At 40.2% G+C, this 52,707-nt stretch overlaps 2 protein-coding genes across 3 annotated transcripts; one reads left to right on the forward strand and one right to left on the reverse strand.

Annotated features, from left to right (window-relative positions):
- Positions 1 to 2,466: 2,466 nt before the first annotated feature.
- On the reverse strand, positions 2,467 to 40,346 carry CCDC82 (coiled-coil domain containing 82). 2 transcript variants are annotated; one of them, XM_045297781.1, is made up of 8 exons: positions 40,213 to 40,346; positions 32,191 to 32,922; positions 31,564 to 31,720; positions 22,475 to 22,567; positions 19,880 to 20,019; positions 12,526 to 12,696; positions 10,535 to 10,720; positions 2,467 to 3,571 (listed from the first exon to the last, which is right to left on the reverse strand). In XM_045297781.1, the coding sequence occupies exons 2-8, from the start codon at positions 32,902 to 32,904 to the stop codon at positions 3,566 to 3,568; spliced, it is 1,467 nt and encodes a 488-aa protein (XP_045153716.1). In that variant the 5' UTR covers positions 32,905 to 32,922; positions 40,213 to 40,346; the 3' UTR covers positions 2,467 to 3,565. The 2 variants fall into 2 exon arrangements, with proteins under 2 accessions (XP_045153716.1, XP_045153715.1); XM_045297780.1 differs by having other exon boundaries at positions 2,467 to 4,178.
- A 259-nt stretch (positions 40,347 to 40,605) lies between these two features.
- Positions 40,606 to 43,739, forward strand: JRKL (JRK like). The gene has a single exon (XM_004709015.4). The coding sequence runs from the start codon at positions 41,195 to 41,197 to the stop codon at positions 42,767 to 42,769; it is 1,575 nt and encodes a 524-aa protein (XP_004709072.1). The 5' UTR covers positions 40,606 to 41,194; the 3' UTR covers positions 42,770 to 43,739.
- Positions 43,740 to 52,707: the final 8,968 nt, after the last annotated feature.

Raw genomic sequence — 52,707 nt, forward strand, 5'->3', positions numbered from 1 at the left:
GACCTAATGCCGGGGGCTTAAGTGGAGAGGAAATGTTTTGAGAATGATGAGGGCAATGAATGTACAAATGCGCCTTACACAATTGATGTGTGTATGGATTGTGATAAGAGTTGTATGAGCCCCTAATAAAATGATTAAAAAAAGAAAAAAAAGTGAAAGAAGTAGAAAAGAAAAAAATAAAGACAGCAGAGCCCCATGCTGTGCCGTGTAGCACTGCCTCGTGCAGAAAAGAGGGGGAAAGAGAGAAGACAAAGAAAGAGGAAGAAGGGGAAAACAACTGTCCTCGCTAAGATTGACTGTGGTGGAAAAGAGAAGAAAGAGAAAAGAAAAAAAAGTGTAAAGAGATAGCTGATCTCTTATTGTTTGAACACGGGGCTGGGGTGGTTTAATCCCTGCCCCAAGGTAGCAGGTTAGTGTGCCCTTTTAGTCCAGGGTTCCAGTGGTGCTGGGCGGAATTGCCCTTTTTAGCAAGATCACCGTACAGGCCAGACTGAGGTTTCCTTAGCAAAGTGGGGTGCTGTAGAGGGCTGTCACAGCTGCCTTGTGTGGTGTGCAGAGCTCCTACAGGGGACAGGCTGTAGTTCCCCCTGCTGTTTTTGTGAAGTTGTCCTAGGTGGAAGGTAGTGGCCCAGAAACCAGCAGTCGTGAATGAAAGGAAAGAGAGGGAGAGAAGAGGAAAAAGAGATAAAGAAGAAAAAAGAAAGAAAAACAAAACAAAACTGAGCACGCTGAGAGTGACTGCAGTGGGAAAGATAGAAGGGAGAGAGAAAAAGAAGAAAAAGAGTAGTAAGTAGGGAGATAACTGAGGCCTGATCCCGTGACTATAGGGCTGGAAGAGTTCCAACCCTGCCTAAAGGTAGTGGGGTGGTGTGCACACTTGGTGTAGGGTCCCACAGATTCTGGGCGGAATTACCCTCAAAGGCAAGATCACATCAGCGGCCAGGTAGCAATTCCCACAGCGGTGTTGAGTGCTGGAGTTCAGTGGTGTAGCTGCCTTGTGCTGTATGCAGCACTGCGGGGTGGGGGGTGGGTGAGTTCCCTCCGCCCCATGTAGGGCCCCAGGACAGGGAGGACCTCCCCAGCTGCATATAGGATCACTGAATGTGGAGCTGGTCTTGTCCTAAACTTGTGCCAGGCACTCTGATGCCCTAATAACTACCCCTGTCTCTCCCACCTGGCCAGCTGGAATTAAGTTATTCTGAAACTGAGGTTTTCTCCAAGGGGCCTTTGTTGTTGAAAGGCTCTGGGCTCTATAACTAACTTCTGGCCTTCCTCAGCATGGGCTCCATTATGCTAATGTATGTTAAGGGATTCATTCCATCAGTTGCCTTGGAGTTAAACAATGAGCCTGGGATTTGCAGTTTTTACTGAGAAAATATTTTTTCTTTTTTTTATATTGGGTTTATGGGGTACCCTGATTTGGGGGCTGTTATGTTGACCCCCCACCCCACCCCACCCCGAGGAGATCCACCTTATCAGAGAGGTTTTCTTCTCTGCCATCTGGAACTGAATTTGTCCCCTGGACGTTGACTATCAGGCCTATTTTCTGCCACAGTGTAACCTGACTCAGGTAAATTTCCTTACTTCTTTTCAATTGCTCCAAATCTATTGCTACCCACCAATCCTGATGCCCAGGCTATGAGCTCAAGGCAGCAAACAACATGGGGAGCTCTGTTGTGGGGTCCTGTGACTAGCTTTCAGAGGTTCTTCTTGGGCCTGGGATTACATTCCCTTTAGGGTGTCAGCCTGGGGAAAGTGCTACTCACTGCCAACAAGGGCGCAGGCAGCTGCTCTGCTGGAGCCGAGCCCAGCACACTGAACCTAGAGTGATTTAGTGTGTTCTCGGTTCGCTTTGAGTGCAATTCAAAAAAAGCAGGGGTTCAGATCAGACCCTAGAACCCTGATTCTAATTTCAAGACTCCGCCTCCCACTCTCCTTCACTTTAACTACACGCCATCTTCTTCTGTCTCTGTTCTCTGGTTTCATTTTTATTCCCTTGGATTTAAAGATCTGGAATGTCTTAGTTAATGCCCACTATCTACCTTTCTAGTTTCTAATATCCATTGCAATGGCTATACAGAAACTCACAGACAAAATTCATGATTAAAGGGTTTATTAAGGAAGTTAACAAATTGTAATGACAGTGAGAAATGCTCAGAGTAGTTGTTCACCAGGACAAGTCAAAGCGTTTTGGCTCTGCTAATAAATGTCCAAAGGGGCATACCACTCTGCTGTAAGCCTCAACCCAAAGGCATTCAGCTCCAGCTCCATGGGTCAGCAAACCCAGCTCCCCCGGGTAAGTGCCTAAAGGCACCTCACTCTGCAAGGTAGTCTCCTGCACAAAAACATTCATCTTATCATGTTCATGGGTTTGGAAGTCCATCACTCTGTTCCACGCTCTGGATTCTGGTACTGCTGCTTCTCTGCTGGCACAGCTCTCTGGATCCAGGAGGTTCAGTGCACAGGGATCTCAGGTCCAGAGGATGTGCTCCAACTCCGTGCTCTTGTTGGTAATGAGATTCCTCCTGCTTCTCAGAGGGCTTTTTGTACACAGCAGGACAACACTCCAGGGACTCTTGTTCCAAATACTCACAGGAGATCCTTATCAGTATGTTCTCCAACGTTCTTACCAGATCCATAAGGGGAAAGGTCTTTTGGTGAGAGTGAAGAGAGTTTGGCTGGAAGAGCCACATTAAATAAGTCACAGTCCTTGCAGGATTACTCCCATATGCCAGGAAAATGTGAATCCAGATAGAGCTCCGTGACTCAAATTTCTATTTTTACGTTTGCTGAACCCCACAAATTAAACTTCAGCATGTTATCAATTTTGAGTATTGTTTTTTTTGGTATGTTTGTTTTATCCAGTTTATTTACAATAATAAGAGATGATTTTAGGATATGAGTTGTAGAAAACATTAAGTAATCTCCAAGTAAAGATTTAACAAATTGCAGTTTTATAAGTATACACACACTGAGGTGCATGCTATGAACTACTTAGTAGATGAAGATAGGTCGACAACATTTCCAATAAGACACAAGAATCTAAAGTTCCCCAGAATAGCTCTTGCTAAAACATCCCTTGTAGGAATTAAAAATGCAGTACAAACAGGGTCTATTTTACTTCTCTGGAACTGTTCAGTTTACTTAAATAAGTGAGAACTTAGGTGTGCAAGATGATGCTTTCTAAAATATGATTTAAACATATTTTAGCTAAAGTTTTTTCTCTGATCTTTTGTGCGCATAAGGGGAAAGTTGTAGATAAAAAATAAATAAAATAATTTTCATTATTAGCATCTAGATAAAATTAAATATAAAGAACATTATGAAGTATCAATATACCTATTACAAAGTTATTCCCGAATATGAGGATAGACAGACTCTGGCGATCTGAAACCAATTTCTAAAGGAAACTTTAGCAAAAGGAAAAAAACATACCTCTACTTAGAATAGGTAAGTTCAGTTGATTCTCAGATAACAGGAGTGAATTGAATAATATACTATGGCTTCTTCTATGGCCCACTGATTTAGCCAATGATAGTGGTCAAAATACATTAGTCGAGTCTGTTTAATACTGCAGATGGGTAATAAATAGAGATTAAAAGCAATTAGTATATATAGATGTTAGACTAAATAATTATATTGTTTTCTTTTCAAAATCATTTGGGTTGGGAGTATCATTACATAGTTCAATCACATCAAGTATTATTGTACAATTGCCATCACAATCAGTTTCAAAACATTCTCTTCCTTCTAGAACACCCTCACATCATCTCATTCACTTGACAGTCACTGTTATTAATTTTGAAATAAATTTAATGCCTTCAAGAGTCTTAAGAATGTTATAAGGGTTGTAAGAGCCCCCAATAAAAGGATTTTGGGGAGAAAAATATCATCAGATTTTGTTTGTTCAGCATATAAAAGTGCTACTAAACTGCGGAGTCCCATTTCATGGGAATTAAAATACCACAAGTGCATGTTTTAAAAAGTTATTTTGTCATAAAGATACACAATTAATACATAAACACATGGAACATGATTCAGGTAAGCAAGCTTCATGATTTTCACATTTAGAGTAATTTATAAAATCTTCTCTGGAGGACAAGGGCTACAATTCAGCCACACTTCTCTTCCGAAAAGAAATCTGCAGAACTAAGGCACTTTTCAAGTTGATCATATTTCTGCATATAAAATGAAAAAGGTAGTTACTTTAGTCAAAGAAAATAAAGATAAAATAGGCCTTTTCATTCTATAGCCATTAACAGGAACAAGTGAATTCCATAGTCATAAGGAACAAAATAATTTATTATAACAAGGGATTCGACTTAGAACTAATATTTCTAACATTTGGAAGAGCTCAGATTATTATTATTATTACTACTGTACTTTAGAGCTCTTACAAGTTTTCTATTATACCCAAAATTCATAAAGTTTTATCAGATGTACAATATATATATATATATAAATAATATTTCATGAATTAATATCTAGGTACAAGAAACATGACACTGTTCCTGCTCCTAAGGAGAACTGTGTGTAGTAGCAATATACCTACCAATAACTATCAATCATAAGTACCATACCAAAGTATAGATTGGATTTTGTGCTTGGTTGGGAGAAACATGTTCAGTAGGTAACACTTTAACGGGGGCAGCTTTCTGCAGGATACAGCATTCCATTTATGATGATAAAACAAAAAGGTGAGGTTTGACTGCAATCTGAGGGTCTTCAAAGGGAGTAGAGAGAGAGGAAAAAAAGACTGAACCAAAAAGGCTGAGACAAGAAAATAAAACATGAAATGTCAAGTTGAGCAGCTTAGTAACAGTTTGATAGGCAATGGAGAGCTGCTACAGGCTTCTGGGCAGGCAATGAAGCATTGATAAAAGAGCCATGTTTAGAATGGCCTGGCAACTAATTCTGAGTCAGGTAATGAGGGTCCAGATTTCTGTCACAGCCATGAGGTTGGAGAGACAAGAACAAGTTAACAGAGGAGTCAAGAAGCTTTAAGGTAAAAATAGGAGGCTACTTCTCAGGTAGGCTGGAGAAGAGATACCTATGTCCACTTTCGGGCACAGAGAATTCCAGCTGCTTAGGAGGAAGAGATGAGATGATGCACTGGTTTCTTGACTCTATCTACTAAACTCTAATTCTAAACCCAATATAGGTTAAGAGAGGATTCCGCTGTGTGACATTTCTGTGGTGACAGGGGCCCACAGAAGAGTCTAGTTTCCCTTTAGAGATGAGTCAGGAAGACCTTTCTTCACATTGAGGTCCTCGTAACCAGATGACTTTCTCTGGAAGGATGAAGAAAAGAACACGAGAAGAGCCTAGGGATTACTTAGGTACTCTCTTGTCCTAGTATGCAGACAGCTTCCCTTGGATATAAGTGGACTAGGATTTAAAGCCTGTACTGTAAATGTTGGGTTGTTCTTTGGCTTTTTATGTTATCTATCTTTATTTTTTATTTTTTGTACATTTCTTTTGGAAAATTACTTTCTATTTAAGCTCTACAAAGGACAGGAAAAGGTTCCCTTGTTTTTTTATTACTAAATTCAGATCATGTTTATTGCTGACTTAACTACTTCCAAAGTCCTATACTAAATGCTTTAAGGGTGCTATCTGTAACTCTAATTATTATTGTTGTTTTTGTTCTTACGTTAAGATTTGAAAAGTTAGGCTTGCAGAAATAAAATAACTTGCTTTAAAATTCTAAAGCATGTAAGTAGCTGAGTCATGGTTTTAATTATTGTATTACACTGTCTCTGGGATTTAAATGGTGAGGGTGGGCAAAGAATAAAGGAGTATCTCAAAAGGCAAAGTACAACTCAGAGAGAAGGCAATTAATATGACTTGACTTTTGTGTTCCACTCCCAACCCATGTCTAATGACTCTCCTTCCATAGTTTTCTTTTGTGAAAAGCGGGGAGGTTTGGGGTCTTGCTGTAATAGTAATGGAGACTACTCTCTTACAGTGCCAAAGCGACCTATCAATAAAAATGGGTGGGGTTGCGGACTTTGAGGAGGTACCCAGAAAAAAACAAATGTTTTTTTCAAAGCTATGTATTTACATTTTTTACAAAATAACCTCATCACCTTCAAAGTACTCTCCATTACAATTAATACATTTGTCAAATCTGCATTCCATTCATGGAAACATTTTTCAAACTCATCTGTTTGGATGACTGACAGTACCTCCCTTGTTTTTTTCTTCACCTATTGTATGTCTTCAAATCTCTTCCCTTTCATTGCCCTTGTCATTTGTGGAAACAAAAAGAAGTCCCATGGAGCAAGGTTAGGTGAGTAAGATGTGTGGAGCAAGAGAGGCATGCTGTTTTTTGCCTAAAACTGGCACACTGAGATGGCTGTGTGAGCAGGTGCATGGTCATGGTGGCAAAACCAGTCCCATCTGACACAAATCAGACCTTTTTGGTCACATAATTATGCAATTTTTTTCACAACCTCTAAATAGAAAGCTTGATTAGCAGTCTGACCTGGTGGATTCAACACCAAATGCACTGCAAGTTGACATTTTCATTCAGTGACAGATATCCAGAATGAAGTTTGTCATCAATAGACATTTCACCTTTTTTGAAATGAGAAAACCACTTGGCACACTTTGAGTTTTTCCCATAATGCTGCCCTTGTAAGCTGTGTTCAATATCACAACAGTTTCTGTAGCATTTTTCCCAGAGAGGAAACAAAATTTCACAGCCACATGCTGTTCTCTCTTAAATTGGCCATCACCAAAAATCAGGTTTAAGCAAAACTGTTATTATGAAAAAATTCATTGTGAGAGAACCTTCCCAGGCAAACACCACTGGGTGCACTAAGTTAGAGTGAGTTGCTGGAGGCTCGCAAGCGGGAATATAATGCATGCTGCATACTCCAAAAGCTCCGGCCAGCAGAGCTTTTTCCCTACTTTGCTTTTAGTGGGAGAGCGGGGCTACCCTCTTGTAAGGTTTGAGAGAGAGGTCAACTTAGAAGGAAAAATGTGGACTCTTCTACCCAACATAGCAGTTAGACCTGCAAAAAGGGATGAGTTTGCCAAGAGAGATATCGCTTAGAGCAGTGGTTCTCAACATTCCTAATCCCGTAACCCTTTATACAGTTCGTCTTAGTGTGGTAACCCCAACCATAAAATTATTTCACTGCTTATTCACAACTGTAATTTTGCTAATGTTATGAATTGTAATGTAAATTGTAATGTGTTTTCCAATGGTTTTAGGTGACCCCTGTGAAAGGGTTGTTTGACCCCCAAAGGGGTCACGACCCACAGGTTGAGAACCGCTGGCTTAGAGAGGCAGAGGACAGAACTTGGAGTACTACTGCTCTTTTAAGTAGTGGTCCTCAATCTTTAATTTGCTTAAGAATCACCTTTTGTCTTAAACATATTGTTAAAGAATCTCTAAAGATCCTTAACCAGAAATCTTCATGGTGAGATCGGGGCTTATGGACTTTTTCACATACTTCTAACGGAAAAACAAACACAAAACAATAGCCCCAGTTGCCATTTCAGAAAGTCCCATGAGTGGCAGGTGTTCTATTCTGTGCTGTACAGGGTTTTCATGGACGTAACCATCTCACGTCCAGATCTCCTGGGACTGCTCTGTAGGGGCTCAAACCACCAACCTTTCGGTTATTAGTCCACGGCTGAACTATTTGCACTACCTGGACTGCACACATGCTATTTGGTGATTCTCATAGAGGTAGTTTAGGGCCATGTTATGAGAACCAACAGTTTAAGAGGTGGAAGAGAATGGAATGGAAAAAAAGAAATGTTAAAACAGGGGAAAGGAAGGGAACAAAAACGTCTGAAAAGGGAGGGATATTTAATTAAAATTTTTCATTCTTTTGATTATACTATTTATATAATAAATTTTAAAGCTACTTTAAATCCAACCGTCACACTGAAGCTTGTATTTCTATGGATACACTTTCGTCCGTCCCTGATTCTCATCGACCAACCACTGCACTCAACTTTCCTAGAATCCTTACATCAAATGTACTGTTTTTGAATGGGAAAAAGTTATAATTTTGCCAGTGGCATACATACTGCAGTATGTTCTTCAGCTCTATTATAGGATAAAGCTCCAAACTCACTGCTACCGAGTCAAGGCGGATACATATCTGTGTGTTTCTGGAACTGGAACTGTTTACAGGAGTAGAATGTCCAGTCTTTTTCCCTCAGAACTGTTGGTGGTTTTGAACTGCTGATCATGCCAATCGCAGCAGCCCAATGCATAATGACTACACCACTTTGGCTCATATTTTAGGATAAGGCACATATTTGTTATTTTTTGTTTTATTATGATTTCCTTATCATTTGTTCTTTTCTTACAATATAGTTGTTCTATCACTTTAACGTCATTAGCCTCAAGAGAGATTCTCCTGGTTCAAGGGATTCGAAGAAGAAGAAAAGCAATGTCCTCCTTCTGACTAGCAGGTCTTTGGGAAGAAGTATTGAGATGAGATATCTTGAGATAAGGGAAGAAAATGGAGGAAGAGGGACCAGGGTGGGGGAGGAGGAGAAGCACAGTGTGACACATAAGCAGGAGGAGGGGACACAAATCGTGTGTAAGGGGAAAGGAGGGGTGGTCATTTCTGCTAGAGAAGAGCAAATGAGCCATGGATCTGGGCATTCAAGTGTCACCAAGACCAAGGAATTCTAAAGGCCCTCAGCAGCAGAGATCATGAGAGTGCAGCCAAAGAAGAGGCACAGTCAGGGCGAGCCCCCAGCCACACAGGCGCATGCACACAGGGGTGGGCAGGGTCAAGCTAAGAAGTGTCAGAGCACCTGACCAATTTTGGAATTTAATCACAGCACAAGAAGTTGTTTTTACTGGCCACAAACTTCTATGTTTGTATGAAATCTTTTGAGAAAGTCAGTGGATAGATTTTTATTTTATTTGTTTTTTTCAAGTACGGGGAATTCCAAAAAGAAAATGAAACGTTTTGGGATTTTTAGGGAAAAAATGCATATCGCATCCAAACATAAAACCTTGAAATATTTTCAATGCGCGATGTTATTCTTTAAGCAAAATAGGACACTTAGGGTTCTTTTCCTAAAAATCTTCATTTTTTTCTTTCTAGACACCATTGCTATCCCAAACATACTTTATTAAAATTTCATTAAGTAGATGATTGGAGATGCTTTTTATTTTTTCCTTCTTGATCATAGTCTATATTAACAATATGCATATGTAATACATATAAGCACAGTATGTATTCTACACATAGTACACAATTCCTTATACCTGTGGTGTCTCTAAGTGCTTCACTTCCACCTAAGGTATGGCAACACTTAAATGCATGAATAAAAGCACTTAAGAATTGAGTGCTGCTTAGAAAATAAAGAGGGAGTGGGGAAGCCACTGGATCTGAGAAGCTCTATCCAAAGGTAAATGGAAGAACCAGAGGCAGGATGTGGGGAGAAGAACAAAGTCAGCCTAATTGGCAGAAGTTGAAGGGACTCAAATGAGAGAAAGATTTAAGGGTCGAGCTCTGAGAGCAGGCTAGGGAGTACTGGGTGGCGGCTGTCATGAGGGTCAAAAGTGAAAGCCAATAGTCATTCTCAGGCAAGGGAGACTTCCGCTATGCTCTGAGGACTTCCTTTTTGGTTGTTCTCTTTCCATTCCCTTTGCTCATGGGTTTCTTCCCTCCACGTTTTCTTGCCTTCTTTCCCTTTTCCTCTTCTACAAGTTTCTCTAGGACATCTCCCAGGCAATGGGTCTTAGGTCAGGCTTTCCTTTTTTATCTAAGATTAAACCTACTGTTGATCTCAGTTACCTGAAAATCTACTGTTTGTTCTCTCTTACAGATTCTTTTACTCAGGCATGTTTCAGAAGGCTGACATCAAATTCGCATTATTTGTGTCATTAAAATGCTACAAGCTCTGTGAGCAGATGTTTATGAGCTCTCAGTAGATCTTCAGGAATCGAGTGTACGCTACAAAACCCCAACTCTAACTCTGCTGTCCAACGTAGTCATCAACAGGATATAGGGGAATAAAAATCAGTGTCTTGGCCTGAAACTGCCACCACTTTTTTTATCTCAGCTCCAGTGCCCACTGCTAGGACCCAAGTCATCAAGAAGAGGATGTGGTGGCCTTAGAACTGGCAGGCGAGGTCCTTTCCTCAGACTGCCATAAAGAGCTTCTTCTCTCTCAGGTCACAAGGATTACCAGCAAGAATAAAAGCAGACCAGCAGAGTTGAGTCCTCTACTTTGTCAAAGACAATAAGGGGGCTTATGATATCGGTAAGGAATGCTACTTAAGGTGAAAGGATAAGGACATTCAAAGAATAAACAGTATTTCTGCTCAATAAAATTTAACTGACGTGCTGAGTGAATGCTCAGAACTTTGGGAAGAGGAGGACAATGATCAAAGCATGGCAGGAACAGGTGGAAGAGGGGAAGATGCACAGACAGCGAGAGGAGAGGCTCTGCTTTACATTCCATTCTCTTCTAATCATTTGTGTCTTTGGGCTAATCATTAGGTTGAACGCATAATTACCGAATGGTTCTTACATATCTACTTTACCTCCTTAATCCAGCCATTTTCTTTGGACTGGTTGAAAACTCTTTCCACTGTTTCTTCAATCTGGTCGTCTTCCACGTCCTCTTTTTTTGCAATGGAGCAACATTCTTTGTAAAGCTTAAATTTAAAATGTTTCAGTTGATGATAAATGCTTGTACGAGAAGCACAGATTCTACCCACGATGAACACCTATATCAAGATAAGAGCATCATTATCTGACAAATCAATAGCCTTCCTGGTTTTCATTTTCTTCAGTTGTAAAATTTAATAAATGTTTTCTTGATTTTATTTGTGCTTATACAGTAAAATATACAAAAGCCAGAACTTTTCAGGGATTGAAAATGCAATTATTTTCCAATGTACCCTGTCAAAGGTGGAAAATGTTGGAGACTCAGAAAAACCAGAGTTTTGCTGCATTGCAGACCTTACAGTTTTCAGTGTATTATGGTTTTTTTAACCTTCTTTTATTCTACTCAGTCAATAAACAACTGAACAACCACGTTCTAAGTATTGGGCTAGGCACTGAAGACATATAAATAAAAGTTCAAACCCACCAGCCACTCTGTAGGAGAAAGTGGTGGCTGCCTACAGGAATTATAGCTTTGGAGACCCGAGTGCCTTTTGACTTTATTCTCTAGGGTCGTCATGAGTCCGAATCGATGACAATGGGTTTGGGTTTGGAATATTGTACCGAAAATAATGGGGGTGGGAAGAGGAGGTCAATGTACAGTATTATAGCTATTATATGAATCTACTGTTTACTATGAAACTTTACAGCAATGGCTTAGGGTCTTCCATATAAAATGTGATTTCCCACTACATTGGGAGAAAATAGTGGGAGATCATTCTTTAAAGGTAATTTCAGGTTTATTGATCTATAACCCAAATAAAACCCACTTCCATTGAGTCAATTTTGATTTATAATGACCCTATAGGGCAGAGGAGACCTGTTCATTAGGTGTACATGAGGCAGTGTGTACTTATGGAAGCAGACAACCTCATCTTTTCTCCCACGGAGCAACTGGGTTATTTGATCTACTGATCTTGAGATGAGTAGCCCAACTTGTCATCTACCGGGCCACCAGGGCTCCATATATATAAACTGCTTTTAAGTCAGAAGATCTACTTTTTTAAAGGTATTAAAAATCACCATTCTTAAAATAGAATTTTTGTTTCTTCACAGGGCTTTGGGTTTCTAACCTACCCTTACTCCCAACAGGAACATGCAGACTCACCAGAGGAAGATATTAATATTGTTGCCATCCTGACTCAGAGCAACCCTACAGGACAGAGTTGAATTTCCCCATTGGGGTTCCTAGGCTGTAATCTTTACAGATGCTGAAAGCCACATCGTTCCCCGCTGGAGTTGCTTTTGGGTTCAAACTGTGACTGAACTTGTGTCTGGTGGCCAATCACTAACCATTGTGCCATCAGGCTCCTTTAACATGACAATGCTTTTATAAAGACTTTATAAGATGAGAAAATGATCTTCACTTGCACTTTCTGTCATTTCGCATTGCACTACTCTGCTCTGCTCTATTACTTATTCGTGACTTTTACCTGTTCATTCAAAATTAACACCACTTAAGTCTGTGGGTCTAGATTCTGAAACACTCTGATGTCATTTAGATTTAAGTAGGATATTCTTTTAATTCTCTTATAGTGGGGTGAATAACACCCTTCAGTTATTTGCTTGTGGCTTATCTATGTGGTGGACCATCTGCTTCACAATTTTCTACCTGGGTCTGTTTCCCTGCCCCAGGAAATCTTCCCTATCTCAACACTCATTCCATCATCGGACTGAATTAAGAAATTAATCTGCCGTATAAGACATACTTCACATGCAAAATCATACCCTCTTTTCTTATACTGTTTCTTCCTAATCATGCGTTAATTTCTCTACTTGTGAAAATAATAACCTAGTTTATATTTGTGCAAGCTTATGTACTGAAAATTTCTAAAGACCAGAAACCAAAGTTAACAAAGAATTATACCTGCTTATCATGTGACATGAAATCATCTATTTCCATAGTACGGATATCATACAACTCTCCTGATAATTGCACGTAGTATGCACAGTGGCGAGATAATCCACAAGCATGGCATGTACGATCCTCGGGGTAAGTATCTTGAATTGCTGCAGTGGAGTAACTTTCCACCCGCTCCTGGAGCAATGTGAAAAAAGGAAGGAAGCTTTAAAATATAAAAATAGATGAATAAAAATAATATCTTTTACAACTATTATTGTTAGTGCCACTGAGTTTGCTCAGACCCACAGCAACCTTATGTACAACAGAACGAAACACTCCATGGTCCTGTGCCACCCCCACAATTGTTCCCATGCCTGAGCCCATTGATGCAGCCACTGTGCCAGTCCATCACATCAAGGGCCTTCACCAAACATGATGTCCTTCTCCAGATACTGGGCTCTCCTGACAGGTCCAAAGTATGTAAGGCAGTATCTTGCTATCCTTGTCTCTAGGGAGGATTCTGGCCTTACTTTTCCCAATACAAACTGTCCTTTGAGTAGTCCATAGTCCTTTCAATATCCTTCTCCAGCACCAAAATTCAAATGCATCGATTCCTCTACAGTTTTCTTTATTCCATGTCCAACTTTCACATGCATATGAGGCAATGGAGAGTACCATGGCTTGGGGCAGGTGCCCCTTAGTTCTCAGAGTAACATCCCTACTTTTCAATACTCTAAAGAGGTCTTGTGCAGCAGATTTACCTAATGCAATACATCTTTTGATCTCTTGACTACTGCTTCTATGAGCATTGATTGTGGATCCAAGTAATACAACATCCTTGACAACTTTAACCTTTTCTCCATATATCATGATGCTACCTATTGGTCCGATTGTGAGGATTTTGGTCTTCATTGAGTTGTAATCCACACTGAAAGCAACAATCCTTGAACTTCATCAGCAAGACTTGATCTTAAGTCCTCATCACATTCAGCAAGCAAGTTGTGTCGCCTGCATATTGCAGGTTGTTATGAAGCCTTCCTCCAATCCTGATGCCACACTCTTCTTCATATAATCCAGTTTCACTGACAATTTACTCAACATATAGATTGAAGAAGTATGTTGGCAGGATACAACTCTGACACACCCTGTCCTGATTTTAAACCATGCAGTGTCCCCTTGTTCTGTTCCCTCAATTGCCTCTTGATCCACACACATATTTTGAATGGGCACAATGAAGTGTTCCGGAATTCCCATTCTTCTCAAGCTTATCCCCAATTTATTATGGTTTGGGTTTGTTTTTTGTTTTGTATCGCCAATGAGACACAAGTAAACATCATTCTGGCATTCTTTGCTTTGAGCCATCTGAAATCAGCAATGCTATCCCTTGTTCCACATTCTCTTCTGAAACCAGCCAAAACTTCTGGCAGTTCTTGTTAATGTATTGCTGCAACTATTGTTGGGTGATAACAAGAACATTTTTACTTATGTGTGATAGCAATGGTATCATTCTATAGTTTTAAACATTCTCCTGGGTCACCTTTCTTTGGAATGGGCAGAGATCTGGCTCTCTCCCAGTCAGTTGGCCAAGGAGCTGTCTTCCAAATTTCCAGGTATAGGTGAGTGATTTAAGTGCTTCTTCAACCTTAGGAAAAATTTCAGTGGGTACTGCACCAATGTTGGGAAGCCTTGTTTTTGGCTACTGCTCAATGTAGTTTCACTGGCTCTTGCTCATATGCTCCCTCCTGAAATGGGGGACTGCCAATGAGTTTATTTTGGCGCAATGACTCTGTGTATTATTTCCATCTTCTCTTGATGCCTCCTGGATCATTCAAAACTTACAAATATAGTTATAGATATACTGTCCAGTATTCTAAATTAGTTATTATATTGTATGCTTAAACAGTGTCTATAGATTAGTATCTATTAATTAGTAAACATTATGGAGTGAAAAAAATCCTAAGCAAATTATAACCTATTTTAAGCATTATAACAATAGGAAGAGATGGAAAATCAAAATACCCTTATTTTCTATCTTGAGTAGTCACTAGCCCATTAATTCATAGATGCTAATCATGCAACATGGTGGTTTTCTTTTTACATCATATGATTCACAACATATCTTCTGTCTCGTCACATTTATCATATTCCATGACATTCTTTTATGAATATTCGGCCATTTTATTCGACAATACTGACCACATTCAAAGAAAAATTTTAATTTTAACTTAGTTCCAAACTCCTTTAGGTACGTTTTTTTTTTTTTAAATCATTTTATTGGGGGCTTATACAATTCTTATCACAAGACATACATACTTCTATTGTGTCAACCACATATGTATATTTGTTGCCCTCATCATTCTCAAAATATTTGCCTTCTACTTGAGCCCTTAATATTGGCTACTCATTTTTCCCCCTCCCTCATGAACCCTTCATAATTCATAAATAATTTTGTCATATGTTACACTGTCTGACATCTCCACCCACCCTCTTCTCTGTTGTCCATCCCCCAGGGAGGAGGCTATACATAGACTTGTAATTGGTCCCCACTTTCCACCCCACATTCCCTCCACCCTCCAGGCATTGCCACTCTCACCACTGGTCCTGAAGGGGTCATCTGTCCTGGATTCCCTGTGTTTCCAACGTACATCCTCTGGTCTAGCCAGATTTGTAAGGTAGAATTGGGATCATGATAGTGTTGTTGGGGGATAAAGAAGCATTTAAGAACTAGAGGAAAGTCATGTTTCTTCATTGCTACCCTGCACCCTGACTGGCTCATCTCCTCCCCACAACTCTTCAGTAAGGGGGTGTCCAGTTGCCTACTGATGGGCTTTGAGTCTCCACTCTGCACTCACCTTCATTTACAATGATATGATTTTTGTTCTTTGATGCTTGATACCTGATCACTTCAACAGCTCGTGGTCACACAGGATGGTATGCTTCTTCCATGTGGGCTTTGTTGCTTCTGGGCTAGATGGCTGCTTGTTTATCTTCAAGCCTTTAAGACCCCAGGTGCTATATCTTTTGATAGCAGGGCACCATCAGCTTTCTTCACCACATTTGCTTATGCACACGTTTGTCTTCAGTGATCATATCGGGAAGGTGGGCACTCACTGATATGATTTTTGTTCTTTGATGTCTGATAACTGGTCCCTTATACACCTCGTAGTGAGACAGGCTGGTGTGCTCCTTCCATGTGGGCTTTGATGCTTCTGAGCTAGATGGCCGCTTGTTTATCTTCAAGCCTTTAAGACCCCAGATGTTATATCTTTTGATAGCCGGGCACCATCAGCTTTCTTCACCACCTGTGCTTATGCATGCATTTTTCTTCAGTATTCGTGTCAGGAAGGTGTGCATCATGGAATGCCAATTTAATAGAACAATGTGCTCATGCATTGAGTAAGTACTTGAGTGGAGGCCCAATGTCCATCTGCTGCCTTAATACTAAACCTGTAAATATATGCACGTAGATCTACTTCCCCACCCTCCTATATAAATATATTTACATATGTACATGCCAGTATTTAGACCTCTATAAATACCCTTTGTCACCTAGTTCTTTCCTCTATTTCCTTTTACTTTCCTCTTGTCCCACTGTCATGGTCAGCCTTCATTTGGGTTTCAGTAATTTCTCTCGGGTACATTGCCCTTGCTGAATCCCTACCAGGCCTCTCACACCCTCCTTGCCACTAATTTTGGATCACTTGTTGCTCCCCTGTCCCTGGGTTGGTCAGTGCCTCCACCTCTCCCGTGTCCCCCCCGGAATCATCGGTCCCATTGTTTTCTCCTCCAGGCTATTCATCCAGCCTATCTTAGCTAGATAGATTTGTAGGCATAATAACATGCACCAAAAATCAAGGCATAGCAAGACAGGTGATGAATGAGAACACAGCGATGAAAACAAAAAAGAAAACCAATGACCCATAAAAGAACAAATTAATTAAAAGAAAAGAAACATTTAAAAAAGAAAGAAAAACCTGTAAATAGATCAAGGTCTGATTTTTGATCCCTAGGCGTGTCCTTCAGTCAGGTCTGATGGGGTACCATGCTCTGGCCCCAGAGTCTGTCCTTTGTACTCCCTCTGGGGCTCCCTGCTCTGCTCCCACGGTTGCTCTGCTGCACACCTATAGTGGTTTGCCTCAGTGTCGCGGAGTCAGTTCGGGGCAGTCCTGAGACTGAGTCTCCAGTGTTGTCCCCCTTAGCTGCCCATTTACATTTTAATGCTTCTTGTTCACGGCTTTCATTTGGTTTATTTTTCTTTTCTTTGTAAATCATCTTCATGGAGGCGCTTACAGGTGAGACTGTAACTCTTTATGGGACTACGCTGCCATGTCTTTCTCCAACTGAGCAGCTGGTGGTTTAGAAATGGACCTTTTAGCAGCCCAACTGGATGGTAAAACAAAACAAAAACACCTGCCAACTCTCTTTAAGAAGGCTGTGCTTAAAACTGGATGTTATTCTCATGGAGGAAAGCACAACCCTTGAAAGGTAGTAAACTGTTTTTTGTTTTTTTTAAATAAAGCAATGACTGCTCCAAATTTGGCAAAACTGGTATAATAATCAGTTTCAATATTTATATGATTGCCACTAAGATAAGAAATACATGTGAGTACTCTATGGACTAATGAATGTACACTCATAAATATTTGATCAGTGAAAATCAGCTGTTTGTGTTAACATGACTTCTATTTGATCGAAAGCAAAGATGTACATTTAAAAATTTATCAAAGCACATAATCTAAATGTGAGATATTGTATTTAGCTTTTACTTTTATCAATGTAATTTTATCAGAGGAGAGAGTTGTTGAAATTATCTAGAAAGGGTCACAGTCAATTGTCAATATTATGTCTGTATTAACAGAAATGGTTGCTTGTAGAAATGTTAAAAATCCCAAGATCCCAGAAAAGAATGGGGAAAACTTTGGTGAAACAATATTAGAATCAATTTCCTTCCTTCTGTTGGTATATAAAGGAGTTCAGGAGGCATAGTGGTTATGAGTTGGGTTATTAACTACAAGGTTAGCAGTTCGAAACTACGAGTCACTTCATGGGTCAAAGACAAAGCTTTCTATTCCTGAGAAGAGTTACGTTTCAGAAACTCACAGGGGCAGTTCTAACCTGTCCTATAGGGTCACTGTGAATTGGCATTGACTCAACAGCGATGAGTTTGTCGTTATTGTTGTTGTGGAATAGTGGTACATTTCTAAGTGGAATTCATATATAATAAGAGGGGTTTTTGTTTTTTGTTTTTGAGGAGGAAAACCCAGTAAGTTTTAATACTAAGGCATACTCCATCTTAATGATAGTGTGAAGCCCAAGAATCAGTGTTAGGGACAAATACTATAGCTTCTTTTTAGATCTCTGGTACATTCATGAAGCTCATTTAAGATTCTTGACATTTCTAGACTCTTCAGGCTAGATTCTTATAATGGTTATTAGTTTTCACTAACTATTTCCAGCTTTTCTCCTCACAGTTAAATGACAATGGTAAGTGTACACTTTCCTGCCTCACCAGAAGTTAGGTATGACCACAGCTTGCTGTAGCCAATAAAATATGAGAGGAAATAACTTGTGTCATGGATAGGCTAACATATGTGAGTGAAAAGGTTAAAATCTACTATAGTGTGGTATTGCAAAATACCACAGGGATGCTATGTTTGAATATTGGCCTGGCTAATGACTAGTTGTATAATCTTATGTTATTGATTTTTCTGAGTCATAATTTTCTCATCTTTAAAATGAAGGGAAAAATACTATCTCCCTCATGGGATTACTTTGAAGATTAAATAAGATAATTTATTTTGCATACAAAGTACTTGGCAAAAATTAGGGAATCCATAATAAAATATATGCTGCCTTTTTCCCATTAAAAGAAAATAATATTCTAGCTGGGTTATGCACTTTACCTTCAAAGTAAATAAACATTATTTTCCTTTAGAGTAGGCAAATCTCCCTTTATTTGAGGAATAAACTGGGGATCAGAGAGGTTAAAAATTTCATTGAAGTAAAAAAAATATACATATATATATACACCATATATATGGTAGCCCTAAGCTCAACCCCTCCTTCAATTTTAAGCCTCTACCTCTACCTCTTCCTGCAATCTCATAACTGTCCTTTAAGCCAAATCATCTGTTCCTAAGTTATCATCAGGTAATTCAAAACCGAACAAGCCTTAGATAAAAGCAATCCTGAAGTGACATAAATGAATCTGAGTGGCTAGTGACTTAAATGATACCGCAGGACCTCAAGGGGCTTGAGAGAGATTTTATTTTATTGCCAGTTTCCTTCATGTTAACCATCAGAACACAGACTCTTATAAGTGTGTGTGTGCGCAGTGTGATTGAAGGGAGGGATGTTAAAAATAATAAAGTTCAGCCTCTACTATTTGGAAGTAATAAAATGTAAAGCTAGAAGACAGTACATTTTATAAATAAAACAGGTGCTTCTCCCAAACAGTGGGATTACAAAATTTGAAGGCAAAAAGGGATGTCAAAAGTATCTAGGTCAATGTTTCCCAAATTATATACTATGGAAATCAAGCATCACTGGTGGTAACCATGTCATTTTCTCAAAAGGAAGCTCAAGCAGAATTTATAAAGTAGTGTGAAAGAAGCCATATCTGTAAAGTATTACTTTTTATACTTCTCTCAGTATACATTACAATAAAAATTTATACACGAATGCTCCTGAAAATATCCCTAGTAAGGAAACCAGTGTAAAACCTAACAGCGTTTCTCAAACTTTTGGGCTATGGAGTTCTTGTTTGTGGAACAATAATTAACATCTGTGACATGAATAATTAAGCAGAAACAACTTAATTTTACTAATTGTATTGGTTGATTGGTCACTTGTCTCACTCACTGCCATCAAGTTGATTCTGACTCACAGCAATCCTATAGGATAGGGTAGAACTACCTGTGTGTTAGAACTGCTCCCTCTTTTCCAGAGTAGAAAGTCTCATCTTTCTTCTGAGAAGTGGCTAGTGGCTTCAAACTGCTGACCTTGTGGTTAACACTTGAACACATAACCCACTCTGCCATCAGGGCTCCTTGTCTAGTCACAGTAAATTTCCTTAACACTTGAACACATAACCCACTCTGCCATCAGGGCTCCTTGTCTAGTCACAGTAAATTTCCTCATTTTATAGAAGGTTGAGTTCTAAAGACTTCTAAGGTTACTTATTGCTTTATTTAGTGGACTAAATAGTTAGTGTGAATGATTAAAGCAATAATAGACTTTAGAAACAACAAACTGATTTAATAAAGATAAATTCACTTAGAAGAGGAATCCATCTAACTGAACAATGTAAACCGAGGGGACCCTTCTCCCTCATCTTTGTCCTGTACCCTGGAGATCAAGCAAAAACAAAACTCCATACCTTATATTTGTCACTCCAACTTCTAGAAACTAAATTCCTTAAACGAGGCTGAATCAAATGGTCATCCAAATAATGAAGAGATGTCAGCATATCTTGCGCAGACGCCCACGTCCTCTGCAAGCAGCTTTGACCGGGGTCAGCTGTTCAGAGGAAAAACAGCAAAACAATCACCTTACCCATGTGAACTATTTCAATGCTTTTTAATAAAGCAACTCTTCCTATAGTTCCCTAAAAGATACTTCGTTGGATATAAGGCATTTTAAGTGAGAAAGGAAACAAATGAAGTTTTTAAAAAAAATCATGATAACCAGGCATTAGGGAACCAACCAAACCAAATGCACTGCGATCGAGCTGCTGCTGACTCGGCAGCGACGTAAGCTGGTAGATCTTTACAGAACCAGAAAGCCCTATCTTCTCCCGTGGAGCGACGGGTGGTTTTAACTGTTCACCTTACAGTTAGCAGCCCAAGGCATAACCACTACACCACCAAGGCTCCTGGTATTAGGGAAAGTAAACAACAACAACAAAAACAAACAATAATTCAATTCCCCTTTGAACTCAATTTGGAAGCCATTATTTTCTAATATTTAAAGGTTTTCGGATATTTTCAGCTATCTAGCCATTAAATCTAGAGAGAGCTCAGTTTTGAATATGGATGTCCATGTCCTCTGCTAGTAGCCTCATCCTACCTGCCTAGAGGTAGCCCCCAGTGGTAACCTCTCTTCTGGTAAGCCCAGAAGCTTCTCTTCTAAGACCTGTTTCCTTACTCCCTTTTAGCATGCTGCACTCATTTCTGCCTTCCTCATCTGGCTCATATTATACACAGTAAACCATTGTCATTGCATGGACTCTGACTCACGGCGACCCTGTAGGACAGAGGAGAGCTGCCCATCAGGTCTCCATGGCTAAAACTACATCTTTCTTCCAGATCGGCTGCTAACTTCTGGATCAGCAGCCGGTAAGCTGCTTTCCCTTCTCCTTTAAGGGTTCATCAGTAAGTCTGTTGTAGTGGCCACTGGAGTCCATTCTGACTATGGCAGCCCTGAATACGTCAGGAGTAAAACTGTCCCACAGGGCTTTCAAGGCTGACACTTTCCAGAAAGAGATGGCCAGGTCTATCTTCTGCATTACCTCTAAGGAGGAGGGGGGGTTCGAACAGCCAGCCTTTTAGCTAGTGGTCAAGTGCTTAACTATCTGTGCCATACAGAACTCCTGTAACAAATTAATATATTTATCATGCTTCTTTAATCTTTATAAACTCAAATGCCTTACCATGGTTTACAAAGCCTTCGCTAACTCGGGCCCTTATCTACCCCTCTGAATGTATCTACTCCTTCTCCTCTCTGCTCATGACCTTTACTTACCCAGGCCCATCAGTTGTTCTTTGAACACCCAAATAAAATCTGTGTGACTCCCTGTCTTACTTCATTCAGAGTACCCTCCAAAATTCACACCGTAGACCTTTTTTTGGCAAATATAACTACCGACTTTCTTCTCTCTTATTGCTTGTATCATTAAAGACTATCTCCGCCCCACCCAAGAACTAATCACCAATTGAAATTGCATTATGTTATGTATTTGTATAACAAAAAGCAAAAACTCTCTGCCATCCAGGTAATACAGACTCAGAATAACCCTAGAGGGCCAGGGAGAACTGCCTCCGTGGGTTTCCAAGACTAACTTTTTATGAAAGTAGAAAGCCTCATCATTCCACTGCAGAGAGGTTGGTGGTTTCAAACTGCTGACCTTGTGGATTACAGCCAACGTGTAACCACTGTGCCACCAGGGCTCACATGTATTTGCTTACTGATGTATCAACTATCTCTAGCATTACACTTTAAGCAACATGTAGGCGAATATCACAGATAGTCACTGCCATATCACCATCTTTCAAATAACGTCTAGCCCATCATAGGCACTCAATAAATGCTTGTTCAATACACTGAGATAAATCCAATTTTAGCACTTAAGTGGGTATTCAACACAACGTATTTATATTCCTCTTTAAATGTCCAGGTGCAAGGGCTACAGGTGTATAGAAGATATAGTTCTCCCCACACTGATAAGGGAGGCAGGAAAATATCTATTTTAAATGCAGTGGAAAAGCACATGCACATGAAAACCACCATACTCAGAATGACAGTGGAGACAATGAGGGAGAAAAATATTACTCAAGTGAGTGGAAGCTTTCACATTGGAAATGTTTTGATGCTCCCGTGGGAACACTGGCATACAAATGGATTATATTCTCAGAGGGTAAAGCATATGTACAAGCATTGGAACATACAGCAGCATGTAAGTCTTGTTGAAATTCAAGGAGGTTAGAACACAGTAATTGAGCCATGCTTTTTTTATGAGGATATGTCCTACAGCCACAAATGTACTGTAAATTCTCTCTGGAGAGGGATCTGTAACTTCTTTTGGACTTTTTGTACATTCCAGAAACACTAAGATTTTGATGGAATTGGCCTTAAAAGGAAGATTGGCTGGTTGTAACAGGTCATTCTTGGCTTTACTTAATATAATTTTTAAAGCTAGGCTGTTTGAAAACAGGCAAACGAAAAAGAACATGGCCCATTCATACTACTAACTTACCATACAATTTTCCAAGAAAAGAGTCATCTACAGCACTGATCAGCAGAGCTTTCACAACTCTTTCAAAATGAGTATAGGGTTCATTAAAAGAATCTGAAATTAATTTTAAACAAATATTAGAATCAAATAGACAAACAACTCCATATAGAGAGAGAAAGATGTAAAATAGGTTATTTTCCCACTAGGTTAAAACATTAATACTACAAACAGTGGAATCACTTAATTATCCTAATTTAATCACTACTTTAGTAGCTTGTCTAATCACAGCAAATCTCCATATTCCAAATTGTTAATACAAAATTTCTACTTGTCTCTACTTCCCAAATTAGAAAAGAAAAAATGTTCAGGTAATATTATAAAATACATTCTGGAAATAAATCCAAATCTTCCTCTGGGCACCCAAGTTTAACAAGCAACATATTGATTAGGGTAAAAGAATAAATCAATCATGGAAAATGTTTAATATGAGCATAAAATTATTCTCTCATTCCATATACATAAAAGATCCTACATATGAAATTATCTAGAAAATTACTACCCTAGTTGGAACCCTAATAGCTATAAATAAACAAAACCATAGTTCCTCTTTTGCTGCCAGATTTCAAAACTACCAGCTGCTCTTCAGAACAAAGACGGAGTTTCTTCTCCTGGAAAGAGTAAAAGACTCACAGGGGCAGTTTCCTTCTATGCTACAGGGTCGCTAGGAGTTTGCATGGATCCGAGGGCAGGGTTTGGGTTGGGAGCATATTCAATTTAGAAGAGGTATGTATCGTCTTTCACACATGCACACCTGATTGCCCAATTGGTCCCTGAAATCATCTGCTGTCTGAAGCGAGTCAGGGATTAAGAGAGGAAGTCCCTATTATTTCCCACTACTTTTGGGTCAAAGTCTACTTGGGTCTTGGAAATGTTCTCTATGGACCATGCCTCCTTCATTGATTCAATGGTCATCCTAAACCATCGGCCTATTTCTGGGTATCTGTGGAGATATAGCAAGAACAAACTGAGTGGCAAGAGATAAAAGCCAAATAAGGCCGAGTATTCATGAGTATATTTTGACTTTCATTTATGTGAAAAGATGGGTTGGGCATGAAATAATTTACATCCTTTTGTTTTGGTTCCCCCCAAAGGACTATACAATTATCCTTTCTAAGAAAAAGTGAAATTTTTAGTGTGTGTACATATAAATATTACTAATGACATCCTACTTGAAGTACAAAAGTGATCAAGATGAAGCAATAATACATTTAAATGACGACTGTAGACCATTTGCACTGATGCCCTTAGATTTTAGAAGGCCTATGACAAATGGAAAATTACAAAAGAATTCATCATGGCCATTAAAGAGTATATATATTTTAAATCAGTAAAGCACAATTAGAAAATAATATTTAAACAGAATTCAATGTTGGCTAGACTCTATAAACTCTGTAAGTGTTATTATTATGGTGCTGGTATGTAATTGAATTTTTAAGTATCCAAATGCATCTATTTTATCACTTCCCTAATTGTAGTAAAACTGTTTGGAGAATATTAATACATATGTTGAGGGAAAGACATCAAATCTATCCTCTGTACTTAAGTTTAATTATCAAACAAATACAGATAGAACTATTTCATCCCATTGTACTTCCTCCTCTTGAATGTACCCAGTGTGACTTGACCGCTAGAGAGTTTTAGGAACTGTGGCTCTATTTCGAAGACCCTGATAGTATATGTATCCTTAGGACTGATAGGAAAGGGAAAGGGCAGAAATGAGAATCAGTTGAGAATGTTTGTCCTTAACCACAATACCCCTCTCCTGCCACTACATATCACAATCTCCTTCTAAAACGTTAGAAAAAGACCTCTATTAATTGTGTTTGTGTTGATGGGTGGGATGGTGGTATTATGATTCTGGCACCTGAAATTGGGTAGAAAACAAACATCAGCAATTGCAATTTATTGAGCAAGTGTATGCCAGGAACCATTTTAAGTATTTGCATTAATTGTTTCATTTCTCCCAACAAACCACTGAAGAACTGTCATTTATTTTCAGATGACGAAATGAGATAGAGGTTGAAAATGTTCTTTATGACACACACACACAGAATAAATGTTGGAACTCGGGCAGATTGACTCTATTCCCCATGCCTTATCATCTAAATGGATGTCGGCATGAATGGTACATGGGTTTTCTATTATACTCCAGAATGTGGACCTTAAGATGGAATTCTAGAGAAAATTTAACTGGAATTTCACTTACAATTCAGGAAAAACAACACACTGATGAAATGATATGCTCAGGGTCAAACAACTAGACAGAGGCAGAAGCAGGATTAGAATTCATCCTCTAGAACTTTACTTCATGTTCCAGTCCCTGTATTAGGTTAAAATATTCTTTGGAATATTTTAGAAATGTGGCTTATCTCCTTTGTTCCCCAACTCTTTAAGTGGAAAAATAATACAGGAGAAAACCAACATTGCATTTATGCGTAACTTGATTTTTCCAATGCAGCTAACCAATTTCTCCTTACCCAATAACTAGAAAATCCAGCCAGCCTCTTGATTTTATGCACATCCTTTATCATATACAAAGGGGCTGTGGAAAAAAAATCCCTTTTCATTTCATTTTTCCATGATATTTTTCAAGCCCCGTGTATTAATTTCATATACATGCTATAGTCTTGTCTCTGTACCATCTTCCCTTCCCACTGACCTGGCTGGCATTCTCATGCAAGCACAGTACTGTTTTACATACTGCAATTTTCTGACTTTTTAATATCAGGGAAAGCAAATTTTTGCAATTTTTACTGTTTTACAATTTTATTTATTTAGGCTTCATTCTTCAAAGTGAACTCAGAATTGTTTTGCATAGTTCAACTTCATAATTTCAGCAAAAATAACTTCTTGTAATATGTATTATCTTCCATAAACATGCATTGTCTCTTCATTTATTCATGTCTTCTATTTCACAGTAACGCTTTTTTCTACCTGAATCAAAACAAACACATTGCTGCTCAGTCCCTCCTGAGTCACAGCGACCCGAGAGAGCAGACCTGCCCTATCCGGGGTCCAAGGCTGCACTAGAAGCAGACCGCATCTTCTCCCTCCGCTTGGCTGAAGGCATGCCTGTAGGTAGCAGCCAAGTGCTTGGACCCTGTGTTGCCAAGCCTCCGTGTCAGCTTCAGAAGACAAGCTTTGCTTGTTGACATTAGCCCTTGGGATGACTTTTAGTTTGGTTGCTAATGTGAATGGAAAATTTCACTTCATTTTCAAATAAGTATTGCTAGTTTGTGAAGGAATTACGGAATTTTGCATTTTTATTGTGAATCTGCTCTTTCTTTCTTTTTTTTTTAAGATCTCTTACTTATTCTAAGATACTAAACCTCTCCTAGGGATTTGTAGAAGATGAACTGACTAGGGTACTCTACAGCTGGAGACGGAGGTACTGTCGAGGGATGCCTAAGCCAACTGTTTCTACCTCAATGTTGAGTAGGATGTGGTCTTACTACTAATAAGTTGATTTGCTGAATAATCAAGAGAATATTCTCTTAGGTAAAACCACATGGATTGTCAGTGTGCTTTCTTCTCCAATGGAAGGGTAACCTCAGCATAAGAGGACAGGGGCAGAGAAAGAAACTGGCTTCTTTTTGATCTTTAATATTTACTCCTGCTCAATGTCATGCACATCCCTTAAGTTTGGTATACTTTGCTAAATGAACCAGAACCTTATAGGTTGAGCCTATATACAATTATGCTCAGGTAACTAATATTTTTCTTTTCAATAGTTATATTCTAATTTCAAGTTTTCATGTTTTTATTTTGCTTTCATGTCTTAATGAGTTACTCATAACTATTAGGATAAAGTTATTTAAGAAATATTTTTGTTGTATTCCTTATTCTATGAAAAATAAAACTGTTGCTTCATTATAAACTTAAGGTTCTTGGTGCATGAACACTAAAATCTAGCATCTACTTAGGGCTGGAATATAGTAGATTACCACTAGTCTGTTCCTCTATTTTCTATCACATTTTATCTAGGAATTGCAGACTCAGAGTAGATATAGAAATAGTAAGGGTGGATGACAAGGAAAAACTGGCTATTGCTGTCTTTGACTGCTTCAATCAACCCTGTCTTGCTGCCGGCTAGTTGATTCCAACCCATGGAAACCAGAAGTTCTATATGAGAACAACAGAATCTATTCTTCTATAGGAGAGCAGAATTCCCCTGGGGGTTTCCGAGACTGTAAGTGTTTACTGCAGAGCAGAAAGCCTTATCTTATCTCTCTCTCTCCAGCAGAGCAGCTGGTGATTTCCAACTGCTGACTCCTGTGCCACCAGCGTTCCTCGGCCTTGTAGCAGGGGAAAAACTACCCAGAGCCTAGAGGTGGTAGACATGCAGCTCTCAGTCTGTCCTCAGCTAATAGGCAAAATTACATTGGCCACTGCTTGCAATTCTCAATGGACACTCTATTTGGAGTTGAGAGATATTTCTCTCAAGTTTAATAATAGTTAAAAGATGAATCATTGTCAGTGCTGTCAGAAGCTTGGGAGAGAATGATTATAAGAACACTAGTCTGATTCCAACTTAATTCTGCTCAGAGAGGAGGGTTCCTTATTCATCACATACATTGTTTTAATGAGAAAATGTATTTTGAATCTCAAATATAAGAATTAATTTATAGAAACTTTTAGAACATTATCATTTGGTAAACTGAAAAGTCACCATATCTAATTTTATTTATCATAGCCACATACGGTCTAAATATTTGTAGGTATTCAAAACCTTAATTAAGTTTCACTTATCTAAAACACATGATCTTTTTCCTCAACATTTTAAAGAAAATCTGGCCACATGGATTATTTTGAGTCTCTTAAACAATAAAACCCAGAAGCCGTTGGCCAAGGTATTTGCCTGAATTATCCAACCATCCATTATCCACCAATCCAATTAACAGTAAGTTCCCATAAAGTGTCCACAACTCAAATGATTCTTAGAAATACAAAGATAAGAAAGTTGACGATAATTGAACTATGAAATGATTTTTGTATTAAATCCCAATTAATGATAAATGTTTTAAAAAAAGAAATGACAGTTGGTTTTTCATGTCTTTTAGAGGAGTGGTACCCACTTGGCTTAATTTACTGAGCTCTTTTATACACACAGTAGAACTCACTTTTGGTCTGTAGCCCTGTGATGTTTGATAAATGCATAACGTTGTCCTTCACCAGCACCACAACCAAAATAGGAACAGTTCTATCCCTGGTCACAAATTTCCCTATGCTACCTCCTCATCATTGAGTTTTGCACACATTGAATATCAAGTACCCGAAAGATACCCTGCTGATAAAATAATGGACATCTAAGTCGTACAAGCAAAAGAAATCTGGGCTGGAGATAAAAGCTTAGATATTTTTGCCTAGAAATTGGGCTGTAGTGATGGGCAGGAGACTGCTCAAAGCACAGGCAAACCAGAAGTAGATTGGGGGACATAACATTTGAAACCTTTGTAAAGATCAATATCTGGGGGGAAAACAACCACAAAAGGGAAAGCAAGGCTAAATGGCAGGAGAGAATGGTCCCACAGAGCTACATAAAAAGTGCTTTCTGCACGTGAGAGTGGTCAGTGGTGGCAAGGCCGGGTTAATGGAAGACGTGAAGAGCTTCCGTATTAGGATGTTATTGCTAAGTGACAGTAATTTCACTAGAGGGATGGGTGCAGGAGAGCGAGTCAAAGCTCTGCTGAATTACTGGGAAACAGACACAAAGAGGCTCTGGAGTAGTGGCTAACCAAGCATGCTGTTAGGAAGGAAAGGCAGGAACGTGGCTGTGAGTTGAGGATAGAGAGTTTGTAAAGACAAAGTCATTCAAACTTAAAAAACCCAACATGTTGATAAAGCCCCAGGAGAAGATGCCATGAAGGACACACAAGATAAAAGCTGCTACATTAAAAAGTGAGTCACAAAGCAAAGAGGATGTTGGTGTGGTTCCCACAGGTTGGACATTTCTTTTCTGTAATCAGCCTAAGTGGGTATGGGTGGGTATCCGCCCAGCAAATGATCTGTATAAGCCTGAGCATAGGATGACTCCTAAATGCGTTTCCCGAAGACTGAAATATGATTGAATGGGTGTGTAATCATGGAAAGAACAGAATCATTAACTTATAGTACACAGATGTCTATTAGGCATTTCTGTAACTTGTTTTCTTGAAATAGGATCCAACTTCTAACTATTTATTTTTTTAATTTTGAGACCTAAATTGAGCATGGAATTCTGGAAAATATTGCTTTTCCTAAAACATTTGGAAAAATGCCTTACTGAAGGAAAAAATACAAAATGTATCAGTCCTGCAGCCTGCTTATACCACAACTGTTAACTATCCCTCGTACATATGTACAACCATAGGAATCAGAGTAATGATAGATATATCCTACGATTTTTCAGACTTCTATTCTTTATGTTTTAACCAATTATATGAGAAAAAAACAAAAACCCAGAGCATTCTAGTTTCCTGTCTCTGATAGGTTTCACTGTTTGATTAAGTCACAAAAGGTCCGAAAAAATTACTTGTTCTCAAACTGTGTTTACAGACCCCTGGAAACCTCAAAACCAAAACCGCCCACAGGATTTCTAAGGCTGTAAATTTTTATGGAAGTGGATTGTCACATTTTTCTTCTGTGGGGTGAATCGTGGGTTCAAAACCGTCAGCCTTTTTGTTAGCAGCCAACAGGGTTTCTCTCTGGGATCCAAATGGTTAATGTGCTAAGCTGCTAACTGGGTGGGAGTCAACCTTTAGGATCACCAGCCATTAAAACTGTAAGGAGTTCTTTTCAACTCTGACCACCGGGTGTCAGCAGGAGTCAGAATCCACAGAAGCTAGTGGTGAGGTGGAGGCAATACAGGAACATAGCATTAATTTTCTTTGTCACCATGTTAACATTTGTGCTGATGGTACAAGAGCCATGGCGGGTAAAGCAATGGGTCCCATAGCATGAATCCCAGCATCAGCACCAGACTATTAGTAACCACCGCAGTGATCTCTGCTCTGCACTCATAATTTAAAAAAAAGAAAAAGAGGCTAGTTTTACTTAAGACTGTCCCTTACAAAACAGTAAAGATTAATTATTGTGTTAGATATTGCACCGTGAGTGCCCCTCTTTTTAGCTATGGGATGAAATGGGGAGCATGCACTTAAAGCACTTGTATTACTGCTTGAGTTGGGAGCTGAAAAGGCCTCACTTTTTACAAAACATCATTTTTACTTGAAATAACGACAAGCTGGTTATTCAGACTCGGGTATCCAGCAGACAGTTTCTCAAAACCGAATGAAGTGAGCCTGCCACTTCAAGGAAAACTCAGAATATTTGTTGTCAAAGATAAAAATCATGTTTTAAAGTAGAAATTAGAATTTTGAAAAACCTGTATCTGCTACTGTGAGCATGCCAGCTTTCTAATACTGAAAAAGAATTTTCAGAGACTGGTAGGTGTATTAATAAATGTGCTTTTTAAAAAATATGTAATAAAATGTCAACATTGTAAAGATCTCTAAAACACAGTGAGCCAATATTTCCCAAATGACCAATGCATAATATTACAAAATTACCTGTAGGTAATAAAGACCCACTCAAACTGCAAAATGGACTATATTATGAGAGTACTAAAGGTTAATTTATAGTTTTAGAGTTCATATTACAAATAACTCAAGAAATTAGCATGCTAAGCACTGTAGTAAATTATTTAAAATAGCCCTTCTACTCATCACCATCTTTCTAATTCCTCCAAAGGATTGGATGGAACATGCAAAATAGGGATATGGGACTCCAATGAAGGGATTGGCCAGTTTTGCCATACATTTAGATTTAAAATGAGCCAGCCAGAAGCAGGATTGGAAAACCTCATTACCATCAAGAAAGAAGAGCCAGTAGAGTGCATCCATTGGGTCCCCCAAGGCCCCAGGGTGCTGAGGTTCCTAGTCTAGGAGTCAGAGCTGTGACACCGGAGACATCAAGGGGTGGGAGAGGAGTGGTAGAGAAGCTGTGGCAGAAGAGGCAGCAGCACCACTGACACAGCAGAGCATCACGTTTCAGAACCTACAAAGAAGTGAAGTTCAGTGGCTTTGGCTGAGAGTGGGTTGCTTCCAGGCAGGTTATGTGAGGAACTAGGGTTATTGACTCAGAGCTAGAATTGAGTGCCTTCTGGCTGAGACTTATGGAGAGTAACAGACCCTTTGGACATTTATTGGCAGTGATAAGGAGCTTTTCACATTGCCTGAAGAGGGCAGAGGCCAAAGCATCACATGGCTGAGGGGCCAAGGACAAGATAGTCGCGTGCCTGTGGGTATGGCTGAGAGATGCCCTTTGATTGGAGAACTGCTGTACCCTGAGCATTTCCAATCCTGAATTATAACCTTTAACTTCCCCAATAAATCCCATAATAATGAGTTCTGTCTGTGAGTTCTGCATGGCTACTGCAATGAATTGTCAAACCCAATAGAGAGGTAGAGAGTGGTGCGGAAGGGGTGGTTGGTGTCCAAGCACCCTTCATCTCATAGGCACAGGCTTTGGGCTGATGCTGATGGTACCTCTGCTTTACCCTTCTGAAGTCAGCCGAGGTCTGATGTCACCCCCACGACATTCTTGCAAGCACTGGCCTGGGAACCACAGGTCAGCAGTTCAAACTCACCATAGAGTTACTGCCTTGGAAAACAGGGGGAACGGTTCTACTCTGCCCCATAGGGTTGCCATGAGTTGGCAATGATTAGACAGCAATGCTTTTTGTTTCTTCCCAAACATCGCTTGTTGAGTTTTCGTGTAATATCAAAGAAGAGTATGCACAGTTGTTTTGAGAATATTAAAATATTCCTTTGTTTAACTATATTACAATGAAACCAAATTATTTTCACCTATTAAAAAAATTATGACCACAGATTAAATGCAAATTCAGCTACAAAAGGTTGTCAAGGTCTGTGAAATAAACTATCATCTAATCATTTAAAGTTGCCTAAAAGTGAAATCATGATTCCTAATCAATGACTTAGAATATGATGTGAAGAGGCTGACTTGATACAATAGCACAACCTAAAATATTTTCTTGATATTTAACTTACAAAAGGAATCCTGCTTGTCTTCTCCTTGGCTATCATTCTCTTCATCTTGTACTACAAAACCATCAGTAATATAATCACTGCTATTTTCATCAGATTCATAATCCTCTACTTCATCATCATCTTTATCATTACTTGAACAGGATTCCTTTTCAGAGGCCTGATTAAATGAAAACACACGTATCAGTAGACTGTGCCTTTAAAATTGGTGGTATGACTGTGACATGAAAAGATCAATTCTGAAACCAAATAGAATCCATAAAAATTATATTTTCAAAAAAATTTATATTTTCAAGTTAAAAAAAACATGTCATGTTAAATGTTGGACTTTTGAAATTAGAAGATGCTATCTTGGTTATGTGATATAAAATGTTTAAAATGAGCAATAAAGTCAAAAATGGAAGTTAAAAATGGGAGAGACCACCCAAAATAAGTCTTTCAATTTCTAAAAATATGTGACCTGAAGTTCACGATACAACTGAGATACAAGACTGCCAGTGAACATGCTGAAGGATACTTGCCTTAGGATTACTGAGAAATAGAATGGGCTCAGCACTTTTGTCTTTTAAAATTTAAACATTTTAAATAAAGTATTAAAACGGCAACAAAACTAACAATCTAAAAACAGACCTCAGAATCTCTGCCACTGTTGCGGCTCTGACGCGCTCTTCCTTCAGAGAGTTCGCGCAGCTTCTGGAGCCGTTGCTTTCTTCGTGCTGCTGCAGTTTTCTCCGGGCTATTTTGGTCCAGCTCCATCGAGCAGCCTTCATCTTCCATCACTCTCCGTGGATGTTTGGCGCATCTTTTCCCGACCACGACGTCACTGCTGTCACTCTCGTCGCTGTCTACCACCTTCGTGCACATCCGTTTCCTCCTCCCTCGCTGGATGTGTTCTTCCAAATCCTCCTCTGGCAGCTGTCCAGGGTGTCTGCTGAGATCGTCACCCTCCCGAGTGGGGCCCCTTTCAGGATTGGGTAAGTCCATGCTCACATGTTCACTTTGGCTCTTGTCTTCTACGCAGACTGAAGGGTTGCCAGTGTTCATGAGACGCTGACTGCGGTCTCCTTCACAATCCACGTTAATTAATGTATGCTTGCTCTCATTTTCGGCTGTTTTAATGCCATCAAGCCCTTCGTCACTATCAAGTTCTTCACTGTTGTTAATGCTTTCATTATTATTAGCACTTTCATTACTCTCCAACTCTTCACCAGGGTCAAACTCTCCATCACTGTCGAACTCTTCCTCACTGTCCACGAATAGTGAGGTCCTCCTTTTAGTTCGCTTCCAATCAATGCGGGATTTCTGCTCAGGCACTTGAGCTCTAGAACTGTTTCTTGTTTTCATGGCTTCTAATGCGAGCTTCTACAAAATCAAGTTAACAATAAAACAAGGATAACTAGATTACAGATATGAATGTAACCAAATTACACTGTTTATAGCTTTTAAATGATCCGCAAAGGTAAAAATAACTTAGAATATGAATTAAGCTGGCAAAACAGTGATTCAACAAATGATTTATTGAACACCTGTGAATTTTTCTGAGTGATACTATGTGTTGTTCTGAAAGGGATACATAGAAAAATAATGGTCCTTATCCTTCAAAAGATTACTATCTGTGTATAACTAAAATATATGAACATCATAAGAAAAATGATCATCCATAGGGTATTTATTTAGTACCAAATAGGTGATAAAAATAAGACCTATGGAACTGTAAAATATAGGGTAAAATATTAATGAATTGGCCATATTGAAACAGAGTGAATAAACGGAAAAGGGAATTCAGGCAGATAAAAGAATAGTCAGGATAAAGCTTAGGTACTGACAAGGAGCATAGCATCATCAGTAAATAAATCTGACTAAAAAGTGTGAACAATGTTCAAGTTAGAAGAACAAATGATTTAGAATTGAAAAGTATATAAGGATTATCAGGATGACTCAAACGTTAGACATGCAGTAATCTATACGACAAAGCAGCACAAAACTATTTGATACTTCATCACTAAGCATGCAATCTCAAGACTTTATTAAAATGGCTCTTCTAGCTATTGTCTTTGTAAGTTTTACCAAATGACTGGGTGGGAAGTCAAAAACAAAACATCGAGCTCTCTAATTCCCCTGGGAAGTAAATACTGTGAGTCATCTCAGAAGCAGGAACACAAAATCCCATGATCATCAATAAAGGAGAACTAGGTAGCCAGAGCACCAATATCATGAGCCACAGCACTGGGCTTCCCAGTTCATGCAAAGAGTAAAGATGGTGTCTTCTAGCATCCAAAGAGCTAAAGACATGTTTTAACACTTGTCTGGGCAGGACAGAAGCCAGGCGGCTATGTAGCTGAAAGGAGGATCAGAGAGAAATGTACTTGCTGGCATGGCTGAAAGTAAGACACTGCAGAAAAAGAGAACTATATCCTTAACATTTCTGACTCTGACTTGTAATTTAAAAAAAAATCATTTTATTGGGGGCTCATATAAATCACAATCCATATATACATCAATTGTGTCAACCACATTTGAACATTCGTTGCCCTCATCATTCTCAAAATATTTGCTCTCCCCTTAAGCCCTTGGTATCAGCTCATTTCCCCCCTCCCTTCCCACCCCCCTCCCTCATGAACCCTTGGTAATTTATAAATTATTATTTTGTTTCCTTGTTCCTGGTTGGTCAACACCACCTCCTTTTCCCCACCTCCCCCTCTCCCATGTCCCCTGGAACCATTGGTCCCGTTGTTTTCTCCTCCAGACTGTTCATCCAGCCTATCTTATCTAGATAGACCTGCAGAGATAATAATATGCACACAAAAAACAAGGCATAGCAAGACAAAGCGACAAGAGAACACAAGGATGACAAGAAGAAAACCAATGACCAAGAAAAAAAAAAAAGAAAAACCTGTAAATAGATTAAGGTCTGTTTTTTGACTTCTAACTGTGTCTTTCTGTCTAGTCCGATGGGGTGACACGCTATGACCCCAAAGTCTATCCTTTGCACTCCCTTGGGGGCTCCCTGCTCTGCTCCCCCTGTTGCTCTGCCGCATGCCCTTAGTGTTCCCTTAGTGTTCTGCCTTGGTGTGGTGGAGCTTGTAATCTTTTAACATCTCAAGTAAATCCCAAGTAATTGTGAGAATTGTATTGTCTTTGGGCTCTATGAGCCATAAGATTGGATTAGTTGCTAATGAAAAAAGTAATAATGGTTACAGTAGAGTGAAATTGACTTTATAATGTATGTATAGGAATTATATATTGAATTGAACATTAACTTCCTCACAAAGTATTTTATGAGATTGATAATTACAATATTTCTACCATGCCCAGAATATTTCTGGATTTTCCATATAACCACAGTCTAGGGGCAGGGAGGTACAAAATCCCCAGTAAGAAAAGAATTACACTTCATTATCTAGTCAGAGCATGGCTTCAATACCTACTGTATTCACTTATGTCAATTATAAGGAACCTTAGTATTCCAGAAATGAAAACTATCTTTCCAAAAAGAAATTTAAGGATATTCAAAAAATGTGTTGCAATGCTGAAGGCAATTCCAAACATGGATCGGCAAAAATCACATAACAGAGCAATAACACCATAAAATGTACAGATCCCTAAGATATTTGTGTGTGTGAGTAAGGGGGGAGTGATGATGGAGATGACGCTCATCTGTACAAAATTTGATGTTTACCCAGCAATGTGATTGCTGTTATAATGGCAAAATCTACTATAAACATGCCTAAGATTACGCAGTAGATCAGGGTATCAAACTCAATTCAAGCTCGGGGCCTTTTGGTGCAACTGGCAAAATTCACGCAGGCCACACCACACTTACAAATTTTGTTAAATTTACATTTTGAAGTGAGGATTCAGTAATATGGGTAGGATAATTAAAACACAATATAATTACTTTTATTTAAACATTTATTTTATTTAATGTATTTATAAAACTAAAATTATTCTTTTTTACCCGAAACTTGTCAGCTCTTTCCTCCTACTAGTTTTCACTTACCTCTTACATTGTGACCGGAAAATATAACAAAGTAAATAAAAGACACAAAATGTTGGACAGCTGACTAACATGATGCACAATCGTAATGGCATGATTCATAACAGCACAACCCAGAGTGCTCTTTTTAACCTTTTTGCTGTTGGGATCTGTTTACATGATGTGACACTGAGAGTGGCAGACACATCGCTTCCAAACATCGCTGGAACTGAGTCAGCATTTATACACGTCCACAGGCCCCCAGGAAAGGCACTGGGCCATGTGTAGACTTGTCCTCAGTAGTTAAAGGGTTAACAAGGGAATTGTGTGTACGGTATTGCCTCGATCTCCCTTTAGTGTTATTTTCTTCATAACCATTTTTCCTATTTTCATTTTAGTTCAGAGCATCGCAGGCCACAAAAAATTACCTTGGGAGTCGCCATGCAGCCTGCAGGCCGCCAGTTTGAGACCCCTGCAATAGATAATACCTTTACAGTATAGGGTGAAATATAACATTATGACCGCTGTAAGATATGTGCATATTCAGCACAGTAGTGGTAATCTAGCAAATCTTAGTGAAAAAATAAATATTAACTCTTTAAAATTACTCTTACGATGCATTCTTATAGAGAGTTTATGTTAAAATCAACGAGGATGAAAACTGTATGTGGGAAAAATCCAACCTTTTAAAGAAATTTTTATATTACTTCTCAAAGTATAAGTTTACAAATATACTGCCTCACAATTGCCCATCCAGTTTCTCAAGTTTTTAAACCAATTATTCTTTCCTTGGTTAAGTAGCAGATGAACTAAACAACTCAGTGCCATCAGGGGGATACTAACTAACAGTGACCACACAGGACAGAGCAGACCTGCCTCTTGGGTTGCCAAGGGGGCTGCAACCCTTAGGGAAGCAGGCTGCCACACCACTCTCCTACAGAGCTGGTTACCCGCTGAGATGACTGACTTTTCATTTAAAGCTGAGTGCTTAACCAACAGACAGCACTAGGGCTCCTTTCCAGAGGATCCGGCAGCTTGTATTTGGATTTGACAAAGTACAGGATTATTTTTAAGCATTTACAGTTGAATTTGCATGAGCTAACTGTTCTAAAAGATGGTAACGTTTTTTTGATAAAGATGTCTTCACTGGCAGAAATAATGAAAAATATGTATGAAGATAAATGGCAAATATGGGCTTAGTATATACACTACAGCAAATAGAGATAGTAAAGAACATTAAAGTGAAAAATTTAGTAGTACCCAAAAGCAGTATTAAAAGGGGAACCCTGGTGGGGCAATCAGGTAAACATTGGATTGCTAACAACAAATTCGGTGGTTCAAACCCAGTAGTCCCTCCACAGGTTGACACTATGGGTAATTGCTGATTTATACCCTCAGAAACCTTATATAGGGTTGCTATATAGTAAGATATATATAGTTGCTATATATAAAAATGCCAATTGGTGATTCCTTTGACAAAAATAGTAAACACTAAGAATACTACACTATTTAAATGACCTCGGGCTGCACATGACATACTATTAAATTTAATTTTTTAAAAAGCTCCAAAACTAATATTTAAGGTCTTTCTGTGTATTTTTCTGTTTCTTTAAAAATAATCACAATTATTCTAGAAAAAAAAAATCTTCTTTTATAAGTACCAGAGACAAGAAGACAAAGCTTAAATCATTTACCAAGCTGACACTTGGTTATAACCAAACACCACAAACACCACAAAAGACTGCATCTTTGGACCCAGGGGCTCAGGACCACGGTCTCGGGGCCACCAAAGTCAATTGGTATAACACAGTCCACAAAGACAATGTTCTACATCCTACTTTGTTGGTTGGGTCTCTGAAGCTCATCTAATGGTGGTCATCTAAATGTGTAACTACTGGTCTCTCCCTGCCTAGAGCAAAGAACAATGAAGAAAATCAAAGGTATGTGAAAACACTTAGTCCAAGGAACTAACGGACCATGTAAACATCATCTTCCATGACCCTAGGACAAGAAGAACTCGATGGTACCCAGCCGCCACTACCATTGGCTGACAGGTAGAACCCCTGAAATGATGGCCCCTTTGGGTCTGGAAATGAATTTAGCTCCAAGGCTCAATTTTCAGCCAAATAACAGACAAGTCTACAAAGGGTACAACAGGCCAAGGGAGATAAGAAAAGTCTTAGAACAATCAACTATTTGAGATCAAAGGGGCAGCATTTATCCAAGTGCAAAGTTCCGAGGGCTAGGACAGGAAGAAAGGAAATAGAGAACAAGGGTGGAAGTAGGCTACGTAATGTAAGTGATGGTATACTGTGAAGACTGACATCAATGACATGAAACAAAATGGGTGTAAATTGTTGATTGGAAAATTAATCTGCTCTGAAAGCCACCCCATACACACACTTTTTTAAATCATACAACTTATGAGGACAAAGTAGAGATCACAATGACTAATGTCAATATCAGATTTGTACAAAACAGTAAAATATTGGCCTTTAAACAGTCATTATTTTATCTCTCATGCATGCTCAATTTTAACTCAGAAAATATCCATTAAAATGCTTTGAAATGTATAAACATGTTTCTACTGTTTTTAATGTATTTCAATTTGGTGTACATGAATTAGGTTAGAAACTTCTGGAAATTAGCCTGTGAGCAAGAAAACAATGTGCAAAAGAGATGAAAATGTGCACTTTCCCCTGCCATTTTATTGATGACACTAGTCACAAAAGGGAAAGCTTCTCCTTTAAGCTTAACAGTATTTCAAAGGCAGGCAGCCTCTGATGGGAAAACTATTTTGGAAAATTACAAATTTTGAATGCTTTAAGAGACAAGTTTCTTTAAAAAATAGTAAGGTATCAGGTTTCATTTGGCCAATTAACAAATAGCCAGATTTCTCTATTTCAAAACGGTCATTTATATCAATAATGTGAAAAATAATCTGCTATGGTAAGAAAGGTAATTTGAAGGTTGTTGGCTTCTTATAACCATGGATGCCTGGGGACCAGTGGGTCTGCTAACCATAAAGTTAGCAGTTCAAAACCACCAACCGCTTTGAGGGAGAAAGATGAAGCTCTCTACTCTTGTAAAGATTTTCACTCTCAGAAACTCACAGGGACAGGTCTACTCTGTCCTATGGGGTTGCTATGAATTTGAATCAACTCTGATGACAGTGGGTTTGTTCTTTTTTCATATTTCCTGGGAACAGCTAAGAATGAGGACAGCTGGAAAAAGGGAGTGACCCTGGGGAGAGAAATGAGATCGTAAAACTAGATTGATGGATAAAGACAACTCTTGGATTTCAGAAGACACTCAATTAAGAATCCATGCACATGGATGTTGTTTCTATGAATGCTGGATAAACAATTTCTCAAAATGAAAATGTCTAACCTTTAATGATACCTCTCCTTTAGACAAAGAAAAACAAAACGCCAAACAGAGCATTTAATAATTAAATGAAGATCAATACTACCACATCTCTAATATCATGGGATAAATAGATGGCTATGCTCTCTGCCAAAGAATATAAGTTAAAGGCAATAATGCATCATGGCATCACTCTTTAAGTATAAGGAGGGACTTTGATGATATCATTTGAATTCTCATCAGCAGAAATTACATTGAGCTTATTTTAATGGTCAACACCAAAGCTTCGGTTTCCCTGACATGGTAAGGCTTTGGACTCAAACACTGTCCGTTCCCCGCCCCCCCCAACAGAAGCAATATGTAAAATTGCTCCCTCCCTCACACAGGTCCACTTTTTCAGTCTGACAGAATTACAAGCTTAGCAAGAACGTGGTGACCCTCAGCTCCTCAGCTGGGCTTGACTAGCAAAGAGATAGCAAAGGAAGAAGGGTGTAACGCTTACTATATACCGGAACAAACTTGAGCAGTGGCTAATATGTTCTGAGAAGAAACCAAAGCGACAATGTGTGCTCCCAGGGGTTCCTAATGTTTGATGTAATTCCCAGGGAAACCCAAACAAGCCAGCCTAACGACTGAAGATTACAGTGCATAATGTCTCATCAAGTTATCACGTTGCTGTGCACCAATTTCTCATAGTTTTTCTACTGGCTGGAAAACAAGGCAGCACAACACGACATAAAGAGGAACATGCTTAACATGAGAGGCAGGCCAGTTTCTTCCCACTTGTAGAATTAACGATTCTACACTGCACGGTTTTTAACAGAATGGATCTTGTAGTTTAGCTTCCGAGACAGCTTTGTATTCCTTAAAATCTCTCGGTTAGATTGGCAGGAGGCAGAGGTACAGATCCCAGAGTCCTTGTCAGGATTACAAACCCTTCCCGTGCAGCCAGCCGGCCGGTGGCTCCGGCTGCTCCAAAGGGCGTGGCTTGTCGTTTGCAAACCAGACCCTGTCAATCAGCGCAGGATGGCAACGGAGGACAAATACCTCCGTACTACGGGTCTGCTCCCAGTACACAAGGACCTGGGAAAGCCATTAATCCGAGAAGTCACTAGGCGGGCTTCCGTCGTTCGCCCCGAGGCATGCCCACGAAGGAAGGGCACGGGCGCCGCAGCTGTCCAGCTAGGGGAGTGGCGCAGGAGGCACGGGCGGCGTCCGGCCGCCGTGTGCGCCGCGGGGAATTTTCTGCTCGCCTCCCTGGAGGCGCGGCCTCCCGCCACCCCGGCTGACCCGACGCAGTCCCCACTTACCGGGCGCTGTGCAGGAGACAGATTTGGCAGCCTGCTTCCCTCAGTATGCCAGCCTCGGAAGCCCTACGGGGCCGGCCCGACCTGTCCTACCGGGTCGTTTTCATTTAAGTCGGAATGAATTCGACAGCCAAGAGCGCCCGCCACAACCAGCGAGTCCCCGCCCACTCGCTGCCGCCGCACCGCCTTCTGCAACCTCCCCTATCCAAGCGCCTCCGCTCTCCACCCACACTGCCGGACAGCGGCGCTCCTCCCCCTTCCGGGTGCGAGGGGAAGTCCCGCCTCTGGGAGGGGAGAGGGGCGGGGCTTACGGGCGGGAGGGCCATCTTCCGGGAGCGTATGCTAGGGGCGGAGCGGTCGACTCGCGATAGTCAGGGATCGGTGAGGGGGTCTCGCTTCCAACTGAGGTGGGGGGAGGGGCCCGACGGGCTGTGAGGGGCCGGGAAGACTGTCAGGATTTAAACTGACACAGAAACGTGGGGCTATACGGCGACAGGGGCTGCCAGCTGGAGAAGGGACCAAGCGTAGCCGTCCCCCTGGGGACGGGGGAGACCGGGCGGGTGCCAGTCCTCTCCTCCGTGGCTCTTCCGCTCTTGGCCTTAACTTTGGGACTTGGCAGGGTTAGTGACGGGCACTTCATCGGGATCCGGGTGAGGAAGAGGCTTGCGGCCACGATGGGATTAGTCTCTCTCTCGGGGCCATTGAGGGACTAACAAATGCCTCTAATCCGGATTAACCGCAGTGACGTGGGCCCTCTTCTACTGTCCGTCTTAAATTAAAAACCTGGTCCGGAGACTGCAGCTCCACACTCCTTCCTTTTCTATCCCTTTGCCTGTCCAGCCCAACCGAGGAGGAGCAGGTCAGGGCCACCAGGTTCTTGCTAAGATTGAAAGTCTGTAAGACTGAAAAAAGTGAACCTGTGTGAGGGAAGGAGTGATTTTGTGTGCCGCTTCAGTGTGAGTGTGGTGGGTCCCAAAGCTTCACTATGTCAGGGAAGCGGAAGCGTGTGGTGTTAACGATTAAAGATAAACTCGATATAATAAAGAAACTTGAAGACGGAGGTTCTTCCAAACAACTGGCAGTTATTTATGGAATTGGTGAAACAACAGTTCGGGATATAAGAAAAAACAAGGAAAAGATTATAACGTATGCAAGCAGTTCTGATTCTACAAGCCTTCTGGCCAAGAGAAAATCGATGAAGCCGTCCATGTATGAGGAGCTGGACAGAGCGATGCTGGAATGGTTCAACCAACAGAGAGCAAAAGGGAATCCCATATCTGGCCCAATTTGTGCAAAAAGGGCAGAGTTCTTCTTTTACGCCTTGGGGATGGATGGTGATTTTAACCCTTCTGCTGGTTGGTTAACTCGGTTTAAACAGCGGCACAGCATTAGAGAGATTAACATTAGGAATGAAAGGTTAAATGGAGATGAAACTGCTGTGGAAGAGTTTTGTAACAGCTTTCGAAACTTTATTGAACAAGAAAACTTGCAACCTGAACAAATCTACAACGCAGATGAAACTGGACTGTTTTGGAAGTGTCTGCCTTCTAGAACTTCGGTAATCCGTGGTAAATGCACTGCTGCTGGACACAGATCAATTGAAGAAAGAGTCACTATCATGTGCTGTGCCAATGCAACAGGCTTACATAAACTTAAGCTTTGTGTTGTGGGGAAAGCAAAGAAACCTCGTTCTTTCAAGTCAACGGACACTTCAAACCTGCCAGTCTCGTATTTCAGCCAAAAAGGTGCATGGATGAATCTCTCCATTTTTCGACAATGGTTTGATAAGATCTTTGTGCCGCAAGTTAGAGAATATTTAAGATCCAAAGGCCTACAGGAAAAGGCTGTGCTCTTATTGGATAATTCACCAACACACCCAAATGAAAACGTTCTGAGATCAGATGATGGCCAAATATTTGCTAAATATTTACCACCCAATGTGGCTTCATTGATTCAGCCCTCAGATCAGGGAGTCATGGCAACAATGAAAAGAAACTATCGAGCAGGCCTTCTCCACAACAACTTGGAAGAAGGTAATGACCTGAAATCATTTTGGAAGAAGCTAACTCTGCTAGATGCGCTCTACGAAGTAGCAATGGCATGGAACTTGGTAAAACCAGTTACAATTAGCAGAGCATGGAAGAAGATTCTTCCTACCCTAGAGGAGAAAGAAGTCTTGGACTTTGATGAAGAAGATATTTCAATAGCTACTGTGGCCACCATTCTGCAGCACACCAAAGGATTGGAAAATGTGACTACAGAGAACATTGAAAAATGGCTTGAAGTGGACAGTACTGAACCAGGCTATGAAGTGTTAACTGACAGCGAAATCATCAGAAGAGCCCAAGGCCAGACAGATGAATCCAGCGAAAATGAGGAGGAGGAAATAGAACTGATTCCAGAGAAACACATTAATCATGCAGCTGCTCTTCAATGGACTGAACATTTACTGGATTATCTAGAACAACAAGGTGATATGATTCTACCTGATCGACTGGTAATACGTAAACTTCGAGCCACCATCAGAAATAAACAGAAGATGACAAGCTCAAATCAATGATAGCATTTCAATTTTACCATTGTTTGAGTAATTGCGTTTGTGACTCATCTCTTTCAAGATGGCTTAATTTTTGTGTATTTTTTGGATTTTCAGACATAGAACCTGTGAAGTGCAGGTACAGAATGTATCTAAGTGGTTTGAGAATTGTGTGTCTTATATCAACTGTCTCTTGCCTCTCTTATTTATGCAGATTATCACAAGCCGATTGTGTGTAAATGAAATGTACACATGTATTCACGTTTGTAGAGTTAATCACTATCCTATAACAGTGGCATTCCCCCAAATTTCTAGCAGTAGATAACAGTGAACCAACTGAGCACATCCCCTAAGTCTTTTGCTTGATTTATGAGGGCTGCTGTAGTAATCTTTTCCTGTGCTAGCCATCTTAAATGATTGTCTCCTATGGGTCTGATTAAGCTGACAGGATGAGAAAGACCTATATTATAAGATTGAGGGTATATATAATAGTTCACAATGAAGTTCTGTAGTGAGCGGAAACAGTGATATAAGGATTGTGAACATCATTTAGAAATTAATCTCATGTGGGTTGAACAGGGAAATTATTCTGGAAGTGAAGTAAACGGAGTGATTGCTAACTTAAATGTGTAAAAGATATTCTGATCATTTATAGGTAACTGGGAATTGAAAAGTTGGGAATTTAGGTTATTTATACAAAGGGAATAATAGCTTTATTTTAATTAGGCCTTTTTATTATGAATTGTGTAACATATAGGTCTGTTATGTATTCATCTAATTCTAGTACATGTTTTGTAATGTTAATCTCTGATGGTAAGAGGACCTACCTTCTGTTTGGGGGAAGGTCATCCCAAGACTTTTTAAGTTGCTATGTTTGCCTGTTTTCCCTGAGTACTTGGAACTATTATGTAAAATTTGGAAGATTTGCCCTACTTGTTTTTCTATTTGCTATGAGAAGAATAAATGAAAGGAATAAAGGTTTTATTGTTTTAAATGCCATGTTTGTGCTTATAAAGAAAGCAGAAATAATTATGGAAAAAGTGTATATTCGAGGGTATTTTACCAGTATTTGGATACTTGGTAGAAAGAGATTCTTTCCTCTAGCATTTAATCCCTTTATACCAGAATTTTGATAAGTTGATTTAGTAAACTCAATGTTTATTCAAGACATTGAAGAAAGTCTACCTATGTGAATCCTAGCTCCATGTTTTTGTATTCTAAAAGCAAAGTATTTGAGTACCTTTTCATGCTTTGGCCCCCAAATTTGAAAATAGTAAATTACAATTGTTCTCTATCAGTCATTATTAAAAGGCCTAACGTTTTCATTGTAATACTTTATATTGTGAAGTGCCTTTCTTGGAACCATAGAACTTTAAAAAGTTGTTGTGATATTGTCTAAATTTTTAAGAAAGATTTATCTCATAATTGTTTAGAAAGTGTTTCTTGTGTGAGGTACCCTGGTACACAGAGGGAAAGAGAATCAAGGGTTAGTGTACATGTTAAATTAGATAATTACATTTTAATTTTATAGAGAAAATGGCCATTTTTCTTAAAAAAAGTTTGTACTAGAAAGCTTGGAAGTATCAAACTGCTCACTTTTGAAAGTTAACCTTGTCTGTGAAAATCAGCTTGTCTCGTTGCCACCTAGTGGTAAATAACATCACTGTTAAGCTATGGTGTTTTAAACTTGTGTTGTAAAGTGTGAATCTTTCTATAGCTTCTGACTTTTTTCCGAAAGCTGCTAACACTGGTAGATTAGCAGTTCTTTTATGAAGAACTTTCTATCCTTGAACATAATTACAAAAGCTGCCAATTATCGAATGGCAGTTTATGTTTTAGGCAGTTGACAGATTATTTCATGTAACTGTCAAAATAACCTTAGGTGAAAATACTGAGATTCAGGTCAAAACCTTAATAACTGAAAATCACCGTTACAGGTAAGCATTGGGAGTAGTATTTGACTCGAAAGTTTATGCTTGTGTCATTCAACCTAGACCTACTTCTTAACCCTTTCCAGCCCTTCCTTATTGATTCCTTGACACTCTCTTCCACATGATATAAACAAAAACCCCACAAATCCACTGTGACACTTGATTCTACTCAGCAACCTGACGGGACAGAGTAGAACTGGGCTCAGAGGCTACATTTTTAAGGGATAGTCTCAACTTTCTCCTTCAGGGTGCCTGGTGGGTTTGAAGACTGACTGCGATTAGTCACCCAGTGCTTGGCTCACTACACAGTCTTCTTCCCACCTGCTATAGGTATCTCAATGGGCCCTGGTGGCTAGAGGGTTACGTGTTGAGCTTCTAATTACGAGATCGGTAGTGTGAACCCACCAACTACTTTATGGGAAAAAGATCAGGCTTTCTGGTCCTGTAAAGATTGATAGTCCTGGAAACCCAAAGAGGCAGTTCCATTTTGTCCTATAGGATCACTATGAGTTAGAAAGTTTCCAATACACTAGTAGCAACAATTACTTTTCCTTCACTCTTACCATTGTTGGGGGAGAAAGAAGACTACCTGCTTCCATAAAGATTTAGTTTGGAAACCTTGTAAAGCAGCAGTTCTCAATTTGTGGGTCACGACCCCTTTGGGGGGGTGAATGACCCTTTCTCAGGGATTGCCCAATTCATAACAGTAGCGAATTACAGTGATGAAGTAGCAATGGAAATAATTTTATGGTTGGGCGGTCACCACCACATGAGGAACTGTATGATAGGGTCGCGGATGAGGAAGGCTGAGAACCACTGTAAAGGGTCACCAGGAGTCGAAATAGACTCATTGGCTATGGCTTCGTGAGTTTGGGGCTTTCCTTCTTTCGTAGAGTTAGCCTTCCCCCTTCACTTCACTATAGTGTCTCTTCTTAACTGCTTTTGAGTTGATGCCAGGGCTTCGGTCTGGACCACTGTGTTCCATAGGTTTTCCTTGGCTGTTTTCCATACCATTCTTCCTAGTGGGAAAGCTCTATTGGAACTCGTTCAACATCATAGCAACCCAGCCACAATGGACAGATGAGCAGCAGCTGCTCATGAGCTATATTGGCCGGAAACTGAACCCAAGCTTCCTGCGTGGAAGGTGAGGCATCTGCTACTGGGCCACCAGTGCCCTCACAGCATCTCTATCACTGTTAACACAACCTATAGGGGCATTTCCTGTTCAAGGTTACTGACATCTTTACATAGTTACTCCCAAACTCAAACCCAAACCCACAGCCATAAATTCAATTCTGATTCCCAGTGACCCACCCTATCTAGACTGCAACGAGAGCAGAAAGCTTCATCTTTCTGTAGAACAATTACTGGGTTTGAAGAACTGACCTTCTAGTTAACACCTAATCCATTGTCTTTTATCATCCTGTAAAATCAGAAAATGGGACTTGGAAGAATGTCCAAAGGGTAGTAGTGCCTGGGGACACCTCTAAGGTAAGAATAGGGCCACGGATTCTATGAGACCAGGAAGTGGTTTTGCTAACATGTGTTTCTTGCTTCTAGGTTGTGAGCATCCAGAGCACAGACTGTGGAAGCAAATGCTGTGCAGTCGTGTGTATTTGTTCAATAAATGTATACTCAGTAAACACAGAAGGTGGTTCGATGTGTGAACCACACGGATAAAATATTATGTGCATTCCAGAGCTTTACAGTGTGCAGGACGGAGCAGAAATGTAAAATGGGGAGAACCCATTAAGTGTTGCATCCTGATAGAGTTCAGACGAAAGATTCATCAGTTTTGATATGCGTGATAGAAATTGGTAATAATTCTGATGTGAGGGGTAGACTCACTGCCACCGAGTCCATTCTTCCTCTTAGCGACTTGGTGGGACAGGGTAGACTTTATGGGACGGGGTTTCCGAGTCTGTAAATCATTGTGGGAACAGAAACCCTGATCTTTCTCCTGAGAAGCAACTAGTGGTTTGAACTACTGGCCTTGTGGTTAGCAGCTCAATGCACAATCCATTTACAATGTACAGTTAGCAATCCATTTACAAACACATTTAACAATTGTGTTAGTTCTAAATATTATTTAATACTTTCAGGGCGATTTAGTTCTCAGACTATTTTCATTGACATTATCTTAGTTGATCCCTGACCAACTCTCTAAAATATGTAATGTCACTATTGTCACTGTGTAGATGAGGGAAGTAGCTTGGCAAACTTGCACAGTATAAAAAATAGGGCAAACGGTGTAGTTTTTCTTGAGTAGAAATTCATTATGCAAAGAAGAGAGACATGTACTGCAGGCTTATTTTTAAAGGCAATCTAATCAAAGGGGTGTTTGAGTAGAAGCCAATAAAGTGGTACAGAGGTAAGTGTGGGGCAAAAAGCTAGAAGGTAAACTGAGGCAAGATTTTTTATGATGTTTATTTATATGCTGGCACTTTGTCATCCAGACAATGGGAACAGTTTTGAAGAAGAGAGTGACAGACTCTGGAGAGTGGCATAGAAACTTGCAGAAGGGTGTAAATGGAGGCAGAGCAGATAGGACACCAATACAGTATTTCAATGAACCGAGGAATTAGTGTAAAACTGGGTGGGAAATGTGCATTTCAGAATTACTGACAGGATTTGGTGGTTGGTTTTTGAGAGTGAGGGAAAAGGACCAATGAGCCAAGACTGCAGGATGGTGTAAGATGATTTGGGGAGTTAAATCTATGCAATGGCAGCAGTCTTTGTGACCAATGGAAGCATCGGTTAATACGACTAAGGGGCTAACTGATATCAGCATACAAATAGCAAGCCAGCTCATTCCTGTAAGACTCAACCTAGGATTCTTATTAAACTGTGGATTCTGATCCAGTATATCTGAGATAGAACTGTGCTCGGGGGATGAACCAGTTGAAATCTCTGAGGTGAGACTGCATAGGAAGAATACATGCTGTGAGTGGATTACAGGGCTTGGAATTTTGGACACAACCATTTTGAACGATAGGAAAAGAAGTTAGCTGCAACTAATGAATAGCATCCAAAACTTCCATGTGATAGGCCATGCTGGTCCTCAGACCTCTGTCCTCTCACTCACTCTCTGCCATCAAGTTGACTCTGGCTCATGGTGACCCAAAGGCAGAGTAGAATTTCTCCCGTGGGTTTCTGAATCTTTACAGGAGTAGAAAGCCTCATCTTCCTCCTATGGAGCAACTGGTGGATTTGAACTACCAACCTTGTGGTTAGCAGGTCAATGTATAACCCACACTACACCACTTAAAAAACCGAGAAAAACCCTTACTGCCATTGAGTCGATGCTGACTCATAGTGACCCCTCTAGGGCAGGGTGTTGCTGGGCAGATTGTAATCTTTCTTGAAATTTTCTAGTCTTTTGTTCGTTACATGATTATAATATATCTTGCTCTTTCCTGTACTACACTGGCAGTCCTTAAGGCAATGTCAAGTCTTACCCATGTTTGTACCTGTTCTCAAAACTTAAATAAGTGATCCTCTTATTTCAGAGCTTTACAGTAATGTGCAATAGATAATAACCAAAATAATAACATCAGTAAGTTAACAGTCATTTATTGATGCTACCACCACCCCACCTGTCAGTTTGTCGGACTGTGATGGCTTCCTGATGGGAAGGACACTTGAAGCTCTCTCAGCAGTATCCCACATGCCAGCAAGGCCACTGACGATAGACAGCTTTTAGAATAGCTTCTAGACCGATGTGAAAGAGACACTGGCAATCAATTTTAACAACTTCAAATATTTTAACGAGAACTGCAAATATTTTGATCCATCGACCTCTGGGTTATGGGCCCAGGATACTTCCACTGCACCACTCTGCTGTCTAAACTGCAAATAGTTTAACGAGAACTCCAAGGATCACATCAGAATGCTGCCCTGTGCCTGCGGGGGAGGTCCATGGCCCTTCATTCCCCCAGGCACCAGTAGGTTCAAACATCCAGTAGTCAGGAGGATGGTACTGGCCCCAGAGCAGGCAGTAGAACTGCTCCCAGGGTTTCTGAGGCTGTACGCTTCGACGAGAGGAGATAGCCTCATCTTTCTCCCTCAGACCTGCTCGTGGAGCTGAATCACTAACTTTACCGTTGGCAGCCTGACATGTAACCCATAACAAACTCAAATCCAACCCACTGCCACCCAGTCCACTGTGACTCATAGTGATCCTGTAAGACAGGAAGTATTCACTGGGAGGCATCGGAAAACTCTCCTCCGCCCCATCTGAAAAACCAGCCATTGGAAACCCCGTGGAGCACAGGTTGAGGTTGACACACATCTTCATGAGCTACCTCTTTATGTTTCCTTGAGATTTACAATAGTATCTTCAGCTCTGTAGGCCATTAAAGCATCTTAAGATAAAATCTGTTAAAGTGTAGTAAGTTAATTACCTAGGATGCCTGAACTACCTGGATGAATGTACCACGTTCGGAGTGCTCCTTGCCACGGGATGTGTTACAATAGAGTACCCATTCATTCCATGACTCTACTCGGAATAACAGACATTCCAGTTGATTCATGATTGAAAACCACGACCATCTTACATTTTAAAAAGAAAACATTTCATTATTTCATGTATTTGATAGTGGGATTAGGCGATTTAATTCCACTCTGAGCCAAAATCTATGAATCGGATCAATAGGCAGCTCAGGTTCTTGTAAGACGTTTTCACAGAGAGCTCTAATTAAAAACTCGCCCGACCAACAGCGATTTCTGAGCAGCTCTTTGAGCTTAGCGGAGTTCATGGGGAGCACATCATTACAGAAGGAACCTTTCTTCCAGCAAGTGCTGGAGGAATTAGAAAACAAGTCCCAAGCCCATCTCTCACTCTATTCAGGAACCTATAAAACATGTAGAATGTTTTGCTACTTCCTAATTTAGTTCAAATGAATCCTGGTGGCAGAGTGGGTTGGACTTGCAGCTCTGAATCTTAAGGTCAGCGGTTGGAAACCAGCTGCTCCCCGGGAGAAAGGTGTGACTTTCCACTTTCAACAAGAGTTCGTCTTAGAAACCCACGGGGGCAATGCTACCTTCTCCGCGAAGGGTCACTATGAGTCCGAATTGGCTCGATGCCAGTAAGTTGTTGAATTTTAAATCATCGAGTTTGATTTTTAATTTAACTCAATAGTAACTATTAAAAAATCAATGACTCACTTCCACTGAGTTGATTCTGGCTCCTAGCCTCATTGGGCAGGCTGGAGCTGACCTTGTGGGTTCCTGAGCCTTTAACTAAGTCTGTACGGGCTTCAAGGATGTCGTCTCTTTCAGATGGCACTGCTGGTGGTTTCCAGGAGCTCACGTGCAGCTAGCAGCCTAGTAGCCAACGGGGTCTTCGGAGCTCCAATGGAAAACAAAGAAACACCCCAAACAAAGCTTTGTTAATACGAGAGAAGGGAGGAAAGGAAAACAAACGATTAGTTTGAGTATGGCTATGTGCTAATATATTGCCAGACCTTTAAAAAAAATGAAGGAAAATCGAAGAGACACAAAAGAATAAGAACAGAAAGGATGATGTGCAGACCTGTGTATAGGCAAGTAAATGCAGAGCTGTGTTCTCATTGAAACTTAATTCTGTAAACGCTTACTCCTCCTGGGTTGGCCATACAAGGTTAGATGCTGGGCCTGCGATCCTGATGTCCTGTTTGCCTAATAGATTTTGACTCACAATGACTTTACAGACAGTAGAACTGCCCCGTAAGGTTCGCTAGGCCAAGATATTCTTGGGAAACAAGCAGCCAGGACTTGGACTTGAAGAGCTATGAGTGGCTGGCTGGTTCCCAATGCTTAGCCATTGGCTGCAGCCAGGCGGCTTTAACCACTGCACATCCAAGGCTCCTTCCCATCACAAACTCGATATGGTTTAATGGAAAAGACAATGATCATGACACGGAGAAGCATCTCCCACTGGTGCCATACATGCAGAGCGACAGAAAAGAAAACAAGCATATCACACACTGCTGCTTCCAAAGACAAGGATGTGTATCCAGCCAACACTCAGACATAAGTAACACTTCACTGGCAAATGTCTACGTGGAAGTCTCTGTTAGGATTTTGTTGTGTCGGTGGTTTTGATTCTAAGAAGATTTGATGCAAAGGTAATCATAAAATATCACTATTTGCCAAGGGAAGTCCAGGGCATACAAATTTCGCACAGCAGTGGGCTGCTAACCTCAAGGTCAGCAGTTCAAAGCCAAGAGCTGCCTCGTGGGAGAAAGACGAGGCTCTCTACTCTGGTAAAGTCATAGTTTTGGGAACTCACGGAGACAGTCCTACCTCGTCCTAAAAGGCCCCTGTGAGTCAGAATGCGGTCCGTGGCAGTGAGTTAGGATTTTTAGAAGCGGAAAAGGAAAGGGGATCATTTAAAGTGGAGGAGCACCGCCACCTTGCGGTGCTTCATAAAATATACTCTGCTTTTAATCAACGTTTTAAGTTTATTTCTAGGTAAAAACCTAGACCTCAATTATTCGTGGGTCCAGGGAAAAGTAAACACAAAAATGGACCTAGAATTTTTCAATCCATTAAAATTTTCGTGAAAGTTCTACGCCGCCCTGCAGGCTAGCATCACGTCTGGAACAACTTGGTGGCCAAAAGTTTGTCGATTCATTTTTTTAAGACGAAACGTCTAGACTCTATTCAATACACTGAACAAACGTAGACCATACATGTGGTCTTGCTCTGAGCGTGAACGGGCAGTGCTTCAACCATCAGCCCTGGCTTCTTACGAACTGAGCACTTATATGAAAGGGTTTTTAGCTTTCACGAACAATCCACAAAGTCCGCCTCCATCTCACAAAACAGACACAATGATTCCGACTGCAGGAGGAAGGCTGAATCAGTGAACGTGTAAGCATCTCAGCGCTTGCAGGGGTGTCCACACGGGTGCTTCCAGCATCCAGCGCTGCACCGAGGTAGGTCCATGTGGGTTCTCCTCAGGGATGTCTTGCAGGAAGTGAGCCTTGCCAGCTAATGCAGGGAACTGGCCAAGGCAGCGGCACCCTGGTCTGACCATCAGAAAGCAAGAGACCCGAGAACTGGAAAGGCTAGGCTCACTGAGTCATTTTTCCCTCCACCTTTCAATTAACCCCACATGTGTTTATTGGCCAGGTTGGCACAATAGACGAACTAACTCACTCTTCAACTAATAGTAACTAAAGCAAATGGGAAAAAAATTATAAAGTAAAAGACCAGAAGAAAAAACTTCAAAGGGCAGCTAGAGAAGTCCAAGTAAAGTATTAGAGTGACATGTGCCAATACCTGGATTTAGAAATTCAAAAAGGAAGAACATTCAAAAGAAAGATGATTTAACAGAATGCATGTCTCAAGCTGAAAGAACCGAAGAAAAACTTCAAGCCTCCAGTTGAAATGTTGAAGGATCCTATGAGCAAAGTAGTGAACAATGCATGAAGCCCCAAAAGACCCATAAGGTACTGAGTCACTGTCCCTAAAATAATTTGTCAATGCCCCACCATTTCAAAAGGTATCACATAACTAAGGATCAATGGTACTGACGGCACAAAAAGGCCAAGATTCCAGGAATCTACAGAATACAATTGGAAATGCTTCAACATGTGGATACAGTGCTGGAGGTGCCTGTCTATGTCAAGATATTTGAAGGTAGTTACCTAACCAATTGAACAGAAAAGATCCATATCTATGCCCATTCAAGAGAAAGATGATCTAACAGAATGCAGAAATTATCAAACAATGCCACTAATATCACATCCCAGTAAAATTTTGCTGAAGATAATTCAAAAAAGTTATAGCAGCACACCAACAGGGAGTTGCTAGAAATTCAAGCCAGCCTAAAAAGAGAATGTGTCATTGGGGATATCATTGCTGACCTCAGATGGATTTTGGTTAAAAGCAGAGAATACCGGTCCATGATACACACCTTCCCGACATGATTGCCGAGGACAAATGTGTGCATAAGCAAATGTGGTGAAGAAAGCTGATGGTGCCCAGCTTTCAAAATATATAGCGTCTGGGGTCTTAAAGGCTTGAAGATAAACAAGCAGCCAT

Source organism: Echinops telfairi, unplaced genomic scaffold (genome assembly GCF_000313985.2).
Source record: "Echinops telfairi isolate 266 unplaced genomic scaffold, ASM31398v2 ScPeMD7_7421;HRSCAF=8459, whole genome shotgun sequence".
Classification (NCBI taxonomy): Eukaryota; Metazoa; Chordata; class Mammalia; order Afrosoricida; family Tenrecidae; genus Echinops; species Echinops telfairi.

What these genes read in the sequence shown, in the direction of transcription:
- CCDC82 (XM_045297780.1), bottom strand. Translation starts at nt 32,904, where the DNA reads ATGAAAACAAGAAACAGTTCTAGAGCTCAAGTGCCTGAGCAGAAATCC. An exon ending in AGACAAGCAGGATTCCTTTT is followed by an intron (nt 22,568 to 31,563) that starts GTAAGTTAAATA and finishes AATTAATTTCAG; the next exon opens with ATTCTTTTAATGAACCCTAT. An exon ending in AAAATGGCTGGATTAAGGAG is followed by an intron (nt 4,179 to 10,534) that starts GTAAAGTAGATA and finishes TTTTATATGCAG; the next exon opens with AAATATGATCAACTTGAAAA.
- JRKL (XM_004709015.4), top strand. Translation starts at nt 41,195, where the DNA reads ATGTCAGGGAAGCGGAAGCGTGTGGTGTTAACGATTAAAGATAAACTC.